The 56,890-nt window shown below is 42.8% G+C and overlaps 4 protein-coding genes across 4 annotated transcripts in view; 3 read left to right on the top strand and 1 right to left on the bottom strand.

The window, feature by feature from the left end:
* LOC124138450 (integumentary mucin A.1-like) overlaps positions 1 to 5,155 on the top strand; it is a 6,376-nt gene extending 1,221 nt beyond the window's left edge. Inside the window, exons 3-7 of the mRNA XM_046505089.2 lie at positions 2,879 to 3,001; positions 3,220 to 3,318; positions 3,986 to 4,108; positions 4,307 to 4,649; positions 4,939 to 5,155. Coding sequence (XP_046361045.2) covers positions 2,879 to 3,001; positions 3,220 to 3,318; positions 3,986 to 4,108; positions 4,307 to 4,649; positions 4,939 to 5,122 — 872 coding nt within the window. The 3' untranslated portion in view covers positions 5,123 to 5,155. The remainder of the gene's footprint in view (positions 1 to 2,878; positions 3,002 to 3,219; positions 3,319 to 3,985; positions 4,109 to 4,306; positions 4,650 to 4,938) is intronic.
* A 5,527-nt stretch (positions 5,156 to 10,682) lies between these two features.
* LOC124138409 (26S proteasome non-ATPase regulatory subunit 5-like) lies at positions 10,683 to 18,151 on the top strand. The gene is made up of 8 exons (XM_046505048.2): positions 10,683 to 10,878; positions 12,770 to 12,914; positions 13,290 to 13,422; positions 14,056 to 14,159; positions 14,699 to 14,951; positions 16,204 to 16,392; positions 16,958 to 17,067; positions 17,702 to 18,151. Exons 1-8 carry the CDS (start codon positions 10,700 to 10,702, stop codon positions 18,101 to 18,103), a joined length of 1,515 nt encoding a protein of 504 aa, XP_046361004.2. The 5' UTR covers positions 10,683 to 10,699; the 3' UTR covers positions 18,104 to 18,151.
* Positions 18,152 to 19,168: 1,017 nt separating this feature from the next.
* Positions 19,169 to 21,445, bottom strand: LOC124138408 (rRNA-processing protein FCF1 homolog). The gene is made up of 2 exons (XM_046505047.2): positions 21,055 to 21,445; positions 19,169 to 20,273 (listed from the first exon to the last, which is right to left on the bottom strand). Exons 1-2 carry the CDS (start codon positions 21,368 to 21,370, stop codon positions 19,987 to 19,989), a joined length of 603 nt encoding a protein of 200 aa, XP_046361003.1. The 5' UTR covers positions 21,371 to 21,445; the 3' UTR covers positions 19,169 to 19,986.
* A 210-nt stretch (positions 21,446 to 21,655) lies between these two features.
* On the top strand, positions 21,656 to 54,798 carry LOC124138407. The gene is made up of 18 exons (XM_048389060.1): positions 21,656 to 21,888; positions 25,449 to 25,558; positions 29,333 to 29,447; positions 31,050 to 31,123; positions 33,474 to 33,497; positions 33,722 to 33,813; positions 34,238 to 34,291; positions 34,934 to 35,012; positions 36,428 to 36,506; positions 37,243 to 37,363; positions 38,506 to 38,588; positions 40,458 to 40,521; positions 41,560 to 41,688; positions 43,100 to 43,160; positions 47,622 to 47,736; positions 48,640 to 48,784; positions 49,354 to 49,437; positions 51,691 to 54,798. The coding sequence occupies exons 1-18, from the start codon at positions 21,764 to 21,766 to the stop codon at positions 51,829 to 51,831; spliced, it is 1,695 nt and encodes a 564-aa protein (XP_048245017.1). The 5' UTR covers positions 21,656 to 21,763; the 3' UTR covers positions 51,832 to 54,798.
* The last annotated feature ends 2,092 nt before the right edge of the window (positions 54,799 to 56,890 follow it).

Raw genomic sequence — 56,890 nt, 5'->3', positions numbered from 1 at the left:
GGGAAACGACAGGACGGTCGTCAACGTGGGACGTTAGGTCTTCAAGACAACCATATTCGCTTGGTGCATAAACGGAATCGATACCAAACTGCCACATTAACAGCTCGGACAATTTCTGCGTTGAGACCAATTAGTGGCAGAACTGAACTCAATCCGTAGAGGGAGCACAGCATCCGGCCCCGACGTCCCGCGATAGGCCCAATTTTGCTTCAATGTCACCGTCAGGCACGATTAGCTCGGTGTAAACAGCATCTGAGGTTCATAAGAAGACTGAGTCAATATGCTGTTCACAGATGAGTCCAGGTTTCATCTGGACAGCTCAGATGGTCATACAAGGGTCTAGAGACGTTCGGGAGAACATTCTAGTGACGTTTGCGTTACTCATCGTCGTCAGTTTAGGGGTGGAAGTGTAATGGTATGGGGTGGCATCACAACCCATGGGAGAACACAACTCATCATTGTTGATGGCAATGTGTATGGCGTATGCTACCGGGACGACATCGTTCGAGCTCATGTTCTACCCTTTGTGCAAATGCAGGAACGTACCGTCACGTTGCAGTTGGATAATGCCCGACCTCATGTTCCCCATGTTGTAACAGTCTTTTTGAGGCAGCATAACCTGGCTGTACTGCCATGGCCGGCTGTTTCTCTAGACCTATCCCCCTAGAGAAAATGTCTGGGATGAGATGGACTGACGCCTACGACAGCCGGGATCAGGACAAGCCGGTAACGTAATCTCAGCTGGGTCATTTGGAACAACATCCTCCATGCGACGTTCATTCATCTGGTGTTTTTAATGCGCCGCCGCATCCTCGCCTGTATCAATGCTAATGTTGGTCACACCCGTTATTGACATTGTTTATTGAGTTGCTACACCATCCTTCATTAAGGGCGCGTCGCTCTGTAAACAGGTACGGTTTTTGTAAATGAATTTGTTTTGATAAAACATTTGATTAGAGGTGAGGTGAGGTGAAATTAGGTTTAACGTCGCGTCCAAGATTATTGCACTTATATAGCGACGTGCATGTACGTGTGTGTGTTTGTGTGGCTGCTTGTACTAGTCCGGACTGATGCCGATTTATAGTGCTAGCTCACTGAGATACCATGCCGCAGTTTAACATGAATACCCCACTCAGATACGGTATACTGACTCCGAGACGACCAGTCCTTGTTTTAGCCCCTTAATGCCGAGCGCCAGACAGGGTAACAACAAGTACCATCTTTTTACGTCTTTTGGTATGACGCGGCCAGGGATCGAACCCCGGACCTTGCGCTCTCCGGGTGGACGTTCTACCACTAGACCACGGAGGCGGTCTCATTTGATTAGACGAATGACCAACTACTATGCTGTAAGTTTCAATAGCATAGCATTATAAAACTTTAAAGTATGCAGAGTTACTTTTTTCTCTTAGCATACAACCCCTTCCACTAATTACATGTCAATGGGATCAGTAACTTCTACATCCGGAGGTACAAACACCACGACACCTGTAGCATCGTTAACTACGTCTACTCCATCTACAACTGCCACTTCCCTCCATGTAACAGGTACCTCAAAAATCCATTGTCTTCAAATGCAGTAAACTGCTTTAATTTGATTGTTTGTTGTTTAACGCCACACTCAGCAATATTCCAGCTATATGATGGCGGTCTGTAAATAATCGACCAGACAATCCAGTGAATGATATCATGAGCATCGATCCACGCAATTGGGATACGATGACATGCATCAACCATGTTAGCGAGCCTGATCACCCGATCCCGTTAGTCGCCTCTTTCGACAAGCATAGTCGCCTTTCACGGCAAAGTAAACTGCTCTAGAAACGTTCGTAGGGACGTGACGACTGCGAGCAAGTCCACCAAAGAGGAATTGTTAAAGCGATAGTGTTACGAGTGCGGTAATCTGAATAAAAATATATTTGCACTGTGGCGGATATAGTTAATCTTACCCGGGTGTCTTCAGTGATAAAATGTCAAGACGAGTCGATAAAAGTTACAAATATATGAGTTTAGACGACAAAGGAGTGACATTCTATTGATCATCTAAAATCATTCTTCCCGCAGTTTGTAATTAAGAAATATACGACGAGTGGAAGTTGTTTATCGTACAATAAAACAGGGAGAAAAAAACATGAGGGGCGCAAGTGTTGATGTTTTTTGTACGATAAACAACGACCACGAGTCGTTTATTTCTTATATGAGATATAAACATGATGTACAGCCTCTTTAAGGATAATGATAAAATTTACAAGCTTTACAAATATCTGCCCTTATTTAAATAATGATGACACCCTCAATTGAATCCGACCTCGGCAATGTCAGACATGTCCATTGTATGCACAGGAGGGCATTTCCCGAATATTCTCACAATCCTAAAGTCGACTACCTGTACCTTTTCTCCCAATACCGATTGTCATATCTCTCCCGCCTTTGGGTGCGATCGGTCGGCCATCGCGTTAATCTGCGTTGCCCAGCTACATCTATGGGGAACAACTCACTATACACTCCCCTCTCAGAAATAACGCCGTCCAATATACGACGTCATTAGGTTGCGAGTGCATGTTCGAATCTCCAGGAATGACGTCATGATAGAACAATGTTTTATCGTGAAAGAAACCATACTTCGTTCTTCATTGTCCATTGCGAGTTACGCGCAGTTATCTTATAGACAGTGATAACAAGTATCCTGAATGTAAATAGTACAGCTCTATTCTACCCCGGATCTTCACGGGTCGTATGACACATGACTTCTGTTTGTATTGACATATGAGCTCTCTCTATATATAACATATTACCTTTCTTTCTTTGTTGGACATATTACCTCTCCATATATGACACATGACCTGTGTATGTATGACATATGACGTTTATATGACAGCGATTACGAAGCCCTTTGACTTCTGCATAGACCACAACCCGATCTGTGGCACAATGCCGAATATCTGCAACAACTCACTCGGACCGGCTCTGTGTGGGAAGACCTGTCATTCTTGTGTAACAGGTCTGTATCATCCAGTTGATAGTTACACAATAAAGCTGTTGAATGAGTTTTGCAATGTCTCCAAGACCATAAACCATATCTACAACCGCTGCCATTAAATATATATCATTATAAACCTTTGATGACGTCACTCCATTGTTCAGACAGTCTCTTCTTTGCGGAGGTGAACGCTGCCATTAAATATATATATATATCAATAAGATCAGTAACCTCTTCAGCTGGAGTCTCAAAAACCACGGCACCAGTTGCATCGTTTCCATCTACTCCGTCTCCAAATGTCGATGTCACCTCAACCACCACTACAGCCCATGTATCAGGTACCTTAAAAAATCATTGTCTTGATTCAGTTATGCAAAGTCCCCGAAACCATAAGCTATATCTACACAGCTTCCATTAAATATATGCCTATGAGATCAGTAACCTCTACAGCTGGAGTCTCTGAAGACCGTGTAAAAGGTTCCTTAAAAAACATTGTCTTCAAATGCAGTATACTGTTTTAGAAAGGATCGTACTGACTTAACCCTACAAGCAAGTCCACAGAAAGGAAAGTGTTCGAGCGATATTGTTACGGGTGCGGTAAAGATATTATGAAGGATGGAATAATTTGCACTGTGGCGGATAAAGAGAATCTTACCCGGGTGTCTCCCGAGATCAACTGTATCAAAACGAGTTGATAAAATTCTGCTTGGAAGACACAAGGATGACATTCTATTTATCTTCCAAAAATCATTCTCCCGACTTTTCAGTATGAGAACAATAATATTTAGTATCTTAAGTGCCACTCAGCTACAGTGGCAGAGAGATGAATGATGTCATTTGATTGTGACCTCTGTATGTATGACATATTGTCACTGTGTGTATGTTACCTGTCTTTGTTTGACATATAATACCCTTCTACATATGACACATGACCTCTGTATGTATGACATATTGTCACTGTGTGTATGTTACCTGTGTTTATGATGTATGACGTTTATATGACAGCGGTTACCAAGCCGGTTGACACCTGCATAGACCACGACTCGATCTGTAGCACCATGTCGGATGTCTGCAGCAACTCACTCGGACCGGCTCTGTGTGGGAAGACATGTCATACTTGTGTAACGGGTTGGTATCCTTCAGTTGATTTGCCTTATGTATAATTGCCAGTTACACGATAAAACTGTTCATTCTTTTATGAAGTGTCCACGAGGCCGTTATCCATATCTACAACCACTTCCTTTAAATACATGTCTGTGAGATCACTTACTACGGCAACCGATTCCATAAAATACATATATATGGCATCAGTTAACACTTCTACAGCTGGAAGTACCATTACCACGGCACCTGCAACATCGTCAACTACATCTACTCCATCTACAACTGCCGCTGTCACCACAACGCCTGCAACACCCTCAACTGCCACAACAACTACATCTGGTCCATCTACAACTGCCGCTGTCACCACAGCGCCTACAACAACATCTCTATCCACAGCGAAAGCAATACAGCGATCGTGTTACAAGTGCGGGGATGCCAACACGGGAACAGATTGCACCATTATGGAAACTATCGTGCCCAAAGCCTCCCCTTGTCCATCAGACGCGGGTTTCTGTATGACCGACATCTTTCAACACACAGATGGTTCAACGAAGTACATCAGAAGGTAAGAATTTAAGATTGTATTCCGATCAGGTTTAGCGTGTTTGGAATTCGGTAAATATGCGGAAATATCTCAAATCGATACTGTATATTGTTTAAGGTTGGAGGAAAAGTGTGTTGTGAAATTGACGAATGCATTAGTTATTGCACTCATTTCCGTTTAACCCCTTTAAATCGACATATGTACTGTTAAATTTCCCAGTATGTAATGCGGACTTATACAAACAATAAAAACATCCAATATTTACCTTGTCTTTCTCAACAACGATGTGATTGTGTCTTGTTCCGTGTAGGTGTGTCGACGAAGGAACATGTCAAAGGCAATGGTACGAACAGACCTCTGACAACAGCGAGTGTGTGGACGTCGACCCCACTACACTGTCCTCCGACATCACCTGTAGGTACTGCTGCACCTCCGATGACTGCAACAGCGGCAACATGCCGGCCAGAAACACCCTGTACAAACCAAAACATTGATCTTTGTTTTCTAGAAAGCTTATCTCTTTTCAATAAACATACTAAGTATACCTGGACAAATAGATGTTATTAATGTCCCCAAACAGCAGTACCCCTGACAGACAGACACACCCTGTGCAACCCAAAACGTTAATGTTATGTAAGAGAGAAGTAAATAGACTGCGAGTGGTAGAGCGTCTGAACGAACAGCAGATGGTCGGGGGTTCGATCCCCGGAAGCGTCATACCAAAAGACGTTAAAAGATGGCACTTGTCTTTATCCTGACTTGCGCTCGGCATTAAGGGTATAAAACCAGAACTGGTCGGTTCGGAATCAGTATCTGTGTCTGAGTTGGGTATTCATGTTAAACTGCGGGTTTCCACTATGAAATCGGCATTAGTTCGGACTAGTACAAGCAGACACAGACGCAGACACGGGAAAGGGGCACAGACACAGACACAACACACACATACACACACACACACAGAGCACACACAAACACGCTAAAGAAGTGCGATAATCTTGAACGGGACATTCAGCCTCATTTTTAGCTCACCTCACCTCAATACTAAATAAAATTCAATCCTGATCAACATTACTTTTTAATGTGTTTGTTCTTTAACGCCGCACTCAGCAATATTGCAGCTATATGACGGCGGTCTGTAAATGATCAAGTCTGGACCAGACAATCTAGTGATTGACATCGCAATTGGGATATGATAACATGCATCAACCAAGTCAGCGAGCCTGACTACCCGGGTAGTCGCCTTTTACGACAAGCACGGGTTGCTGAAGACCTATTCTACCCCGGATCTTCACGGGTCGGATCAACATTAATGGATTCAGTGAGTGGTTTTAATTAGCTGTAAGCCTCGTTGGTGAAGGTCCTAGACGTTGACCTGGTTTCTAATCGGCACCAATACTTAAGCTGTTCTGAACCAAGTTTTTAACCAAGCTGTAAACAATGGTTGGGGGAACTTTACACATTTAACTCGCGTGGTCGGGCAAATCCTAGAGTCAGCATCCAAATGCCATCGTATACGAAATAAGTGAGCGAGTGGTTTTGACGTCGCTTTGAATTGTATCAGAGTTATGTCATGACATGTCAGCTTAATGTGGGAGGAAAGCCCGAAGTGATGCAGGTCTCAGACGTTTACCACTTTAGTGAAACCCACGAGCACGGATATGGTGCTGACAAATCTTGAAACATAATCGGGGCGATCCGGGATTCGAAGCCACGATCATAGTTTTCTGGCGTGCCCAAGGGACACAAATCTGTCCTCGTAACTCATTTCAATACCGCGCACCTGTCATGGCACCTGACAATCTTGATAGAGTTTGGGTTTTTCTACCACAGCTGTTCCAACAGGTGATCTAACACCACGACACTAACTGGGGTCACGCGGCTAAAGGATAACTTTGTTGCACGTACGTGGTCCTGTGCACAGCGCACAGATCACTAACCAGGTGAAGTTAAGCAATGTCGGTCTCGGAGAGTAGTTGGATGGGTGACCACGTTCAGCAGCTTGACTCCTGAGAGTTTCTATGGCTTCGGTCCTGCCCCACACTGAAGCACATGTACCACATGTGGTGTCTTTTTGGGAGGTGACTTTGTTCAAAATGTGCCTGTGTTAACCCAGCAGTGAGTGGGTACCCGGTAGGATGAACATGCAGTTTGGGTTGTATACTCCCCAGGGAGCTGAGAATGAAAATCGAGTGCTCACTGATCCATTGACTGGGGTAATAATGTAAGCGCCATTAGCACACGAGCTTGTATGGAGTTTGGCGCCATACAAATGGACTCATCATTAACTTACGGCTGGTGCATATACACGCACGTTGACTTGTCAGCCGCCCACGCTGTTTGGTAATAATTTGACGACGTTTAAGCAATAAAGACAGTACAGACTCTCCCACTTCAAGAACGTCATATAGGAGAATGTATAGGCTAATGTTTGTTTGTTTGTTGTTAAACGCCGCGCAACTCAGCAATATTCCCGCTATATGACGAAGGGCTGTTAATAATCGAGTCTGGGCCAGTGATTGACATCATTAGCATCGATCTACGCAACTAGGATACGATTGCATGCATCAACCAAGTCAGCCAGCCTGACTAACTGATCCCGTTAGTCGTCTCTTACGGCAAGCATAGTCGCCTCTTACGTTGTATTGGTTGCTGGAGGCCTATTCTACCCCGGATCATTAACTATTTAACAACGTAAAACAAAATATATTGTTAAGAATAGGGTATCGCCCTCGCTGTTATTACGTGAGAGTGAATGGTTTAACATCACTTATAGCAATTTTCCCGCAATAACACTACAGGAGACACCAATCTGGTTAATTGAACGAAGCCAGTACTTTAACACTAGCCCTGGTCTGAGCCTTCTCGTCGCCCTATCATAACGAGTGCGTGTGATAAATAGAGAATCTAATTATATATCAATTATATCAACACGAGTCGATAAAAGTCTGCTGGCCGAGGAGTTTTAAACATTTATCGAAACTTAATAATGTATTTGATAACAAAAGACAAGAGTGTAATATTCTATGTATCATCTAAAATCATTCAGTTTGTAGTCACTTAATAAACAGTGTCTTGTGTGTAAAAGGTTCACCTATCTCGCTTCAGTGGCAGGGACATTACCGCTGCTATTTGATAATGACGTCACAATGGTCTGCGAAGTATTGTGGTGAAATTTCATTGCAGTGATATCTCCTAGGAAATATCGCTTGAGAGCAATAGATCCCGTGGAAGCCAGTTTCAGATCATAAAAAATGCACTAAAATCAACCCTTAGGAAGTTAGGAGGCGCCATTATTTATCGGTTTTCTAAGCTCACTGACTTGGTTTATGCATGTGATCGCATCCCCCATAAGCATGGATCGATGCTCATGTTGTCAGTCACTGGATTGCCCGATCAGTATTCGATTATTTACAGACTGTCGTCATGTAGATGCAATAGTGCTGAGTGCGGCGTCAAACAACAATCTGATTTGTGAGGTGCATGGTCCAAAGCCGTTGATGCATGTACTCTAGAGCGGGATTAGGGATACTGGAAATATGGTAAACATTAAATGACCAGATGCTTTCATTATACATCCACATCACTTACCTAATGTATTTTGTCAACGTTCCAAAAAGCTAACAGCAGGGCAAGAAATCACACATCCTAGATTATTCATTTTCATATGTTATTATACGCGCATAGTCGAGGATGGAAATCAGACTGAGGAACGTTTCTTTTTGGACAGTCTCTTCATTATTCATAACACACAAAAACATATTTCCTTGTGAAGGATTTTTGTATCTCGTGTGAAGTAGAAACATCAATAATTAGTGTCATTTTCATTTCTTCTTTGTGTGAATGTCTGCCCCTTTGCTCTAGTTGACAGAACGTTTGCTCGACGGGCAGAGGAAGTTCAGTGCACATGGCCACATCATACTAAAAGACGCTAAATGATGGTATTTTGGCGTTACCCTGCCTGGCGCTCGGCATAAAGGGGGTAAAACAAGGACTGGTCGGCTCGGAGACAGTATACTGTGTGTGAGCAGGCTATTGGTGTTCGCGCGATGTTAAACCTGATTTCATCTCACTTCAATTTGATGTCAGCTGAACTTAGTATTGACTTGAATTCTTGGGCATTACCGTCAGAAACCTATTCATTTTCATCTTCTCCTCGTGTCGCACTCCGCACAGGCTCCTAAAGCAGCATATTGATATTACTGAAACACCGGACCCATACGTATCTATAGGCCCAATGTTTCAGAAATATCTCTATCCTGCTTCAGGGGTCTGTGGGTACTTCCTTACAACCCTAGCATACTGTTAGAGGCGGTGTTTAACCCTCATCAGGGTTTTACGCGACGCAGTAATGTGCGTACAGTACGCTCAAGCGTACAGAATGGACGCAGTAATGTGCGTACAGTACGCTCAAGCGTACAGAATGGACGCAGAATATACTATATTTTGCGTCCCGAGGGATACACGATAATATCAATTGTACAAATTCTTCACAAGAAGTTCCTGTAATTAAAGCAATTATTTAATCTTACAGTATATTACACTACATCATTTCTTTACTTTACGGGACCCTCATATTTCCTGTAAGGAACCTTGAAATTAGTATGGCTAGTATTGTAGGTCAACTTTACTAATTCTCTCACTCCCAACACTAATAATACAAATACGGATACTGTGCATATGGAACTCACTATTTGGATAAGTACTGGTTGTTTCATTGTATATTCCTGCCTGCACTTACCTTGTGGTCCTGGTTCATGGTGCAGATGTTGAATATAGATGCTACGTCTGCTGGCATCAAAGCGTCTTGAATTAACGCGCACGAAAAACTCGTGCACCGGAAGTGAGCTCTGATTGGTTAAACTTGACACGACACCACGTGACAACGCTAACGGACACCTGCATTGAAATATACAAGGTTGAAACATTGATATGCCATTTATTTGTGTGAATATTCTACACCGACAAAAGTCAACTTTGATGAGGTCGAGATGTTGTACTAAGCTACATTGCCTTGTGTGATTTGACACTCTATCAGCGGCATTACGAGTAACATACATTTATACTGAACACACAGTCGATAAGAAATATGCAATACTTGAAAAAATAAAACTGATGTTACAGCTGAGATGATTGCGGTGATGATGTTTTTTTATGTTGATTTTGCGTACTCAATGTCATCAAGGGAGTTGATTATAAACGTGCTGTAGAAACTAGACTTTTACAGTCGGTTAACTCCCTTGCCTCGGAAGATAACTCAGCGTTTGGCATCTTAATTCACAGTTGAAGAGGGACATTTTCTCGGGACATATTCTTCTATGCACTTATGGGGTGTTTTGTTTGTTGTTTAACGCCGGTTTAATATTACGGCGGTCTGTTAATAATCAAGTCTGGACCAAACAACCCAGTGATTAACATCATCAACATCTAGCTACACAATTGGGATACGATTACATGCATCAACCAAGCCAACGTGCCTGACCACCTGATCCCGTTTGTCGCCTCTTACGACAAGCATCGAAGGCTGGAGACCAATTCAAACCCGGAGCTTCATGGGTGTAGGGGATATGGATAGTGAGGGACCATTGGCACAAAGAGGGTTAAGATCGCAGACGGTTCGCGATTATGGACGGTACGGATCTGGATTACGAATTTACATACACCCGTTTACTACATGGTCAATTTGAATTCATATGACATATGAAAAATAATCGAAAAGAAATATGTAGATTATTTGTAGAATAAGAATAAGTATACATAATTTCATTCGACCATTATTTTTATCATTCCATGCCATTTCTGCCAAGCCCTGTCAATGTACCCGAGTGAGTATTCCCGGTAGAAATTGGTTCGCAGCAAGTTATATATATCGTACGAGGCGATTTAAAAAAAAAGGGATACTTTTTAATCATCACAGTGGACAACGTGTTTTATGGTGTGAAATAGCTCAACCATAACTGCATCATTTTCGTTGGTCGTTATTTTTTATGGGTAGTGTTCGGAATACAGTCCGGTCCGCTGAGAGAAAAAAAAACACATCTTCCGTATTATATTTACTTCCGGTAGTTTCCAAGATGGCTGCCGCGGGAAGAGTTGCTGAGTTGTTGGATTCTTTGCCGAACTCTGACGATCCAAAAGCGGTGCTTGAATCAGTACAAACCGTCGTGACAACTGTCCACCCATCTACTCTGCGAGATGTTATCCCCAATGTATCGTTTGCCAATATCTTTGACTGCCTAAACTCCAGTGATACGTGAGTAAATGTCTTCCCTTCAATGATGACTTAGGATTTTGCAATGGAAAATATCACTTATGACGCAGTGCAACAGCTTGCAAGGTGTTTCATTCTGACGTAATCAACGTGACAAAAGGCTATGTTGCGTGGGGCTGTATTAATACCAAAGTCACGATGCAATATCTATGATTCTATATCCACATTATTTCTTCCTATTACTAGTATTAGCCTATTTATCAGTGTGAGGCGCCTCTTCTTTCAAAATTTGACAAGATCATGAGTATGTCAAAAAGCAATTTGTCACGAGCAAATCACTGGGGGTACTGCAGTTTACCTATCTTAGAGCTGCGATGGGGTCCTTTAGTCAAGACATGACCCTTGACTGTCAGACCCCATTACAGCTGTCAGCTACACTTTACCATTTGTTTACAGGGCTCACTTTTTCAGATTTAGTTAGCGCATGTAGGTGATCAAACTCATGTTGCCAGCTTGAAGCTGGGCTATTGAGCAAGTCTCTTAAACCCAAAAATGCTGTATTCGACGCAATAAGCGCACAGGGCGCTCTCAAAATTAGAAATAGGTGGCTCTTATTTGAATATTATTTTTGTGGGAAAAAAACATAGTTGAAAGATCATAAATTGCATGGGTTATGCTGACAGCCTGAAATGTTTATATACGCCGATATATTTTTTTTCAGAATTTAATTGCCCATAATTAAGGGTGCATAAATCACGAGTGCGTATTAATAAGTCTGATCAATTGAAACATTGATCAATCGGAAGGGGTGCTAATTGGGATTATTCACAAGCCAAAATAATAGCAAATATTGCTGTGGGCGCTTAGATCGGGGCGCTTATAACATCGAATACGGTATTTAGAGTTTGTTTACCAAGTGATCAGTACCTGATTGTTTACCTTTCTGCACATGTATACACATAAGCCATTTTCTCCGCGAAACTCGAAATTTGTTTAAAATTGTATGGATTTTCCTCAAGATACATTGGATTTAACTGTTAAGAGAGAGCTAACCCTTACCCTAACTCACAACTAACCCTAAAGATTATAAAGGGGTGTTTGATAGGCAAGGGGTGCCAAACCCTAAGGATTGGGAATCAGTGTTTGGTTGGAAAGGGGATCTAAGAGCCAAAGACAGAGCTGGGTTAACCTCCTCTAACCCTAACACAACTTACCCTATTGATGTGATTTTAGGGATCTAGTGCTGTCGACAGTAAACTGCAGTGATGCAAAACCCTGTTCTGTGTCCCCGGTATACGACTATTTTACACATTAAGTGATCATGGTGATCAGTACTTATGTCAGTGTTAGAAATTGGCACTCATCCTGCAGTCCTTGCCAAATTGTTCAATAGTTAAGGTATCATAAGGACTAGTAGAAATATGTACTTTTTAAGGGTTTTGCTATATGTTGTCATTATAAGGACCCGTGACCTAAAACTGTTAGTTTCTAACACTGTAATAATGTACTGTTTTCGGTGAGACTGTCAATAATGAGAGGCAATAATGTAATATTAGCCAATGCTGAAAAGATAGAAAGGAAATTGTATCCCCCATGTTCTCTAGGTATATTTCTACTGTTTTCACTGCAGTTACAAACCCTGGAGAAGGACAGTCTCACAAAATGAAAATGACCATTATTATAAAATGCACTTCATCTTGACATCTTTTCCATATAGATATTAATTTGCTATATGCTTTTGTTTCTCTACCAGTTAGTTTGCTATATGCTTTTGTTTCTCTACCAGTTAGATAAAAATGCTGTCTGCTACCAATATCCAGTGATGCCAAAATCATAAGACTGTCATTTGATAAAGTTTTGTGTAAAGGAAAATATAGTGTTCTAGGTCTAAATCAAATTTGATTGACATGAAATGATCCTGCATACTACACAGAGAACTGGTGAACCTTGGCTGCGATGTCTTAGACCAACTGATGTCATCTGTAAGTCCAGCATTGGTTCTGCACAACTTCAAGATGGAATTCAACCAGTGCCTCATACACTCAGCACAGCGGGTCAAACTGCTGGCTCTTAAGCAGGTGAGTGGGGTGTCTTAATTATCATTACTTTGGATATATGGATACGCTGACCCAAAAGTTCAGCAATGTACAAAATTTAAAGAAATTAAGAATTTGATTTTGTTTAATTATGGCAAAATCCTCTTAAACTCTGCAACATCAAAGTGAAATTATGTCATGCGTCTTTGGTTTTGACCACATCAGTATCACATTCAATCCACCTCTCACATGAAAGATTTACAACAGTCTCAAGCAAATTTCAATGACAAGAGATTTAATTGTTACTGCATCTGCCAAGAGTGAGAAGAAAATATAAAAAGAAATCAGGTTGATGTTTAATTTTTATTTTTCAGTTCTTGCCAATGATGATCTTACAGTTTCTCCTCTGTTATCTAGTTGTCCAGAGCCTCTGTTGAGAATGTGTGCAGTTTATTTGAAGTCCCAGAGCTTGTGCTTAAGGTAGCAGACCATTTGGCTGACGATAGCCTGACTGTAGCCAAACCAGCAGGCATCATCCTCACAAATCTGGGTAAGGGCTACCTCTGACTTAACAACCTGGAGATAAAAACTACTTTGAAATTAGATATTTGGAACTTTATACAGCTCTAGTAGGTCACTATGTGGCTCAAAATATTACCAATGTGACGTTAGCAGAGCAAGAGTGTCATGCAGAATGTTGATATTTTTTTTGTACAAAATGTTTTTGCATTACTCCTTTTTATGAATGTTCATGATTATGCCTGGATTCATGGTTCAAATCCTGGATTCATCCCAATTATGCTCCTTATACATGTTCTTGGGTTTCACCAAAACATTAAACATCCCAAAAGTCCAAGCTAGTACAAACAGCCACACACACACATTCATGCATGTCACACTATGGGCGAAATTTTGACGTTAAACCGCATTTCACTTCACAAATCGTTTTTCAGGGGCACAGTTCTAAGGCACCCCTATTGTTGCGAGGAATCCTATAATCATGGGTTCGAATCCCAGACTCACCCTGATTTTATTTCTTGGTTTGTCTGCACCATGAAGTTCCCCATGGGTCACACAAAGGTTGTAAGCATACAGGACGCACATCAAGCTGACACTTCATGATAGGACTGAAACACTGTTCAAAGCAGCATCAAACCCAACTCACTCTGTTATCATTGTCCAGGCAAGACCCCTGATGGCCTAGCAGCCCTCTACAGTCCGGAAATGGAGCAGCAGCTTGAGAAAGCCATGGAAAAGAATGACACCGTCAAGTTCCGAGTCTACCAGGTGACTGTCATTTATGGACTGACCATTGATATTCGGGGGGGTTTCATATATTTTAGGGTTTAGGATCACCAAAATTGTTTTGCTCCTTTTTTGAAAACAAAAAGTTGTATGTTACTGCAGTAAACTATGTTTATAAGGAACACGCTTGGATACAATGAACTGACAGATATGATCGGCTGTTTTTTTTAGGCCATTTGTAATATATTTTACCATTTAAAAATTGATTACAACTAAATAACGGATATAGTGAACTTTGGGGTCACGTTTGCAGTGTTCGAGATAAGTGCCTGCCCGTAGGCCAGTGGCAGGTACATCACTTGTCGTAGTTTCAAAGTTTATAGGCTCTTATAGCCTGCAGTAAATTTACATGTCTATTTGTTGTCACAATAAGCTGCAGTATGCATATGACAGTTTATCGCATTGTAGTCACATATTTTCTTTGTTGCAAGTTAGATTGTTTCTTTATGCATATCATATTTTTAGACTCAGTGTATCTGTAATCCAACAAATATCGCCTAACAGATGCATGTTGACTTCAGATGGTGGTGGACATCAGTCGAGCATCACCCATCGGCCTGCAGCGGTCAGCAGAAGCCGGCTACATCCAGCAGCTGGTCAATGAAGTGCACAAGGACGACATCCTGGTCCAGCTCAACTGTCTGGAACTCCTGTCAGACGTGGCGCAGGAACAACACGGGATTGTCTTCCTTGACGAGCAGGGCATTGTGGGTAGAATGGAGGATATGATGTCCACTGTGGAGTCCGATCCCATGGGGGGCTTCCTGCTTCCAGGTGCGTTGGCTTAGAAATAGAGAATCTCACCCTCATGTCTTTTGATATCAAATATATCAACAAGTGTGGATATATTTTATATCAAAAGACACGAGGGTGAGATTTTATTTATCATCCAACATCATTCTTCCAACTTTTACAGTTTGTAGACAGTAATAAGCAGTGTCTTAAGTGTAAGATGTACTGCTAACAGCTTCAGTAGCAGAGCCATTAGTGATGTCATTTGATTTTGATGTCATGATAACCAATGACATCACAATGGTCGACACTGTGTAGGTATCGCTTGATCTCACCCAAGCAATATCTACTGTGGAAGCCAGTGTTGGCTTAGAAATTTCACACGTAGTGTCTTGCTTTTATACAATATTTGCACAGTCTTTAATAGCCCTTGGTGTTTAAGCAGCCTTAAACAGGGTTTTCTTTTGTAGCAAACAAGCTCAGAATGAGACGAGTTTGTCTGATTGCTAATGAAGACACCTGTTCGGATTCTTTGTAAGATAATAGATCTCCAGCAACCTGTGCCTGTCATAAGATGCAACTAAATAGATTGGTCCAGACTCAGTTATTTACAGAATGCTATCATACAACTGGAATATTGCTGACTGTGGTGTTGAACAACAAACAAAATATAATATACACGTCCGGTTAGACATATATGTTGTCAGATCATAGGTTTTCTGAAGGCCATGGTCATCGCGATTATTTGCGCTATAACAAGGGGTGTGGCATCACACAGACATTGTAAATACTCAGATGATGGCCTGTTTTTTAGATAAAGTTGTCTCTTATAAGTTATATACACCCCACGTATTGTCGTTGTAAACACACCAGCAGGTTGAGCATGTTGTTTGTTTGTTTATTTGTTGTTTAATGCCGCACTCATCAATATTCCAGCTATGTGACGGCAGTCTGTAAATAATCCAGTCCAGACAATCCAGTGATTGACATCATGATCATCAATCCATGCGATACGATGACATGTATCAACCAAGTCAGCAAGTCTGACCACCCAATCCCGTTAAGTCAGCTCTTATGACAAGCACAGTTGCCTTTTATGGCAAGCATGGGTTGCTGAAGACCTATTTTACCCCCGATCTTCATGGGTTGGTTGAGCATGTAGACAGATGATTATGTTATAAATGCAAGTCATGGTGACCATATTGAAACCAGAAACAAAGTTTGTCAACCGTAACCTCCAAGATGACAACTTAATACAATGTTGACTACAAGGACATCCTAATGCCTGTTTCAGGTTTAATGAAATTCTTCGGAGGACTGGCCAGGTACCATCCGAAGGAAGTGTGTGGCAAGTTCAACAAGTTCACCAACCTCGTGTTCCACAGTGTTGACGGAGCCGACTCCAGTCTCCAGGCAACAGCCATCGATACCATCAGCTTTATTGGCAGCACGATTGATGGAAAACTGGCACTGGAAAAACTAGGTATGCCGATTGCTGACTTTGGAAACTGAATCCTTTCAAGACTAAAATGATTGTGCTTGAGGGTCATTATTCTGAACCAGTTCTCAGTGAGTGAGTTGGGTTTAACGCCGTTTTTTACAGTATTCCAGTTATATCTAGGCGTGTCAGCTTAATATGGGAGGAAAGCCCGAAGTGATGCAGGTCTCAGACGTTTAACACTTCGGGGAAACCCACGAGCACGGGTATAGTGCTGACAAAACCTAGAAACATAATCTGGGCGAACCGGGATTTGAACCCACAATCATAGGTTTCTGGCATGCCTAAGGGACGCAACTCTGCACAGCGAATCTCGGCGCCTTAGACGACTGGGCCACCCGTGCCCCCAGTATTGCTTCAAATTGGAACTTAACAAAACTTATAGATAATGTAAACATTGTATACATTGTTGCTGCGTTCAAGGAGGACTAGCCACAAACTCTGAGGACTAGTAAAATAAGGTTTCCACTAGTCCTCTGGACTAATCTTTCAAAAAAGGAATTTCTAAGGCTGGATGTATGTATTAAAGTCAGCTGATATCTTTGTGCAGGAAGCCAGATGACAGTATTCATGAAGCGTGTCGGCAAACTCATACAGAACTCCATCTCTGAGACGAGGGCACGGTGTCTGCGGGCGGTTGCCTCACTCCTTCAACTCAAGGTAATATATTTAGTTTTTTTATTAATTATTTCTTTAACAGGAATTAATATAGTGATATGGCGGAAATAATAATATTAATTCTTTAGAACACATGGATTTATCTAGACCTGCTCAGAGGTCGATATTCAGCCCTACATCTGAAGCAATTATCAGTAAAAATTCCCACATTGAAACAAAATTTGCTACGTTAATATGTTATAATAATTCATGTTATGGCTTTGCACCATTTATTACTAATAAGCAAGATTTGCATTGAATGAAACATTAAAATACCCCTGAATTTATGAAACTAAGGACTTTCCCATTTTGTCTGAAAAGGGCACTTAGTTTCAAATCCCTGATAAATCCTCTGAACATGACTTGACTTTTTGTTACGGCATACCAGACAATCTAAGTTTTATGGACTTTCTTCTTCACAGCAGTTACATGCACAACTAGAAGACCCATGTAATATGTTTTCAGTTATCAATAACATTATATGTTTCAGTTACTTTTGTACTTGACTATACTGGTACTTTGATTCAGGTTTGTGACGTGACCTGAATTTTCTGCGACACTGAACCTGTTGGCAACCTGATATTTGATGATCCCTGGTAGGTGAGCTTCAGTACCCCCATATTTCTCTATACTTCAGGTGGAGGACCAGACAGCAGAGTTCCTGGCCCTGACGGAGAACTGGTTCAGTCATCTATTCCCAAAACCCTTCAATGTTCTGTGGGACATCGCGAAGCAGCCATTCTCCGACCTGAGGTGCAACACTTATGGCATCTTCCAGGCCCTGGCTCTGCAGCCCTGGGGGCAGAAGATGATGAACGAAGCACCTGGCTTTAATGAGTTTGTTCTGGACAGGTCAACAGAAAACTGCAAGGAGGGGAAAGAGAGCAAGTATGAGGTCATCCGTACTCTGGCCGAGTCTCCCACTGTGATCGATTCATTTGGTCAGCCATTCTATGTGAGAGTTATGGAGTACTACAAACAAGGTGCGTTCTATGTTCAGGCTCAGTCCGAAGTTGCCCTCGAAGATGGGGGATCATGAAGAAATTATTGGGGATGTTGAAAACTAAAATAAACTGTTTATATTCTCTGTTTGAGTTTTGTTTTATTGTATCTTCAAGTGGGTCCTAATTCTCAATTGAAGGGGCATTAGTGGTCCAGCTGCAGAATGATGTGCAGTTTCATCCCTTTATTGTGCCAGGATCTGCTAATCATGGGTTCAAATACTAGATTTGCCCTATTATGATCCTTGGTTTGTCAGCACCGTACCCATGCTTGTGTGTTTCACCAAAGTGGGAAACATCTTCCAACTGGCATCACTGCCGGTTTTCCTCAGACATGAAGCTGACACATTGTGACATAAGGCCAGGCGTTTAATATGTTTTGGATCACAGACCAGCCGACTCTAATTTTTGAGAAAATGTAAAAAATAATAATCAGATTTCCATATATTTTTTTCCTGCCGACAGCCTGGTAGTAAGTTATTTTATTTGTTATCCTCACCTTTCAGTTAAAAACATATGAATTTACCATTGTAAACTAGTAAAGAGATACATAATTGATCTTTGTTGATCTTGAAGCCGAACATGAATAGCCTCCCTTGACAATTGTCCGGTAAGTGGTAGAATTTTTATTGTTACAAGGGGCTTTATCATCACAAATGGCGGTCTTTTGAGCACTAAATATGTTCACAAAGTATGCCAGAGGCATCCTGCATTTTTTAAAAATCCATCTGGCTTTTTTTTCCTCTCCTCCAACCCTGGACTATGGGCTGAAAAATTTGTAATCCTAAAAATAAAAAAAGCCTGGCCTGACTGAAATACTGGTGAGAATGGCATAAAACCAGCCTCAATCACTCTGAATTCACTTCTTCTGTGAGCGTAAAAACATTCAAGTTTTTTTTAAAGCCACACTCATCATTATTCGTGCTACACAACAACAGCCTGTGAATAATCAAGTCTTGATCTGACAAACAACTGATTGATGTTGAACAATGTACCACACCAGGTGGGTACGATGACAAGCAATCATAACAAACACAGGTCAATAACCCGAACCACCCACAGAGTAATTCAAGAAGTTATGGAAAACAAAAAGAATCAACACATTTGATCAATGCATTAAATATATTCAGAGTCAACCAAGAAGTATACATTATCAAAGATTCAACATACAAGGAGTCAATGTTCTGATATAATTGTGGTACACATTGATGTGCAACGAAGGGTTTCAACATTACTTTACAAATTTTACACACAATTTAGCCTACTCAACTGTTGACTGGAATAATCAGAACTCCAGAAAAAAGCGTATTTGTACAACATTTGAAAAATAAGTTACCATAACCAAAATAATTTTGTACTTCTTCCACAGGTTTACAAATCCCCAACAGACTGAACCTCATGGAGTAAATGTATATTGCATAGCCAAAGAAAACTATCAGTTACTCTTAACTGTCAATATCGGGTTGGCATCTATGTACAAAGGGACATTATTCCAAGTCAATAGACCCAACGTTAAATATCGTAGCATAGGCAGATTTTTTAACACCTGCATTCAAGGTATACAGTACATTATGTGTGTGCATGTGTTGTTGTGTTTAACGCAGCACTTTCCAATATTCTAGCTATAAATTATCAAGTCTTGACCAAACAATCCAGTGATTGATATTATGAGCAACGATCCACATCGTCATGGTATGTGGACACGCCATCAACCAAGTCTGATCAGCTGCTCCAATAAGTCGCCTCTTACAACCAGCATAGGTTGCTAGGGACCTATTCCCAACAGAAATCCCTATGACATTGAAGTTTGCCAATACCCAGTAACATGTGATATATTTCTGATACCTGGCCAATCATATCCACTTGACACACAAGTATTATTATCAAACAGCTGCAGGGTCACATTGCAGGAAAGTTCAGTTTACAGTTTGGGGGCACCATAGGCATCAGGCATTCTCTCAATGGTGTATTGATGTTGGGATAGGAACATGATAGGAACGCCAGGTATCTTCCGTATCCTTCGCTTCAGGGCCTGATCACACGTAGCTACAATGTAACATTTGTGTTGCGTCACACGTTGCACCAGACAGTCGTCAGCGTATGTTCCTTTGTGCAAACAAGGCAAACGCTGAAAGCGTGGGTCCTTTGCAATTCTCAGAGCAACTCTGTATTTACGGCCAAGTTTTTCAAATTCTGCCATCACACAATCTGTAACATTGAACAATTCATGAATTAGTTAAACAGTCAGCAATATTCCAGCTTAATCTTGACAAGCTGAAAACATGGTAAACAACTGACTCTGAACAGGGCAAGCCTGGGATTGTGTGCATGTTTTACATCTAGTGAGTCAGTGAGTGAATATTGCATCTATCCGTTTAGCATTGTTTAGGAGGCGACTAACATGATCGGATGGTCAGACTCGCTGACTTGGTTGATGCATGTCATCGATCCCAATTGCGTGGATTGACGCTCATAATGTCAATCACTGGATAGTCTGGTCCAGACTCAATTATTTACAGACTGCCATCATATCGCTGGACTATTGCTGAGTGCGGCGTTAAACAACAAACCAACCAACCATGGCAAAGATTTACATCAAAGTCTTACATCTAAGCCCATTATTTGGAAGACTTCTGCCCGTATCCCCCCTAAAAAATATACATGATTAATTTAAAAGGATTGAGTGGCAATGCATACATACATAACTTTTGGAGGGGTGATACAGGCGAAAGTCTTTCCCATTATGTTTTATACAGTCAACGGGTGATGTTCTCGGCATGCTCAGAAGAGCTTCAAATTACTATAACTATTTACCCATGAGCATGATCAGACCAACAAGTGTCAAACATCTGCACGTACATTGCTTTATCATGAAATATCAGTAAATGAGTAAATATCAGATATCTTGCCCAAAATATGCACCAATATTATGTTATCTCTGACAGCCAACAGATTTGGATGTATCAATTAATTGATAATTATTAATTACCTGTTATGTAGGGAATGCATTTCGCATATAGACAGTTCATCATTGATGGGATAACGTCCAGTTTGTTTTGGATAGAAAAGTTGATAAAGTTAGTATCAACAAGAACATGATATGGTGGTCCAAGTTGTGTGTTGTACTGGAAAAACATAGCTGATGATGTCTGTGGAAGTTCTCTGATGGACATATTTTGTGATGGTCCCTTTGGCTTGGGTTTCTTCTTCTTCTTCAGCCTGTCACCTTTCTTGATTCTTCCATCTTTCAAGCTGATCATACGCTTCATAACTGCATACTTCTTGTTTGATTTTGCTTTTCCCATAGTGACTTCTAAATGTGCACGAACACCACCACCATGTGCAATCTTGTAAAGGGAAGTAACTTCTGACAGGTGCGTGCTCCAAAAGAAGAATTTTGGAAGAAACGAAATAAGAAGTACAAGTCTCGCACACAATATTTAAGAAACCTAAAGCTAAAGTTGACATCATATTTGACCGGAACATTGACAAAACATAATATTGCACTACTTATAATCAAATGTAAAAATGAAAATCGGAGCGTTATAGAAATGCTTGATACATTTTGGTGGCGGTACGCATTTTAATTGGTCACAATTAAGTTGCCTCCCTTAGCAATCACCAAAACCGAAAGATGTTCCAGACATTTCGCAATTTTCTGGTTTGATGGTGTGAAACGTAATTCAGTCAACACTGAAATGGCGGGCTGTCTGCCTCAACACCAGAAGAAGTCTCAATTGAACGCCGAGTCGATGTCAGAGGTTGACAGCTTGAATACGGGGCCCCAGGATGTGGTGGATAAAATATTTGGCGATTACACTCGGTGAGTGACATTTATCAGCTGTAATTATAGATGTCACGTCAGATGGCAGGAGTAATGACTGAGTGTTCCGCGAACATTTCAGAGTAACCCCGAGAACGGAACCCGGCTCGGAACATATTATCTGTGTTGACTCACTGTCAGTGACTAAGCCCTGCGGACGGACTGTCAGTGTCAGTGTCGGTGTGTAGGCGAGTTTGTTCTGAACACATTCAACTCGTTCCCCGATATACTCACCTCCATCAGAGACCTATCCAAGGGTCGTGATGGGTGATATGTTAAACTGACAACGTTTTAAAGTTTAATCTCAGCTGTTGTAATGGTTGTGCTGCTGACCTTAATGTTGTCAAAATATTGATTATCAAATTTCCCCATTGTAAAGGGACAGGACGTCGACTGTTGTGAACTAGAGCTGTGACAAGTCCAAATTTACTACCCGGGTACCCACCCCCCTATTACATTTTCATGAAACTTGACCCAGTCCATTTTGTGTGCTCTACTTGACATGATAGAAAATGTATATTATCAGGCAATGGTATTTTTTAACCCCTGTTATAGTTGTGTTAGGGTAAGGGTAGGTTAATTACCATCACTCGATCCTTATCCCTTGGACATGGTAGATCCTTGAATGAAAATAGTGGCAAACAGATTCTATAGCGGCTCCGCATGTTCATGGGGCATTTCACTCTCCAGCATAGGGACTGGAGATTATCTCCAACTTGGTCTCCTGACACTGGAGTGAACTGAACTGGCAGAATAAGTATAATAATTATAATTATTTTGTCAGCAAGGTCATGTGCTTCTGTCATGACAGTGATCTGTTGTTGATGTGTCGGAGAAACCATGTCTCCGAGGGATTACTAGCGATTGTAAACACTCACATGAGGGACGTTCCCGAATGTGAGGGTTTACAATCTCTAGTAATCTCGAGGTGACATGGTTTGTCCAACTTATAAACCGACTCATCGCATTAACAACGTTTTTAATTAAATAACTGTAACAAAAACTCTCAAATGTATAACCTGTATCTGAGATTAAATATTGCCTGCAGTCGTGAACTCGGTTCAATGAAACCACTGACCTCAGCACGTGGGTTTCGAATTGGCACGTAATCTACACGTGCGTCTCGTAGGCTGTTCGTAGTTTTTGTTCTATCAAGGGTTTACAATGATTGTAATACCTCCTACGAGGTGTTACCACAATTTCAAAAACTCCATATCGAGTTACCCAAACAGCCAGTAGGTTTTATAACATTGATGGAAGTTCAGAAACAATGGAAGAGCGACAGCTGTGTTTTCTCCCCTTTTGCTCTACTACTGTCATCATGCTTATTTAAGAATTTACTTCCAAATATTGTGGTACGGACATGAAAACCGTGTCTACACTGTAAATCTGCACAGTAGAGTTAAGGTTTACATTGGTGGAGGTATGTGTTATCCATTTCCTTCAAGGAAGTAATTGCTGGAGTGAAAACAAACTTTGTCAAAATTCCAATGTTACCATGGTAACTATTCATTTGATTTAAAATGTTAGGCCATTTTATTTTTTGGGGGTGAACAGATGTTTGGCCCATAAATACATGTTGGCAGTTTGACAAAATAAAAATGAAGAGAATCCAATTTCAAATATATTTTTTCTATTTCCTCCTACATTTCATCGTCATTCATTTTGTTTTGATGTGTACAGGTTGTAATTATAGTATTTTGAATATTTATTTATGTTGATAGCGACAAGTAAATGAGTTGTGTTTTTACATTTAACTTTTTTCTGGTCGGTAGAATAAGAAATAAACACTGCATTGTATTTCGCATTGCAATTTTGGGGAGTCGGCAGCTTCATAAACCAAGTAAACTGTAAACAAGGCTGGCCTTCCTTGCCACAGATGTTACCCATTGAGTGGGTAAAAAGTGACAGATCTATGAAACAAGTAATTAGATTTGTCTAACTTAAAGTTAAAGTAGGGCGGCGGGGTAGCATTGTGGTTAAAGCGTTTGTTTGTCACGCCGAAGACCTGGGCTCAATCCCCCACATGAGTACAATGTGTGACATCCAGTTCTGGTGTTCCCCATCATGATATTTCTGGAATATTGCTAAAAACTGTGTGAAACCATACTCTCTCTCTCTCTCTCTCTCTCTCTCTCTCTCTCTCTGTCTCTCTCTCTCTCTCTCTCTCTCTCTCTCTCTCTCTCTCTCTCTCTCTCTCACTCACTCACTCACTCACTCACTCACACTCACTTTTATGTCTCTCTCTCTCTCTCTCTCACTCACTCACTCACTCACTTACTCACTCACACTCACTTTTAATGACACTCATATGTATATGTATATGTATGTGAGCAAAATATTTTGGTGTAAAAAGACAATGTTCAAGAACATACTACACCTTACTAGTTTTAGAGGATATTATTGGTGTTTCCTTATCAAAATGACCATCAACTAAAAAGATCATCCCTTGGGCACGCCAGGAACCTACGATCGGGGATTCAATCATGGTTCGCCCCAATTATGATTCTAGGTCTGTCAGCACCATACCTGTGCTCATTGGTTTCACCGAAGTGGTATACATCTGAAACCTTCATCATTTCAAGCTTTCTTCCCACATTAAGCTAACATGCTTTGACATAACTGGAATACTGTTCAAAGCCAATCTCATTAAAATCAGATCTTAGTTTTCGCTACAGTTTGTTTACAAACAAATTTGGCATAAAATTCGTAAAAAATTGTCATGACAGATTAACTCTAGTCATATGAAAAAATCAGGTGTTGTTTAACTTCCCTTGAAAAGTATGTGCCTGATCTGTGTTCAGTGGAACCATGAAGATCCGCAACCCATGTTTGTCGTAAGATGCGACTAACGGCATCGGGTGTTCTGGCTCGCTGACTTGGTTAATGCATGTTGCCATATCCCAATTTGCGTGGATCGATGCTCATGGTATCGATCACTGGGGTCTCTGGTCCAAAATCAGTTAGTTACAAACCATCTTCCCGAGGTAAGGGAGTTAACTGACTATAAAAGTCCAGTTTCCACCCTTGCCGAACTAGGCTGGTATTATGGAGTTACATTTTGGCTGGTCTAACGAGTCTATGCATAGTCCAATCAAAATTGCGCTACGTAAGGAAATCCTGTTCGTAAACTGTCATGCAGATTTCGGTCGATTGCAGGATTTGCAAAGCATGTGCACTGCCAACTCGGCGCCAACAGAGATTTTCAAAATCTGTTTGTCATTTTTATCAAGGTGCTCACGTGATTTGTGGCACTTTGTGGTGTAAGACCCGTTTTATAACAATATAGATATAGATAATCGATCAGATTGTCTTGACTGGGCTCAGCCATTTTGTTTGAAGCAAATGCAAGTGATACGAGAGGTGGAATCTGAATGGTCCAAAGGAGAGGTATTGAAGGGACATAACTCGTGATAGCCACTGGTGGCGCTACAATCGAGCCCAGGAATTCCAGCCTAGTTTGGCAAGGGTGGAAACTGGACTTTTAAAGTCAGTTAACTCTCTTGCCTCAGAGTTTTGCTGAGTGCCGCGTTAACAACAAACAAACAAATATGTTTCAGCGACTTATGGGAGGTGTTCAAACGGTATGACCTTGGAGAAAACAAGCTGCCCATCTCCATCCTCAGACGTGCCTTCTGTGAGCTGAACCTTTACCCTTCGCACTCTCAAGGTAGGTCAAGGTCAATGATTGACCTACGAAAGATCAGAAAGAAGGAACCACACATGGCAATTTTCTTTAACTATTTTTGCTTGGGACAATGAACGTAATAAGAGGATGTGAGGTGGGAGGTTTGGTAGCTAATTATTGATTTTGATATAGAAGACACATTGTGTTGGCTCCAGGTGTAAGTAATACAGCAAACTACATTTATAACTAACACGCTTATAACGAACTGATAATGCTTATAACGCTTATAATGAACAACTGTAAATCTGGAAATTAATAGTCTCCAAATTAATATGACTGCTGCCCCCTAGCCAGAAATGTGACTCAAAATCAATGCGACTCCCCCTACCCTTACTTACTTACTTATATTGGAGATTTAACGTGCGTTTTCCGACTGCAAGCGTATGTCGCACACGGGCCGGCCAGTCCATTTAATGTGTTTCCGAAAAGGGGAAAATTGAGTTTGTGCAACCCAGGAGGGGGGCTTTAGGGGTTGCTTATATAGTGATTTTGAAATTTTGAGATTTGGAATGAATGCCAAGAGTGGGTGGAGGACGAACTAAGGGAGCTGTGTGTGTTGGGTGGTTGTTAGATTAGGTAGTTTTGGTTTTAATGTTTTATTTGGGGTTTAAATGCGACTAATTAGTCCTGTTTTAATTAGGTATATGCCTAAGGCTTTGAATTTTTCTAGACCCCCTACCCCATCCCCAGTGGAATGATACATATCCTTACCTGAATCCAGTCAAACAGCAAATAGCACTGCTTATTAGCACTGAGTGGAGCACTTCCGTAAAAACAATAAACAGTGTTTTCCTAAAAACAACACACAGTTTATATGTTTACTCAGTTGACTGGCATTAAGGAAGTTCAAAGGCAAGAGAAGGTGTCAACAAGCCGGATACAAGTGGGTAGAACTCTTGATCCGAGCAGTGATAACTCACCAGATGCCAATTGTGTAATTCCTGTTCTTTGAATGACATTGTTATATGGGGTCACGGGTGGCCCAGTCGTCTAAGGCACCGCGATTCGCTGTGCAGAGTTGCGTCCCTTAGGCACGCCAGAAACCTATGATTGTGGGTTCGAATCCCGGTTCACCCCGATTATGTTTCTAGGTTTGTCAGCACCATGCCCGTGCTCGTGGGTTTCACCGAAGTGGTAAACATCTGAGACCTGCATCACTTCGGGCTTTCCTCCCACATTAAGCTGACACGCCGTGATGTGACTGGAATACTGTTAAAAGCGGCGTTAAACCCAACTCACTAATTCACACACATTGTTATAGACTTGTTACAACTGCTGCGCAATAAACCGTGTTTGTGTTTATATTTATATTCAAGTTGGTATTTCCGCTTCTCAATGTGTGCATTATTGGTGGTAGTCATTTGGAGACATAAATACAAAGTTAAATTAATGTGAGCAAAGACCACCCGCATTTTTGCATTTAATTCACGTTCGCTTTAATTTCAAGATTGACAGTATTTTTTTGGTCCCAGCCATTTGCTCAATATTGTATCATATATAATTGATTTATATAACCAACACGCTTATAACGAAATAACGGATATAGAGAACACACTTTGTGGTCCCCATGTACTCTGTCCACGACAATGTTTATGTTTATAACCAACTGTTAATCTCTGAGCTCCTCACATGTCACCAAGTAGCCTGTCAAAACATCCACGGCAAAGCAGCAATAAACAATTGAAGACAAGTGATTAACTGGATTAAGTACTCACACCTTGTCCTCAATTAACAATAGTAAGACGGTAATAGTGTATGGTGCAGCTAGAAAACGATTCCGATCGCCTAAATGCTTATGTATAACAGGTTTACAACGAACTCAAATTAGTGATCTCTTTAAGTTTGTTATAACCATAATCTACTATATATATATGCATTGTGTTACTTCCAGTCGTAGCTCTAGATGTAAGTTATCTTATAATAGGGGGCGGTCGTGTAGCCTAGTGGTTAAAGCGTTCGCTCGTCACGCCGAGGACCCCGGTTCGATTCCCGACATGGGTACAATGTGTGAAGCCCATTTCTGGTGTCCCCCGCCGTGATATTGCTGGAATATTGCTAAAAGCGGCGTAAACCATACTCACTCACTCACTCACTCTTATAATAGCAAGTGGGTTTGTTATACCATGTTTAAGGTATTATACATTAACATGCTCAATACCACACAATATATTTCTATCATGTTTATATACTCCAGGATGTTGTACATTTATCAGTATTAAGTTCATATTTAGAGTACTGTGGTCATTTCACAATCATATTCCTGTTCTCTTACATTCCAAACTTAAAATACACTGATAGCACATGCCCAGTCACTTGTTTTCACTCCTTTGTCTTAATCACAACACGTTGTTTCATCAAGCGCTATTCGTAAATAGTCGATTCATTACTGAACCATCACCTCCCTCATCACCACCTATTTTACGTTACACTTAAAGGTTTAAGCGGCAAACAGTGCTGATACATCAGTCATTGATCCACTGACTCATCGTCACCTCAATTATGATTTCTGTTACTAACTGGATCGTACAATAGTATGCCTCTTCATTTACTTGCAAAGATATTATATAACTGGGGTTCCTCCTTGCCTGCCATTATTCATTAATCAATGTTAAAGGCTTTGATTTTGGTTTGTTGTTTAACACCGCGCTCAGCAATATTCCAGCTATATGACGGCGGTCTGTAAATAATCGAGTCTGGACCAGACATTCCAGTGATTAATATCATGAGCATCGATCCACGCAATTGGGATCAATCACATGCATCAACCAAGTCAGCGAGCCTGACCAACCGACCCCGTTAGTCGCCTTTTACGACAAACATAGTCGCCTTTTACGGCAAGCATGGGTTGCTGAAGACCTATTCTACCCCGGATCTTCATGGGTATTAAAGGCTTTGAGCAGGGCAATCTATCCGCTAGTACATGTAATTCATGTAAGTCAGGCTAGGCAAAGAAAAACTGCTGAATATCATTGACTCTGTACATCATTTCTTCTCTGTGAACAAAAGATTTGTCTAAACATGCACTCTTATATAAATGTCACTAGCAACTGTTTACCTTTGATGTACCACAAATGACTTAATACCAAGTCTATACTACTGTATAATTATTCTACTGCTGCTTGTTCAAATTTTGTCAGGGAGAGATATTTATATAGGCTCTGCCTGTTTATCAATCCCCTTTCACTGTGCCAAGTGGAAATAAATAATGTTTAAAAAACAACAACATGTAATTGAGGCAGATGATATTCATTCGGTTTCATTCGTCTGCTCTGCCAAGTACTCCTGGAGCTCAGGAGCAAGTATTGGGCTGTTCAGCTCCTACGTGTATTACGTGAGGTACGGCCGGCGATTGGGTTTAATCACCACCTTTCACATTCATATACTCAGCCAAGTGCCCTGATATTCAGGAGCGACTGCAATGTTAGAAATTGGCACTAGTCCTGTAGTCCTTGCCAAACTGCCCCATAGTTGAGATATCATAAGGACAAACAGAAATTTGCCATTTTTTAGGGTTTTGCTGTATGTTATCATTGTAAGGACTAGTGGACTAAAACTGTTTGTTTCTACCCCTGCCGAGTGTTGCGTGCACAACTCCACTTCGGGACTTGGCTGAGGTACAGTTTCTTAGTAATTAGGATTTATTTACTATTTTCATGCTTTCATGTTTTACAAGAATCCCAATATGACAAATACATAAATTTATGTATTTTATCTGTTTTGATAACTAATATATTTGATACATTGTGTTGCCTCCAGTTCTCGAGATGGTGCACTGTGCCGTGGAGTATGGCAGTCCCTGCGTTCCTGATCACATCACATTTGGGGAGTTCTGTGTTCTGGTCGATGAGCTTCAATATCACTATGAGAAAGGGTAGGCCTCCATTGTAGATTGTGAAATGGTTACATGAGATGTTATATTGGCAGTGAATACATGTAGACTAACCTCTTACCCCTGTAACACAATAAGACTAACCCTCTCACCCCTGCAGCACAATGAGACTAACCCTCTCACCCCTGAAACACAGTTTAACCCTCTCACCCCTGCAGCACAACTAGACTAACCCTCTCATTCCTGAAACACAGACTAACCCTCTCACCCCTGTAACACAATAAGACTAACCCTCTAACCTCTGAAACACAGACTAACCCTCTCACCCCTGCAACACAATTAAACTAACCCTCTAACCCCTGAAACACAGACTAACCCTCTCACCCCTGCAACACAATTAAACTAACCCTCTAACCTCTGAAACACAGACTAACCCTCTCACCCCTGAAACACAGACTAACCCTCTCACCCCTGCAACACAATTAAACTAACCCTCTAACCCCTGAAACACAGACTAACCCTCTCACCCCTGCAACACAATTAAACTAACCCTCTAACCCCTGAAACACAAACTAACCCTCTCTACCCTGCAACACAATTAAACTAACCCTCTCACCCCTGCAACACATTTAAACTAACCCTCTAACCTCTGAAACACAGACTAACCCTCTCACCCCTGCAGCACAACTAGACTAACCCTCTCATTCCTGAAACACAGACTAACCCTCTCACCCCTGTAACACAATAAGACTAACCCTCTAACCTCTGAAACACAGACTAACCCTCTCACCCCTGCAACACAATTAAACTAACCCTCTAACCCCTGAAACACAGACTAACCCTCTCACCCCTGCAACACAATTAAACTAACCCTCTAACCCCTGAAACACAAACTAACCCTCTCACCCCTGCAACACAATTAAACTAACCCTCTCACCCCTGCAACACATTTAAACTAACCCTCTAACCTCTGAAACACAGACTAACGCTCTCACCCCTGCAATACAATTAAACTAATCCTCTAACCTCTGAAACACAGACTATACCTCTCAACCCTGAAACACAATTAAACTAACCCTCTAACCTCTGAAACACAGACTAACCCTCTCACCCCTGAAACACAGACTAACCCTCTCACCCCTGCAACACAATTAAACTAACCCTCTAACTTCTGAAACACAGACTAACCCTCTCACCTCTGCAACACAATTAAACTAACCCTCTTACCTCTGAAACACAGACTAACCCTCTCACCCCTGAAACACAGACTAACGCTCTCACCCCTGCAACACAATTAAACTAACCCTCTAACTTCTGAAACACAGACTATACCTCTCACCCCTGCAACACAATTAAACTAACCCTCTAACCCCTGAAACACAGACTAACCCCCTCACCTCTGCAACACAATTAAACTAACCCTCTAACCTCTGAAACACAGACTAACCCTTTCACCCATGCATCACAAATAAACTAACCCCCTAACCATTGTACACAAGTGGACTAATACTTCCACCCCTGCACACAAGAAGATGCATCCCTGCACACAAGTAGACCCACCCCTGCTCACAAGTAGACTCACCCTGCACCTGGATAAAGTAATTCTCAGGTTGTATTTTTAATTCATTACGGTTTTCATTTCAGCACTACTCTCCCGCAACCAAAGTCCATTTTGAAAAACAAACCAGATGCATATGAGATAAGAAGAAAAAGAAAAGGTAACATGCCACCACCACCAATGTCTGTCAGTGTCAATTACTGACTCAGATAAACCTGCCCAAAATTGTGCAGACACAAAAGATATTAATATGATATACTATGTATTCTGTTTTACACAAACCATTTTCTTTAAAAAAGATGGTACTTGTTGTTACCCTGCCTGGCCCTTGACATCAGGGGGATAGAACAAAGACTGGCTGGCTCGGAGTTGGTATACTGTGCCTGAGTGGGGTAGTCATGTTAAACTATGGCCTGGTACCTCAATGGGCTAGAACTATAAAACCAGCTAGTCCGGACTAGTACAAGCAGATGTACAAACACGCATGTTGCTTTTAAGTGCAATAATCTTGATCGCAACATTGAACCATATTTCACCTCGACATGGTGTCGTCACAGAAATACTGTTCATTGACTCATGACTTAAACTTTTTCGAACCGCTTCCGTTGTCTAGTGGATAGACCGTCTGTTTGGAGAAGGGGATATCTGTGGTTCGATCCCCTGGCAGAGTCATACCAAAAATGTTAAAAGATGGTTCCGTACTTGTTGTCATCATTAAGGGTAAGGGGCTACAACAAGGACTGGTCGGCTCGGAGCCAGTATACTGTGTCTGAGTAGGGTATTCATGTTAAACTAGGGGCGGGGGCACAGGTGGCCCAGTCGTCTAAGGCGCCATAATTGGCTGTACAGAGTTGCGTCCTTTTTGCACGCCAGAAACCTATGATTGTGGGTTCGAATCCGGGTTCACCCCGATTCTGTTTCTAGGTTGGTCAGCACCATAGCCGTGCTCGTGGGTTTCACCGAAGTGGTAAACGTCTGCGACCTGCATCACTTCAGGCTTTCCTCCCACATTAAGCAGACACGCCTTGATATAACTGGAATACTGTTAAAGGAGGCATTAAACACAACTCACTCACTGTTAAACTGCGGCATAGTATCTCTATAAACTATCACTATAAACCGACATAAGTCCAGATTTGTACAAGCAGCCACCCCTGTGTTATTTGATATCAAATATATCAACATTTGTCACTAAGCCTTGAAGTTGTAAACTTTTATGAACTCGTGTTGATATATTTGATATCAAAACTGTGAAAATCCGGGTTAGAATTGGTCTTCAGCAACCCATGCTTGCTGTAAGAGGAGACTGATGGGATCAGGTGGTCTGCCTCGCTGACTTGGTTGATGCATGTCATCGTATCCCAATGGTGTAGATTTGTGCTTATGATGTCAATCACTGGAGTATTGAGTATTTACTGACTGTCATCATATAGCTGGAATATTGCTGAGTGCACATTAAACAACAAAACAAACAAAACTGTATCAAAAGACAAAAGTGAGATTTTCTCTATATTTTGTTGTATTTTGTTTGTTTCCTTGCCTGTGTATGGTAATATGTGACATTGCATTATAATATAATAAAATGGTGACTGCTTCCTTCTCTCGTTGACTTTTTCATTTTCATTATCTCAATGAAATGGCAATGCTAGGTGTTATTGGAAACTTTCTATGAATACCGTATTCACCGTATTAAGTTCCCGACTCAGGTGAACATCCCTGACCACCCTCTAGACCAATCTGAAAGTCATCTTTATAATCATCAGTCACAGTCGGTATTTTCTTGTGTATATTACAGATGCTTTTTACAGAAAACAATAACTCAGAAGGGGTATAATATTGCGTAGGGCACTATCATCAAAAACGTTCCAATCTCATTAAAATCAGATCTTAGTTCTCGCTATCGCTAAACAAAGATCTGAGGACATCCCATTAAGGGTCTGAATGTGTTTTCTAATCATGCAACCACGAAATATTCTGGGGTATTCCGAACGACAGTTACGGGTTTTATGATTATATCCATACAATCTAGGCCATCTGTAAGCCATTCCAGAATGTTCTTCATATCAGTTTTATTTTTTTTAATCGAGAATACGTCAAAATATGTTTCGAAGCGTAGTCGCCAGTTTGAAACTAGTGTCGTAAAGCTCGAGAAAACTGCCTTCTCATTGGCTAATGTCGATTTCTTGTCAGTCATTTCATTGGTCGGTCAAAATTCGCGAAATGTCGGTCTGACATGACCCATAATGGGATGTCCTCAGATCTTTGTTTAGAGGTAGCAAGGACTAAGATCTGATTTTAATGAGATTGAAAACGTTCCTTCAGCATTTGGACTAAGTTACTATGTCAATTTTCTAAGGATCTGGGGTGTTTATTGCAGTGAATACACACACCTTTGTGATCTACAATATTTGAGAGAACAGGTGAGCTACATGAGCTTGTGTTCATTTTGGGGGAGGGCTGCAACTGTCCATTGTTTGTAAACTTATTTGTTTGATTCTCTTTAATTTCAGAGAGTTTACAGGCTTCTTTCCAAGGTAGGTTACAGCAGAAATTATTTCATTGGACAGTAAGATAAGTCACAACTTGTCTTGGTCAGTGAGCTCTGAACAATAAGATGCTACTGTTTTTGTGTGCACCTCATTCCAAGTACAGTAATTACAATGTTGGAGCAAACCCTCAAAGCAGGGTAGCTACATGACCAGCCAGACTATGATATTGAGTGTTTTGATTGGCTGTAACACCAAGTTGTTTGTTACAGTGTTTCTGGGTGGATCATGTGCTGGAGCAACATGGCGCCAGGAGAAGGCCATCCCTTATCTCAAACTTCAATCCGTGACTTTCTATAACCCTGTGAGTTGGAATATTTGTTTTTTTATGCCTTTCATTGATCTGTATTCATATGATTTTCAAATATATATTTATTATATACACATGCATACATACATACCTCCATCTGTGCATCCCTATAGAATACCTTCAGCAACCCATGCCTGCAGTAATAGGCGACTATGCTTGTGGTAAGAGGCAATTAACGGGATTGGGTGGTCAGGCTCGCTGACTTCGTTGATGCATGTCATCATATCCCAATTGCATGGATCGATGCTCATGATGTCAATCACTGGATTGTCTGGTTCAGACTCAATTATTTACAGACCACCGTCATATAGCTGGAATATTGCTGAGTGCGGCGTTAAACAACAAACAAACATCCATGCTCTAGTTTTGAGGACGCAATCCTTGAACTAACACATTTCCTGACTTCTTGTGTTTGCAGCAAGTAAACAGCTGGAGACCAGAGCTGATTGAGTTAGAGGACAGGGCGAAACAGGTACGTTCAGGATCATCCTCTATAATGTAGGCTATAATTTCTCCATTCTATTGCTTTGTCGTGAGTCAAGTACAAACACAAATACAACAGTACAATATCTGGTGATGACATTGCTCGCCATCAATGTTAGATTTGAACTTATCATTTATGTGTTACTATATGGACCATTGACAATTGTGATGCCCTATTACCCGACCCTACCCGGGTACCCACTGTTGGTCTCAAGAGTTGGGAACAAAATGTCTGATTGGGAATTTGTTTTATCGCAGCCCTGGCAAAAACTATTTAGATACATGTTTCAAATGATCAGATCATGCGTACACTGAAGTTGACTGAAGCTTTATCTTTACTCAAACATATACAAGTCCAAAGAAATGTGTGCATCGTCAGAAAGAAATGCGATCGTAAGCAGCTTGTTGTGTAACCACTGAGCTTTTGTGAGTTTTTGTCATGAAATAATATATCACGTGACTAACCACAGGTCCGGTTAGTCCTGTTGGTACCGGGTCCTACTCCGGACCCACCCGAGTACCCGAGTACCCGAGTTACCAGACCCAGCCCTATTACCCAATACTGTGTGTACCAGATGTACTCAGCAGGAATATCGATAGAATTGATAAATTTCCAATCATTTTGTTTCAGGCCGCGCAGCTTCTGTTCTTCATGATTGACAACCAGACCAGGGCAGTGGTGTCCATGGTGGAAGTGGCGTATCTAGTCGGTAGGTGCTTCCACATGTTCATGTGTGTTTGTTTGTTTGTTGTTTATCTTCGCACTCAGCAATATTTCAGCTATATAACGGCAGTCTGTAAATAATCAAGTCTGGACAAGACAATCTAGTGATTAACAGCATGTGCATCGATCCATGCAATTGGAATGTGAAGACATGCATCAACCAAGTCAGCGATCCTGACCCCACGATCCCTTTAGTCGCCTCTTACGACAAGCATAGTCACCTTTTACGGCAAGCATGGGTTGCTGAAGACCGATTCTAACCCGGATCTTCACAGGTCTCACGTGTGTTCAAACCTCCTTACTGTAAGGCAGCAGGGGTGGCCCAGTTGATAACTCATTGCAGTTTGCTGTGCAGAGTTGCATCCTTTACACTTCAGTCATGTCACATATTTTCTATGTCTCCTGAGAATGTTTGTAATTTATATTAGTAGCCCTGTGAAAGGCGACTGCTTTAGGTTTTCCTAATGACTACAACACATAATTATTGACATCAAAGATTATTCATAGATGGAATTCTTCCAAATGGCCCTGGGGAATTCTTTTGTCATTTGAAAGAGTGCTTGTGGGTTTCTCCGAAGTGGTAAACGTCTGAGACCTGCATCAATTCAGGCTTTCCTCCCACATTAAGCTGACGTGCCGCGATATAACTGAAATATTGTTAAACCCCACTCACTCACTCACTCACTCACTCACTCACTCACTCACTCACTCACTCACTCACTCACTCATTTGAAAGAAAAAGCACAAAAACGTTTGTGGTTACATTTTCTCAAAAGTATAAATGCAATAAACATTAAACTCGGTATGTAGGCCTACCTTCTGGCATGGGGCCCTGATACGAAAAGGTTTCGGTCAAGATTTGTCAAAGGTCAAGGTCAATATTTATCTTTTTGAAAAACAAGGTCTCTACAGACCATGTGCAGACATTAAACTTTATATTTGCACATATCTTTACAAATCCTACTACATCTAATGTTGATACTATGTCTATCAAAGGTGAAGGTCATCTTTGTGATGTTATTGTGAGACATGGCTGTATCATTTGTTGCCAGTTGTTGTTGCATTTTTACTTGTTTGGTCCTGAGGGGCGGTAGGGTAGCCTAGTGGTTAAAGCGTTCACTTGTCACGCCGAAGGCCCGAGTTTGATTCCCCACATGGGTACAATGTGTGAAGCCCATTTCTGGTGTCTCCCGCCATGATATTGCTGAAATATTGCTAAAAGCGGCGTAAGACCATAGTCACTTACTCGATTGTACTGTCCAGAATAATTGTTGGATGTTAAGGTCAAGCTGTGGAAGTAAAGTTATTGGACAGGAAGTACATTGTGGTACATTGGGGACAGGCCTGCTTCTGTTTTTCAAGTACATGCAAACACCTCTAGTTTCCTCCCAACTGTTTCAGGTTCCCGTCGCCAGGTGGTGCTGGTGTATGACGACTCGTGGGAGAAAGTGGTGCTTGATGGAGAAAGTCCCTCATCACGGTGAACCCCCCATTTTACACTGATTTCTTGGAGGGGGAAGACAGTTGCTCAGATGGCGCTATTCACTGTGCTCTGTTGCCTCCCTTAGGATCAGATGACGAAGGGATTGAATCTCAGATTTTTCCTGATTCGGATGTTTGGTTTGTCAGCATCATACCCCTATTCATGGGATTCAAAAGTGTAATTGTCTATGACCAAATCTCATTCAAGTCATATTTTAGTTCTCGCTACCACTAAACAAATATGAGGACGTCCCATTACGGGTCACGTCAGAACAGCCTTTCATCAAACCAATCAGAGCGTCTCTTACCAAAACGGGAAAGCAACCTTGAAAAGGTTTATATGGGATATTCCGAACACCAGTTACGCGTTGTATGACAAACTCTGTCATTGTCTGCTTCTCCCTTTTGTTGGATAAATATTTGAAATGTGAAAGGCTTTCCTTAGCCCTTAGGAAGTATACTGTCATACAATCTAGGCCATCTATTGGACATTCCAGAATTGTCTCTTTTTCAGTTTTCAAATTTTGAATCAGTATTTTTCTTAAGAATAGTCTAGAATGAAAGTCGCCTGTTTGCAGCTCGTGCTGTAGAAAGCTTGAGGAAGCTGCCTTCTGATTGGCTGATGTTGACTTCTCGTTAGTCATTTCACTGGTTGGTCAAAGTTTGCAAAAGGTCATTCTGACGTGATCTGTAATTGGATGTCCTCTTAATGTGCTTGCTCATGTACATTTCAGAGAACTGGGGGACATTGTTCGAGCTCGGACAGTTTTGATGGATATCGTTGAGAGAAATGCAATACCTGTTTTCACAAACATTCACAAAGCTCTGCAGTGCACAGCCACGGGGCTCATTCAGGTGAATATTACCAATTGGGGTAGAACCTTCGGAGATTTGCTCATGTGCATTTTAGTGACTCTCAATGCTGATTGGTCACTTGAAGCCCTTATATGTCACAGTGCTTCATTGTTGTGAAAAATACCTTATGATATCATCCATTGTTCATGACATCACAAATTGATTACATTACGTCATCTGAACAGTGTTATGAAGGGACCAGTCATTGAGAGAGAAAGAATGGCCCAAGAGAGTTGAACATTGCTTTATAGTGTTATGAAGGGACCAGTCATTTAGAGAGAATGAATGGCTCAAGGGAGTTGACCATTGCTGTATAGTGTTATGAAGGGACCAGTCATTTAGAGAGAATGAATGGCTCAAGGGAGTTGACCATTGCTGTATAGTGTTATGAAGGGACTAGTCATTTAGAGAGAATGAATGGCTCAAGATAGTTGACCATTGTTGTACAGTGTTATGAAGGGACCAGTCAGTACCTGAGAATAAATAACACTGAGATCTAGGAATGGGAACTGAACGAATAGATGTTTGGGGAAAGCAGAGACCATATAATAGATCTATTATATGGTCTCTGGGGAAAGTAAGAACCCTCATTGCCAAAAATCTTTCCATTTGTACCCCCCGGCACCAAGTAGAAGGGGGATATAGGAATGGGTGATGTCCATCCGTCCGTCACGTTTCGTTTCTGGAGCAGAACTCAAAAACCATGAGAGATATCTTAACCAAACTTGGCACATAGATAGGTCTAGTGGTAAACTGGTGCCTTTTGATAGTTAGGGATCTTTGTTCCACTTTATTTTCAAGTTTCCATATCAACGACTTGGACTAAGACTGAAAATGTCAGTGGGTGATCGTTTCCGGAGCAGAAATTGAAAAACATACAATATTTCTTGCCCTGCGCACAACCGGAAAGTATTTCATGCTTGTTCTTTGTGACTCATATGAAAATCTAATGAATGATGATGATTCTGAATTTATATTTATGTTTATTAAACTTTCTAAAAAACAAGGTGGGATAATGTCTAATGACATTAGATGAGTTAACTCCCTTAGACCACAACCTAGATGTATTATTTTCAGGTTTTGTGTTTTGACCTATCTTCAATAACACACAGAAAATCAAGGAAATTAACCTTTCTTTTCAGAATATGCGGGTCCAAGATTTAGAACTAAACCATGGAGCACAGCCAGTCAAATTCGGCCACACACAAGTTGGGGCCGCTCTGCTGTAAGTGCATTGTTCGAGTTGACACAAGGGAAGATCTACTACTGTCATCTACATGTCAACATGTTCATGGAAGTAGCTACTATATATATGTGGTGCTTTTGAGAGGAATGTACAACTGTTCCTTGTTGTCGGTTTCTCTGGGTTAGAATTGGTCAGGTGGTCAGATTAGTAACTGTGTTGATTGTAGGGCTAGGACCGATCTAGTAGTGGAGCGTTTGCCCAGAGAGCGGAAGGTCCGGTTTTTGAAGGTCCGGATTTTGATTGTGTCAAATCAAAAGACGATAAAAGATGGTACTTGTTGCTACCCTGCCTGGTACTCGGCATTAAGGGGCTAAAACAAGGACTGGTTGGCTCGGAGTCAGTATACTGTGTCTGAGTGGGGTATTCATGTTAAACTGCGGCATGGTATCTCAGTTTGATAGCACTATAAATCGGCATCATTGTTCGAGCTGACGCAAGGAAGAAATACAACTGTCATGTCAGCATGTTGACGGAGGTGGCTACTATATATATGTGGTGCTTTTGAGAGGAATGTACAACTGTTCCTTGTTGTCGGTTTCCCTGGGTTAGAATTGGTCAGATGGTCAGATCAGTGACTTGGTTGATTGTAGGGCTGGGATGAGTCCAAATTTACTACCCGTACACAACCCCCTATTACATGACCCTACCCGGGTACCAGCTGCAGGTCTCAAGAGTTGGGTACATCATATCCGATTGGGAATAGTTTGAAAGGAGCTCTGACAGAAAGTATTTAGATACACACCCCTACACTAAAATACGATCTGATCACATATACACTGAAGCTGACTAAAGCTTTATCTGTATTCAAACCTAGAAAAATCAGAAGCTATGCGTGCATTGTGTGAAAGATATGCCCAGATTAGCGACTTGTAGTGTATCCATGGAGTTCTAGGTAATTTTTATCATTAAACAATATATCATGTGACTAACCATCCGGATAGTCCTGTGGGTACCCAGGTTCTACTCAGTACCCAATCAGCACCAGTACCCCGAGTTGATTGCGGCATGGGTACCCCGAGTTGATTGCGGCATGGGTACCCCGAGTTGATTGCGGCACGGGTACCCCGAGTTGATTGCGGCATGGGTACCCCGAGTTGATTGCGGCACGGGTACCCCGAGTTGATTGCGGCATGGGTACCCCAAGTTGATTGCGGCACGGGTACCCCGAGTTGATTGCGGCACGGGTTCCCCGAGTTGATTGCGGCATGGGTTCCCCGAGTTGATTGCGGCACGGGTTCCCCGAGTTGATTGCGGCATGGGTACCCCGAGTTGATTGCGGCATGGGTACCCCGAGTTGATTGCGGCACGGGTTCCCCGAGTTGATTGCGGCATGGGTACCCCGAGTTGATTGCGGCATGGGTAGCCCGAGTTGATTGCGGCATGGGTAGCCCGAGTTGATTGCGGCATGGGTAGCCCGAGTTGATTGCGGCATGGGTAGCCCGAGTTGATTGCGGCATGGGTAGCCCGAGTTGATTGCGGCACGGGTACCCCGAGTTGATTGGATGTCATTGTATCCCAACAATGTGGGAGATTGCTCATATTATCAGTTAATCTGTTCAAGACTTGATTATTTACAAGTTAAAGCTTGTCGGTGCTGTGTACTGTATTAAACAACAAAAATGTTGCTGACTGCTGTTATAAAGTCCATAGAATATAGCAGGGTCGATATAGACAGGTAATGTGGGGATTGGATGTCACAATGATAGGCATGGAGGGAGCTAGGTATGCACTGGAAGTTTGTTGCTAACAATCATCATGATCATGGTTGGTGGAGTCCAGACTGGATTACCGAATTGATTCTGTAATATATTGTAATAATTGTAATATCTGTGATATCTTTGCCAACAGGAAACTGAGAGAGACTTTTAATTCCATCACTGGTAACGTCGGGGGAAAGATGACCAAAGAAGATGTAAGAATGTCTCTCTACTTTCATAAATTAACACAGCAATTGTGCAAGCATATTTTGTTGTCCAAACTCAGCAGATGCACCAATACCTCGGACCTACTTTATGCTAGTTATTATTTGAATTTGATTGTATCTTAACAAAAGAGGGGCGGTCGGGTAGCCTAGTGTTTTAAGCGTTCGCTCGTCACGCCGAAGACCCGGTTTCGATTCCCGACATGGGTACAATGTGTAAAGCCCATTTCTGGTGTCCCCCGCCATGATATTGCTGGAATATTGCTAAAAGCGGCGTAAAATCATACTCACTCACTCACTCACTCACTCACTCACTCACTCACTCACTCACTCACTCACTCACTCACTCACTCACTCACTCACTCACTCACTCACTCACTCACTCACTCACTCACTCACTCACTCACTCACTCACTCACTCACTCACTCAAAAGATTTCATCAGCTTCCTAGTTTGACAGCTCCACTCAGACCCAAGGAGTTTGTGAACCAAGAGTAAATGTCTCCACTCTGAGTCTCTTCCTCCATTAGGGGGCACGGGGGGCCCAGTCGTCTAAGGCGCCGCAATTCGCTGTGCAGAGTTGCGTCCCTTGGGCACGCCAGAAACCTATGATTGTGGGTTCGAATCCCGGTTCGCCCCAATTATGTTTCTAGGTTTGTCAGCACCATACCCGTGCTCGTGGGTTTCACCGAAGTGGTAAACGTCTGAGACCTGCATCACTTTGGACTTTCCTCCCATATTAAGCTGACACGCTGTGATATAACTGGAATAACTGTTAAAAGCAGCATTAAACCCAACTCACTCACTCACTCTTCCTCCATCATCCAGCCCAACTTTTGTTCATAGTGCACTAAATCAACTCGCACTGTGAAGTTCCGGGCTAAATGACGCAAGCTGGTTCATGCATGTCGTCGTATCCAAATTGAGTGGATTGAGGCTCATGATGTCAATCACAGGATATGGCTGGAATATTTCTATGTGCGGTGTTAAACAACAAGCAAATGTAATTAAGGCTGTCCTCTGTTCCAGGTCAAGCTGGGCTACAAATGCTATTCCGGGCTGGAACTGGACATCAAGTGGCTCTATCAGCAGCGTCCAGTCCATGACGCCTTCTCCTTCGAGGAATTCTGTTGTATAGTTACAGAGACGAAGAGAAAGGTGAAATATCTCACAAGGACGGTCTATTAACAACTAATGTAACAACTTAATGTTTACGTACACTTATCTCGTGGCACATTGTTTGCTAGGCATTTCTTGGAAGTTGATGGATGACATTGCAGACACAATTTATGGATAACATCGTCTTTAGTTTACTAAAATACAATCTCATTAAAATCAGATCTTAGTTTTTGCTGCCGTTAAACAAAGAACTGAGGACATCCCATTACGGGTCACGTCAGAACGACCTTTCGCAAACTTTGACCGACTACTGAAATGACTACCGGTATCAAGAAGTCGACATCAGCCAATTAGAAAGCACCTTTCTCGAGCTTTATGGCACTCGTTTCAACCTGGCGACTTTCAGACTACACTTGAAAAATATGTGGACACAGTTCTCGATTAAAATTTTGAAAACTGAACAAACTACATTCCGGAATGTCTAATATATGGTTGAGATTGTATGGAAGTGCAATGCCTCCACCTTTCAAATGTTTATCCCACGGAAGTGAGAGATAGATGATAATTTTGACAGAATCAGTCGTACGGGCCATTACTGTCATTCGGATACACTGTGTTAACATTTTCAAGGTTGCATGATTAGAAAACACATTCCGACTGTCACTTTTCTGATCTGGTAAGCGATGCTTTGATTGGTCGGATGAAAGGTCGTTCTGACGTGACCTGTAATGGGATGTCCTCAGATCTTTGTTTAGCGATAGCAAGAACTAAGATCTGATTTTAATGAGATTGACTAAAATAGGGTTTGTATTTGTATTACTATGTTTACTTTTGTGGCACACTGCCATTCCATGTGTCATAAAGTTTCACAATTTAGACATTTCTCTGCAACCAGAAGGCTTAAACTGAAAGTATGGCCACCATCTCAGCCATATTGAAAAAGTCATGTGGAGTGATTTTCAACATGGATGCTCTTTTTTACCTTAACTGGAGGCAGCCATAAAATATATTAGTAGCATTTTGTCCAAAATGGAATGAAATATATGTAGTGGGTATCAACATATATTTCATCCGTTAGGAAGTGCATGTGATTTTCTTTATTATTGTTATTTATTCTTTATTGTTATTTTTATTTTTTTATTTTTTGTTTTTACATATTCTTCTCTAACCTTACAGTATGATCTTCATGATCTAATGTTGCAAATATACCAGAAAAAATATCAAGTGAGTTACAGAGGCTTGTGGCTAATTTCAACTCCTAGTAGAGAAAGATAGGATGTGCTGCAAGACTATGTTTATTTTTTGCGTTCCTGTAGAGGCAGGTGGGTCGACTTGCTTGAAATTTTCACATGGCTACAATGTGTAACGCCCGCTCTTGGTGCCCCCTGTCATCATATTTGTGGACTATTGCTTAAAGTGATGTAAAACTATCCTCTTTCACTCTTTCCAGAAGCCACCCCTATTCTCCAGCTTGCTTACAAGGATGCTGTCCCCAGTTTACTGGGTTCTCAGTAAGTGCCAGTAGTGCTCAGCCAGGAAACCAGTGCTTGTCTACTAAACAGTGGCTAGTGAAATGACTAGTGGAAAAGGGCCACTTGCCTTGCTGGATAGTTCCTCTCACGGAAATTCAATTTTCCTGCCAACACCTGCCAACACATCCCTGCAACACGCATCTGCCACACACATCTGCCACACACACCTGCCAACACATCCCTGCCACATGCCCCTGCCACACGCATCTGCCACAAACACCTGCCACAAGCACCTGCCACACACCTGCCACAAGCACCTGCCACAAGCACCTGCCACACACCTGCCACAAGCACCTTCCACAAGCACCTTCCACAAGCACCTTCCACAAGCCCCTGCCACACGCACCAGCCACACGCATCTGCCACACACACCTGCCACACACCCCTGCAACACGCCCCTGCCACACGCCCCTGCCACACATCCCTGCCACACACATCTGCCACACACACCTGCCACATGCCCCTGCAACCGCATCTGCCACACGCAACTGCCACACGCTCCTGCCACACACTCCTGCCACACGCATCTGCCACACGCACCTGCCACACACTCCTGCCACACACTCCTGCCACACACTCCTGCCACACGCATCTGCCACACGCACCTGCCACACACTCCTGCCACACGCATCTGCCACACGCACCTGCCACGCGCATCTGCCACACGCACCTGCCAAACGCATCTGCCACACGCCCCTGCCACACGTACCTGCCACACGCCCCTGCAACACGAACCTGCCACACGCCCCTGCCACATGCCCCTGCCACACGCCCCTGCCAACATCCCTGCCACACACACCTGCCAACATCCCTGCCACACACACCTGCCACACGCCCCTGCCACACACATCTGCAAAACGCCCCTGCCACACGCACCTGCCACACGCCCCTGCCACACGCACCTGCAACATGCACCTGCCACACACATCTGCAAAACGCCCCTGCCACAAGCACCTGCCACATGAACACAGGTGCAAAAACGCCCCTGCCACAGGCCCCTGCCACACGCACCTGCCACACACACCTGCAACACACACCTGCCACACCCATCTGCCACACACCCTGCCACACGCACCTGCCACACGCCCCTGCCACACACCCCTGCCAACACATCCCTGCCATACGCACCTGCCACATGCACCTGCCACACGCACCTGCCACACACTCCTGCCACACGCATCTGCCACACGCACCTGCCACAAGCACCTGCCACACACACCTGCCACACCCATCTGCCACACGCCCTGCCACACGCACCTGCCACACGCCCCTGCCACACACCCCTGCCAACACATCCCTGCCATACGCACCTGCCACATGCACCTGCCACACACACCTGCCACATGCACCTGCCACACACATCTGCAAAACGCCCCTGCCACAAGCACCTGCCACATGTACCTGCCACATGTACCTGCCACACGCACCTGCCACACACATCTGCAAAATGCACCTGCCAACACATCCCTGCCACACGTCTGCAAAACGCACCTGCCACATGTACTTGCCACACACATCTGCAAAACGCCCCTGCCACAAGCACCTGCCACATGCACCTGCCACACGCACCTGCCACATGCACCTGCCACACACATCTGCAAAACGCCCTTCCACAAGCACCTGCCACATGTACCTGCCACATGCACCTGCCACATGCACCTGCCATACGCCCTTGCCACACGCACCTGCCACACGCACCTGCCACATGACCCTGCCACACGCACCTGCCACATACATCTGCAAAATGCACCTGCCAACACATCCCTGCCACACTTCTGCAAAATGCCCCTGCCGGAAGCACCTGCCACATGTACTTGCCACACACATCTGCAAAACGCCCCTGCCACAAGCACCTGCCACACGCACCTGCCACATGCACCTGCCACATGCACCTGCCACACACATCTGCAAAACGCCCCTGCCACAAGCACCTGCCACATGTACCTGCCACACGCACCTGCCACACACATCTGCAAAATGCACCTGCCAATTCATCCCTGCCACACGTCTGCAAAACGCCCCTGCCACAAGCACCTGCCACATGTACCTGCCACACGCACCTGCCACACACATCTGCAAAATGCACCTGCCAACACATCCCTGCCACACGTCTGCAAAACGCCCCTGCCGGAAGCACCTGCCACATGTACTTGCCACACACATCTGCAAAACGCCCCTGCCACAAGCACCTGCCACACGCACCTGCCACACGCACCTGCCACACACTCCTGCCACACGCATCTGCCACACGCACCTGCCACAAGCACCTGCCACACACACCTGCCACACCCATCTGCCACACGCCCTGCCACACGCACCTGCCACACGCCCCTGCCACACACCCCTGCCAACACATCCCTGCCATACGCACCTGCCACATGCACCTGCCACACACACCTGCCACATGCACCTGCCACACACATCTGCAAAACGCCCCTGCCACAAGCACCTGCCACATGTACCTGCCACATGTACCTGCCACACGCACCTGCCACACACATCTGCAAAATGCACCTGCCAACACATCCCTGCCACACGTCTGCAAAACGCACCTGCCACATGTACTTGCCACACACATCTGCAAAACGCCCCTGCCACAAGCACCTGCCACATGCACCTGCCACACGCACCTGCCACATGCACCTGCCACACACATCTGCAAAACGCCCTTCCACAAGCACCTGCCACATGTACCTGCCACATGCACCTGCCACATACATCTGCAAAATGCACCTGCCAACACATCCCTGCCACACTTCTGCAAAATGCCCCTGCCGGAAGCACCTGCCACATGTACTTGCCACACACATCTGCAAAACGCCCCTGCCACAAGCACCTGCCACACGCACCTGCCACATGCACCTGCCACATGCACCTGCCACACACATCTGCAAAACGCCCCTGCCACAAGCACCTGCCACATGTACCTGCCACACGCACCTGCCACACACATCTGCAATATGCACCTGCCAACACATCCCTGCCACACGTCTGCAAAACGCCCCTGCCGGAAGCACCTGCCACATGTACTTGCCACACACATCTGCAAAACGCCCCTGCCACAAGCACCTGCCACACGCACCTGCCACACACACCTGCCACATGCACCTGCCACACACATCTGCAAAACGCCCCTGGCACAAGCACCTGCCACATGTACCTGCCACATGTACCTGCCACACGCACCTGCCACATACATCTGCAAAATGCACCTGCCAACACATCCCTGCCACAAGTCTGCAAAACGCCCCTGCCGGAAGCACCTGCCACATGTACTTGCCACACACATCTGCAAAACGCCCCTGCCACAAGCACCTGCCACACGCACCTGCCACACGCACCTGCCACATGCACCTGCCACACACATCTGCAAAACGCCCTTCCACAAGCACCTGCCACATGTACCTGTCACATGCACCTGCCACACGCACCTGCCACACGCCCTTGCCACACGCACCTGCCACACGCACCTGCCACATGACCCTGCCACACGCACCTGCCACATACATCTGCAAAATGCACCTGCCAACACATCCCTGCCACACGTCTGCAAAATGCCCCTGCCGGAAGCACCTGCCACATGTACTTGCCACACACATCTGCAAAACGCCCCTGCCACAAGCACCTGCCACACGCACCTGCCACACACATCTGCAAAACGCCCCTGCCACAAGCACCTGCCACATGTACCTGCCACATGTACCTGCCACAAGCACCTGCCACACGCACCTGCCACACGCCCTTGCCACACGCACCTGCCACACGCACCTGCCACATGACCCTGCCACACGTACCTGCCACACACATCTGCAAAATGCACCTGCCAACACATCCCTGCCACACGTCTGCAAAATGCCCCTGCCGGAAGCACCTGCCACATGTACTTGCCACACACATCTGCAAAACGCCCCTGCCACAAGCACCTGCCACATGCACCTGCCACACACATCTGCAAAACGCCCCTGCCACAAGCACCTGCCACATGTACCTGCCACATGTACCTGCCACACGCACCTGCCACACGCACCTGCCACACGCCCCTGCCACACGCACCTGCCACACGCACCTGCCACATGACCCTGCCACAAGCACCTGCCACACGCACCTGCCACACACATCTGCAAAATGCACCTGCCAACACATCCCTGCCACACGTCTGCAAAACGCCCCTGCCGGAAGCACCTGCCACATGTACTTGCCCCACACATCTGCAAAACGCCCCTGCCACAAGCAACTGCCACACGCACCTGCCACACGCATCTGCCACTCGCCCCTGCCACACACCCCTGCCAATATTCATGCTATTAAATATCTACACAAAATGTGAGCTGATAACATCCTGTTTCGATATTAAACTCCAATATCAACAAGAATTGGATCAAGTGTTATTTTGTAAATGGAAGTGTCACAGCTGTGTAGAACACTTTGTGTGTGCTTCAGATCGCTACCGCCCCGAGGTGTACGAGGAAGGCACGGAGGAGGCGCGTGACGTGTACCTGGGGGGAAGCTGTGGGGAGTCCAACTGGCGTGAGGAGATTGCAGTCCCAATGTTGAAGTGAGTAAACATGTCCTTTCTCCTTTTCCCATTTCTCCTTTTCCCACTTCCCCATTCTCTTTCTATTCTTCTGCTTCTTCTTGTATGTATCTCATTCTCATCTTTTTCCTCTTCGTCTTCCTCTGACAGGGCGGTGAGGTAGCATTAAAGGCCCGGGTGGGATTGCTCATATGGGTACAATGTGTGACGGCCATCTGGTGTCCCCTGCCCTTATATTTCTGGAATATTGTGATGTAATACCTCACTCACTCACTCACTCACTCACTCACTCGAGCTCTTCTTTTTTCAACTGGCGGCACAGGTGGTCCAATTGTCTGAGGCACCGCGATTCGCTGGGCATGACAGAAACCTGTGATTGTGGGTGCGAATTCCAGTTCGGCCCGATTATGTTTCTAGGTTTGTCAGCACCATACCCGTGCTCGTGGGTTTCCTCGAAGTGGTAAACGTGGAAGACCTCCATCACTTCGGGCTTTCCTCCCACATTAAGCTGACACGCCATGATATAACTGGAATACTGTTAAAAGCGGCGTTAACCACAACTCACTCACTCACTCTATCTTCGACTCTTCTTCCTCTACTTTTTTTACTTCCCTTCCCTCTTGTTCCTCTTCTTTTTAAACCCTTTTAACCCCCTCTCCATCATTCTTTTTTTTTCCCTACCCTTCCAGGGGGCGGTGGGTAGCATAGTGGTTAAAGCGTTCGCTCGTCACGCCGAAGACCCAGGTTCGATTCCTCACATAGGTACAATGTGTGAAGTCTGTTTTAAGGTGTCCCGTTGTGATATTGCTGCAATATTGCTAACAGTGGCGAAAAACAATACTCACTCACTCACTCTTCCCCTTCACTGGATATGATACCAGGTAAATTATTTTTAACTGTAATAAAGTAACCATTGTCATCCAGACGCAACGGAATGTCCTATCAGGACCCACACGTGTCGGAGTGGGTGGCGAGACTCATCCCCATGCAGGTGGCGCTGCGAGAGCGATGCCGTCTGCTCCTGTACGTCTTCACACGGAACACACGAGGCCTGGCAGCCATGGTGGAGGTAAGCGACTTACAATAGAAAGCCTTGTTAGCATTATATCAACCACATTGTGACAGGAACATGTAATACCTGCACTAGAGTCTAAGGAACACCTCCGTGATGGGCTTCAGCTGTGAAATAAATACAACTGTTACTAGTGTACAATGTGTCGCAAAATTTTAGGTTTGCTTCAGGTAGTTTGATGTTTCTTTGTTGTTTAACGCCGCACTCAGGAATAGACCAGACAATCCAGTGATTGACATCATGAGCATCGATCTACACAAATGGGATGCATGCATCAACCAAGTCAGCGAGTCTGACCACCCGATCCTGTTAGTCACCTCTTACGACAAACATTGTCACCTCCTACGAGCCCAGCAAGCATGAGTTGCTGAAGACCATTTCTGACCCTGATCTTCATGGGTGGCTTCTTGTATCATATCAAAATCATCTGACATTAAAGTAACAGTAACTATAGGTTTGCATAAAAGAATATTTATTCCAGATATTATATTTAAAATACGGAAAACACACTCAGCCAATAATCTGTATTTAATTGTTTCATCGTAAGAGTAATTTTCTGTTTCCAGGCTGGCTACTACATCGGGCTGGGCTGCCGCGTGGTGCTGTGTATTCAGAAGATGAAGGATGCCACAGTTATTGCTGGGGAAGAGGTGGGTGACAGTCCAGGATCTACCTCCATCTCATTCAGACAAATCTTTACTCTCCTCCCTCTCGGGGGCACGGGTGGCCCAGTCGCCTAAGGCGCCGCGATTCGCTGTGCAGAGTTCGTCCATTGGGCACGCCAGAAACCTATGATTGTGGGTCCGAATCCCGGTTCGTCCCAATTACTATTCTAGGTTTGTCAGCACCATACCCGTGCTCGTGGGTTTCACCGAAGTGGTAAACGTCTGAAACCTGCATCACTTCGGGCTTTCCTCCCACATTAAGCTGACACGCCGTGATATGACTGGAATACTGTTAAAAGCAGCGTTAAACCCAACTCACTCACTTACTCTGCTCCCTCTCTGCTTGAAGGTCTGACAAACCCTCCTTTCCATTATGACCTGGCTTCTTTTCTTTACACATCCATTAAAATATTTCAAATCTTAACAAAACATATAACCAGACACAGATATTCCCTTAACGGCGTACACTTCTGGTGTTGATGCTGGGACACTCAGATTTGTTTGTTTTGTTTGTTGTTTAACGCAGCACTCAGCAATATTCCAGCTATATGACGGCGGTCTGTAAATAATCGAGTCTGGACCAGACAATCCAGTGATTGATATTATGAGCATCGATCCACGCAATTGGGATCTATGACCTGCATCAACCAAGTCAGCGAACCTGACCACCCGATCCCGTTAGTCGCCTTTTACGACAAGCATAGTCGCCTTTTACGGCAAGCATAGGTTGCTGAAGACCTATTCTACCCCGGAATCCTCACGGGTCGTGACACTCAGAAACAACAGGGTGTAGTGAAATAGCCACAATAATATTAATATAATAGCGAGGCCTTATTTATATTCCATTGGGGATTGCCTGTTTGTGTTTGTTGACACTTGCATTAATTTGGTGAGGCATTCATGATTTACAGAAGTGTTTTTGTGAATCGTGTTGGTAAGAAGTAAGTGATAAAAAGTTTGAAACACTCTTTGTCAGATAAGTGGAAAGCCAGACAAGTCAATATTTTTTGCTCAGATCGTTGGTTTGCCAGCGAGAGTTGACTCGTTTGTTCAAAGTCATGTTGAACACAACTCACTGGCCAGGGCTGAAAACATTTCTTAAACCCAACTAGTCCTACAGGGGAAGTCAATATTATTTTGTACTCATCCTGCAATGTTCTCACTTGCCCTATTAAATTTAATAGTTTAATGTTCTCAGTTATTATTACTATTTTCCGTAATTAACCTTTGAGTTGAAGGTATTTACGACTGACAGTACAAAATATTAAAGTCACCTGCTACCTACATTCATCTCCACCCATTCAAAGTCACTCATCCATGAACATTTCATTTTTGCTTTTTACAGTCATACTGTTTTCTTTAAATTAATTCATTTTTTTGCCTGTTTAGTAATCAAATCATGTTTTTTTTCTCGTCAACCCCACCATTCCCGACTAAAAAAGCCATTACCCTCACTTTGACTTTGAGAATCAGTAACGAGTCGCTTTCAACAAAAGTAATAAATATAATTGCATTCCTTTAAAAAATAGTTTTGAAAACCTGACTCACAAACACACTTTTGTTTATTTCTTCAACAGACAGTTGCAAAGAATGCCATCTATTTATGACATAAGTGACATGTATTTTGTTATCATTACTACGAACATACGAGAAATTAATATGTATTTGGGTTTGAAATTATCCTGCATATTTTATTGAAAACAATCAGAGATGAACTGATAAGATTGATACGTAGTGGTAGGGCGAGTGTTCCTTCACTTCCTTCTCGCCCGGCACATTCGCCTTTCGTCAATATGAACAGACGAGTGGCTTTGTTTAGCCCTGCGGACTAGGCTAACGATCACTGTATATTATTTTTTATCTTACCTGATGCTACACCTATAGGGGGGGCACGGGTGGCCTAGTCGTCTAAGGCGCCCTGATTCGCTGTGCAGAGTTGCATCCCTTGAGCACGCCAGAAACCTATGATTGTGGGTTCGAATCCTGGTTGCCCCCGATTATGTTTCTAGGTTTGTCAGCACCATACCCGTGCTCGTGGGTTTCACCGAAGTGGTAAACGTCCGAGACCTGCATCACTTCAGGCTTTCCTCCCACATTAAGCTGGCATGCCGCGATATAACTGGAATACTGTTAAAATCGGCGTTAAACCCAACTCACTCACTACACCTATAGGATATTTGTAGCATCAGGTAAGTATAAAAACATTGCATTTAATCAGAAATGCTGATTTTCCTGCAGCTGACAAAGGGAGCGCTGTCTGACTACAATCGCGGAAGGATGTACCTGAGTGACATGGCCAGCCGAGAAGGAGTTCCTGTGTTTGACAACATCGAGGACTCAGTGCAGTGTGCCATAACCCAGCTGCAGAACACGACATAGTTCCCGAGGGTTGCATCAATGTTACCATAGGTCAGGGATCAAAATGTGGAGACAACTATTTGGATGTTGTCGACAAGAATGTCGAGATATTTAGCTAATGCAGCATCTCTGTGCAACATGTATTAAACCACATGCTTACCTTGCATCCCTGTGCTTGAAGTAGCATTCAGTCTACCACACCACCCAACTACCACACCACCCAACTACCACACCCACCCAACTACCACACCACCCAACTACCACACCACCCAACTACCACACCCACCCAACCCCTCCCTAACCACAACCCAGCTAATTCCGATCACCTTTACACACATACATGGTCTAATCATTGTTCATTATACACATGCTTGGTCTAATCATTGTTCATTATACACATGCATGGTCTAATCATTGTTCACACATGCATTGTCTAAGCATGTTTCATCATACACATGCATGGTCTAATTGTTGTTGATTATATACATGCATGGTCTAATCGTTGTTCATTATACAAATGCATGGTCTATCATTTTATGATTATACACATGAATGATCTAAACGTTATTCATCATATACATGCATGGTCTAATCATTGTTGATTATACACATGCATGGTCTAATCATTGTTCACATATGCATGGTCTAATCATTGTTCATTATAAACATGCATGGTCTAATCGTTGTTCATTATACACATGAATTGTCTAAATATTTTTCATTATACACATGAATGATCTTATTGTTGTTCATCATACACATGCATGGTCTAATCATTGTTGATTGTACACATACATGGTCTAATCATTGTTCAAATATGCATGGTCTTATCATTGTTTATTATAAACATGCATGGTCTAATCTTGTTCATTATACACATGAATTGTCTAAATATTTTTCATTATACACATGAATGATCTAATCGTTGTTCATCATACACATGCATGGTCTAATCATTGTTGATTGTAGCCTGTTGTTAGAGATCACTGGTGAGTGGATGTGTATGTTGTATGACATGTGAACTGATCTGTATCCAGGCTTACACGGTGCAAACAGAGACAGCAGCATTGTCACTGCTCAAGTCTCGTCACATCGTGTAGCCTGGCTCTGAGCCTTGACATCTGTATGCTGTGATATTAGGACTGTATTTTCGTAGTACTATTTCTGTACAACTGTATTTCTGAATCCACGATTATCCAGTGTATCAAGTTTCCATTCCATTATGATAAATACCCTGGGCTGTCCATAGTTTCGCCTTAGGTCTGGTTCAAGCTGCATTATCAGTTATAGCAGTTATATACAATGATACCCTAACCTGAGCCACAGGAGTAAAGTCCTCATTAGCCCCAGGGCGGTCGGGTAGCCTAGTGGTTAAAGCGTTTGCTCGTCACGCCGAAGACCCGGGTTCAATTCCCGACATGGGTACAATGTGTGAAGCCCATTTCTGGTGTCCCCCGACATGATATTGCTGGAATATTGCTAAAAGCGGCGTAAAACCATACTCACTCACTCATTAGCCCCATGTATACTCATCACCAAAAGAAACCTGAACCATAGAAACATATAGAGAAGTGTGTACGTTAAGAAGAGACACTTCCAAATTGTTGTCTGTTGTGTAGCATCTAAAATACCCCTGAGAATCCCTTCCACTGTCGTAAAACTTAAGTAAATATTTTTTCCAGCTAAAAGTTTAGTTTTATAAAATATTGTATTTCTTTGTAAATTTTTACTTTAAATATATAGGGCACACCAGTTGATTGTAGACCTATGATGAACTTTCATTGAGAAGATCAGTTTGTCGATTCTGTGGCAAAAGAGAAATCATCACCCTGAAACGAAGCTATGCCGCGGTGGGTCCATTATCGATGGAGAATAAATGATAAAATGGAGATATAATACCCTGGATAGTAGAGGATGGTATTTCTGTTTCTGTATTACTGTATTACGGTACTTTCCTGTTGTATTGTTTACATACTGTGTGTACCTGGAAGTATTTCTTTAAGTTTGTGTCAGTTGTGTTTAAGATTAATTTTGACATTTTTTTATTTTATATTTTTATTGTGAAACAAATATATTTTGGATATTCTGTCTTGTCATTGTGTTGTGGGTTTACCTACCTTTAAATGAATTTTGGGTTTGGTTTGCTTGTTGCATTGAAGACCATGGTAGCTCACCTTGTGCAATGGTTCAGGTGAGCTATTGATGTATTTTGTCTGTTATTTAGGGACTGGTCATTTATTAACAGGGAGGTGGGGGGATGAGTCAGAGGGAATCGGGAGGGTCACACAAAAATATGACAGTCTCTAGGGGGAGGGTCATACAAAATATACTCATATTTAGGGAGGGTCTTGAAAAAAGTGGACATATATAAATTATAAAGTGCTTTTGCATTTGTCTTTTCTGGGGGGGGTCATGAAAAAAATGTACAAAAACGACATGGGAAGGGTCATTAAAAAATATGACAAGCTTTAGGGGAGGGTGATTTTTTTCAGTACATTAAAAACCTCTGACCCACCACCCCCATTGTAATAAATGACAGGTCCCTAATGCCTGGTTCACATTTTCAACATGTGCTCCGAAACCACATGGCATATGATCCTATCCAATCCTAGCAATGGTGTCTCACAGAATTTGAGATAAAGGTCATATCAAAAATGTAATTTATGCTCATCCACATCTGATTATAACAATGTATTAATAATATACAAGGATATATGTTCTCATATTATTGTTGATATCTATCTGCTTTACATTCAGATTTACTTTTTTCAACCTTACAAAACCCTCCTCAAACAATCTATCACCAAGGAATGAAATATGGCATTGTACAACATGGTTATAAGAAACATGGATATTATGTTCTATTATAGCTAAAATGGATAGAATGATCATTAAACCGCCCACATGTTATCAGAAATGAGCGGGCCACTGTTACTTGATAATGCCCTCATATTGCTTGGCCATTATCACGCCCGTTGTTAGGTGACGTCATAGGATAGGGATAGGTGACGTCACGTTCAGTAGTGACGTCATCTGGTTTGTTCTATGACGTGTCCTTGTTTGTAAAAGTGGGTCAGTGACATCCATGTTGATTGCAGTAAATGTTTCAAAACTGATATTGTTGTTTCTTTTTATTTGATAACAAATTCCATCCATTTTAGTTATAATAACGGTAACTCTATTTTTCAGGACATTTTGATTTGCAGAAGCCCTCGGTCTTTTCAACTGCCCTCCTTCATTGGGCAGTTAATGGAAGACCTCAGGCTTCTGCAAATGATAATGCCCTGAAAAATAGCGTTACCCTTATAACAGCGATAACAAACTAGTTCACCCAAACTCCTGACTGCTTTACTATATATTTTCATTTTAAATTCATGCAAGTGACAAGTTCTGGAAAATATATTAATTGGTGAAGCAATAGACCTAAAAATCAGTATTCTCCAACGTGAATGATGAACTGATGAAACTATACCGTCACTGTGGGTGACCATCGGCTTGTATTATGTCCATAGCCCCTATCACATCAATATTCGAGTATGTCTTTGAAACCACCATGCAGATCCTAATTTGTTGTCTCTTATGAATAGCATGTGTAAGATTTGACCTGAATTTGACGTCCAGTGCTGCCACACATTTTTTTAACCCCGCAGTGCTTGGTCTTCTGTCATGTCATGCATATCTCCATTATAACCCTGGGAAATGTTTTTGACACATTGATATGTCGTGTCAAAGGTCAAGGTTATAGGCTAAAATAACTCAAAGGATTTACTGTAGGTCAGTGAAACTTGGTACTTGTTCTTTCGGGCAGGTCCACGACAGTTAAATGTCATGAGTGACCTACGTAGGTAAAGGTCATTTGTAAAGTATGTTTGTCATTTTCACCACAATGTATTATGTTTTATGTCCACGACCCCTACCACCTGTTTAATGGGAATGGATATGTACAGTTTTCAACCAGTTTATATGATACATGGTGGGTGTGGGTGTTGATATATAATGAATGAATTATAGACCATGAATTATAAACTGATCAAGCGCTTGTAGTTTGACAGTTTGGCAATTGGAAATATATAGGGATTTTGTTTTGTATCAAACTTTTTTCAAAGAAAGAGTGGCCGGGTCACCACTTGGTTGCATAAAATCGCCTACATTGCATCATCGAGCCTCAATTCAAGCTTTGACCTGAGTCACTTGGGCCTTTTTTCTTTCATTTACTGTAAAGGTTGTGATATGAGAGTGCTTTTAAGGGCTTCAGTGAACAAGTAGTTCTTTTTTGCATGTGCCTTAATCATGTGATTTCTTTGTATTCAAATCAAGTTTGGAAGCATTTTTCACACACCAAGGTCCAGGACTTCCAAACCCAAATTTCACAAATGTGGCATGAAATTAATAGTTCGAGGACAGTAACTTTTTTTTATTTATACAAATGTGTAAGCTAGTTTCCGGTACAGCTATTGCTATATAGTATTGATTATTCCTATGATATATATTTCCCTGCCCGATATGACGACAAAGCCTAATGCCAAGTCTTAGATTCATTAAGTTGCCTGGGAAAGAATTCAGGAAGGTACCCTAATTATTGTCAATGACTTTGGTCAGTCATATTGTTTGATTGACATAGGGTAGTTGTGATGAATCGATGCTTGGATTAAACCCTCCAGTCCTATCCCTGATTGTAGGAGGTTATTCTCACCATGACATATAGTGAAACCATTACATTGTTTCTATCAGTGATCTGAAGCAGTACTGTGGTAACTCTGGGGGGGGATCCAGGGCACATGGAGCCATTGTCCCCCAATCTGATACCTTTGTAGCTTTGGAAATTGAATGGGGAATTTATCCAAATAGAAAGGAGATAATAAACACTAGATAATGGAGGATGTCATTGCACCCACAATGCAGATCCTAATCAGTCATCTAAGAACAGCATGTTTTAAGGTTACTCGGTGCATTTCGACAAAGTCACTTGCCTAAATGTGCTTCAGTGTGGGTCAGGACTGATGCCCTAGAAACACTGCTGAACGAGGTCACCCATCCAACTACTCTCCCAGACTGACGGCACATGGAGCCATTGTCCCCT

Source organism: Haliotis rufescens, unplaced genomic scaffold, assembly GCF_023055435.1.
Source record: "Haliotis rufescens isolate VD_foot unplaced genomic scaffold, xgHalRufe1.0.p SCAF_8, whole genome shotgun sequence".
Classification (NCBI taxonomy): Eukaryota; Metazoa; Mollusca; class Gastropoda; order Lepetellida; family Haliotidae; genus Haliotis; species Haliotis rufescens.
Note: the sequence above shows the minus strand (reverse complement) of the source record. Positions and strands in the feature narration are given on the sequence as shown.

Bases quoted from the DNA above. Each gene is read 5' to 3' on its own strand.
- LOC124138408 (XM_046505047.2), bottom strand. From the start codon at position 21,370: ATGGGAAAAGCAAAATCAAACAAGAAGTATGCAGTTATGAAGCGTATG. The intron at 20,274-21,054 runs GTAATTAATAAT...TCAATGTTACAG, and splicing joins ATGCATTCCCTACATAACAG to ATTGTGTGATGGCAGAATTT.
- LOC124138409 (XM_046505048.2), top strand. From the start codon at position 10,700: ATGGCTGCCGCGGGAAGAGTTGCTGAGTTGTTGGATTCTTTGCCGAAC. The intron at 10,879-12,769 runs GTGAGTAAATGT...CATACTACACAG, and splicing joins TGCCTAAACTCCAGTGATAC to AGAACTGGTGAACCTTGGCT. The intron at 16,393-16,957 runs GTATGCCGATTG...ATCTTTGTGCAG, and splicing joins ACTGGCACTGGAAAAACTAG to GAAGCCAGATGACAGTATTC.
- LOC124138407 (XM_048389060.1), top strand. From the start codon at position 21,764: ATGGCGGGCTGTCTGCCTCAACACCAGAAGAAGTCTCAATTGAACGCC. The intron at 34,292-34,933 runs GTACGTTCAGGA...ATTTTGTTTCAG, and splicing joins TAGAGGACAGGGCGAAACAG to GCCGCGCAGCTTCTGTTCTT. The intron at 43,161-47,621 runs GTAAGTGCCAGT...TGTGTGCTTCAG, and splicing joins CCCAGTTTACTGGGTTCTCA to ATCGCTACCGCCCCGAGGTG.